The sequence below is a fragment of the Cynoglossus semilaevis genome, chromosome 12 (assembly GCF_000523025.1).
Source record: "Cynoglossus semilaevis isolate Cse_v1.0 chromosome 12, Cse_v1.0, whole genome shotgun sequence".
NCBI lineage: Eukaryota > Metazoa > Chordata > Actinopteri > Pleuronectiformes > Cynoglossidae > Cynoglossus > Cynoglossus semilaevis.
The window spans coordinates 3453512-3505779 of record NC_024318.1 but is presented as its reverse complement, the minus strand read 5'-3'; the positions used below and the strand labels follow the sequence as shown (position 1 = coordinate 3505779).

At 41.3% G+C, this 52268-nt stretch overlaps 3 protein-coding genes across 6 annotated transcripts in view; 1 reads left to right on the top strand and 2 right to left on the bottom strand.

The window, feature by feature from the left end:
* Positions 1–9605: 9605 nt before the first annotated feature.
* arfgef3 (ARFGEF family member 3) lies at positions 9606–33956 on the bottom strand. The gene is made up of 42 exons (XM_025061121.1): positions 33450–33956; positions 32804–32861; positions 26320–26781; positions 25218–25269; positions 24805–24886; positions 24470–24610; positions 24310–24378; positions 23522–23638; positions 23273–23318; positions 23036–23120; positions 22768–22872; positions 22524–22636; positions 22185–22432; positions 21981–22093; positions 21512–21644; positions 20883–21424; positions 20447–20799; positions 20010–20185; positions 19764–19923; positions 19238–19627; positions 18896–19006; positions 18683–18821; positions 18269–18580; positions 17824–17957; positions 17527–17672; positions 17204–17383; positions 16987–17128; positions 16331–16453; positions 16141–16244; positions 15855–15999; positions 15646–15774; positions 15301–15477; positions 14752–14866; positions 14340–14442; positions 13263–13394; positions 13023–13135; positions 12518–12736; positions 12260–12431; positions 12003–12104; positions 11410–11801; positions 10841–11336; positions 9606–10651 (listed from the first exon to the last, which is right to left on the bottom strand). The coding sequence occupies exons 3-42, from the start codon at positions 26402–26404 to the stop codon at positions 10460–10462; spliced, it is 6888 nt and encodes a 2295-aa protein (XP_024916889.1). The 5' UTR covers positions 26405–26781; positions 32804–32861; positions 33450–33956; the 3' UTR covers positions 9606–10459.
* LOC103387021 (5-hydroxytryptamine receptor 7) lies at positions 27995–30877 on the top strand. The gene is made up of 2 exons (XM_008321511.3): positions 27995–28798; positions 29041–30877. The coding sequence occupies exons 1-2, from the start codon at positions 28233–28235 to the stop codon at positions 29933–29935; spliced, it is 1461 nt and encodes a 486-aa protein (XP_008319733.1). The 5' UTR covers positions 27995–28232; the 3' UTR covers positions 29936–30877.
* A 7432-nt stretch (positions 33957–41388) lies between the features above and the next one.
* Positions 41389–52268, bottom strand: part of kif20ba (kinesin family member 20Ba) — a 21255-nt gene continuing 10375 nt past the window's right edge. For 2 of the 4 annotated variants that reach the window (XM_017037168.2, XM_017037167.2), the window contains exons 24-29: positions 52230–52268; positions 48448–48489; positions 44392–44466; positions 43358–43475; positions 42361–42512; positions 41389–42100 (exon numbers count right to left, since the gene is read on the bottom strand). In XM_017037168.2, coding sequence (XP_016892657.1) covers positions 42020–42100; positions 42361–42512; positions 43358–43475; positions 44392–44466; positions 48448–48489; positions 52230–52268 — 507 coding nt within the window. In that variant the 3' untranslated portion in view covers positions 41389–42019. The remainder of the gene's footprint in view (positions 42101–42360; positions 42513–43357; positions 43476–44391; positions 44467–48447; positions 48490–52229) is intronic. The other 2 variants (XM_025061094.1, XM_025061095.1) reach the window with 2 other exon arrangements.

The following is a 52268-nucleotide window of genomic DNA, read 5'->3' as shown; positions in this document are numbered from 1 at the left end:
ATTTTAAATGAATATTTCAAATGCATGCAAATGCAATTTAAACATGAGACGTGACAAGGATTTTTTTTTTAAATGTTGAAAAAATAATTTTCCAAAAATTTTTCAAAATGCTCTAATTTATTGAAAAACATGCAGAAAAATTCAAATTTTGATTTTTTTTTTTCAAAATATATAAACAAATATTTCACCTTTCAACCAAAATGATACCTGAAATTAGGATTTTTTTAAAGAAATGTCAAAATTTGTTTTTCTCCAAAAAAAATTTCAAAATGCTCTAATTTTATGAGATACATGCAGAAAAGTTAACATTTTGAGATTTATTATTCAAAAATTTTCATCCAAATTTTTCACTGTCAGACCAGCATGATTTGTGATATTAGGATTTTTTTTTAAATGTAAAAAAAAAAATTCCCAAAATCATTTTCAAAATGCTGTAATCTGATGAGGAACAAAAATTTAAGATTTTGAAATTTATTTTTTCAAAAAATTTAATAAAAGTTTTCATTTTCCGACCAACATGCTGCAACATTAGGATTTTTTTTTAAAAATGTCAAAAAAATGTTTTTCCCAAGAAATGTTCAAAGTGCTCTAATTTGATGAGAAACATGAACAAAAGATACATTTTTTTTAAAAACATTCTACTAAAATATTCATCAAATATTCAGCATCTGACCATATGATACAAAATAAGGATCTTTCTGAAAAATTCAACAATAACATTTTCTAAAAAATTTGTCAAAATGTTCTAATTTGATTGGAAACATGCATATAACACAATTGTGAAACTTTTTTTTCCAAAATATTTTAACAGAATTTTAATTGTCAATTAGTATTAGTGTAGTATGTTACTAATGAGCATTGGGTATAGTATAAAAAAACTTTTATGAATTTTAAGCATTAAAATGGACATGAAAAAGTTTTATTTCTGAAGAATGTTTGGGAGGACATTTTTAGTTTTCTATTTTATTCAATGGTTAGCATACCAAGAATTGTTTCTTTTTCTGAATTTTAACCATATAATTAGTTACAGCCAAATGAGTGCATCTTATTTTTGGGGAATAATTTTTAGACTGCATATTATAGTATGTTTTTGTTAAATTTAGGGCTGGAGTCAAGAAGCAATTAGGACCCAATTGTAGCACTCAAGAGACAGTGCTTAGTTGCAAGACGTTTATTCATATTTCCAGACATATAATTACCCACTTACTGGATACTAAGACCATGCAGGAATAATAATCGGGATTGCAGAAAAGCAAAAACATGAAGCATGAACAAGGCATCAAACAACATACATTAACTAAACATGTAATGAGAACTTTAAACATGAAGCAGGAACACTAAGCATGAGCAATAAACAATGAAGCGACAAGGACAGACTGAGGCAGAGAGGTAAATATACCCAGGGGACAAGTGGACACAATGGGACAAATCAACAAGAGTGCACAGGACACAGGCGAATGTGACGAAACTGATTAACACATTGAACCAGGAAAAAGAGAAAGGAGACTGACAGACATCACCATGTTAGTTTTGATCAATGGTTAATGAACCAAACATTTTTATCTGAATAAGCATGAAGAAAGACATAGCTACACAAATTAATGCATTTTTATTAATTTTTGGGGAACTTTTATTTTTGAAGACTTTCTTGGGAAATTATTAGTATCACTTTCGATCAATGGTTGACCAAAAATATATTGCATTTGCTTTTTTTGTGTAATTATTGGGAAATTTATGTTTCCATTTCTGTTGTCTTGTGTTTAAGTAGTTTACTTACTTGGATTTACTTGATTTTTCTTTTTTTTAAATTATTTATTTTATTCTCCTCACATTCTTTCTGTCTTTTTTGTTTACTACAGTACTACAGCTCAAAGCTCATAATTGAAATGAGTTGTTTTTTTGTTTTGTTTTTAACACCGCTGAGCTTAAAACTTTAAAGAAGTTAATGGTTTTAGTTCCTTACCAATGATGAAGGCAACCGCTGCTGCCAGCGGCATCACAGCCCAGACGAGACCCTGTTTGGGATCGTAGACTGTCTCTGCTGTTCCAATGATGAAGGTCCCGCCCACCCAGGTAGCTGAATGAATAAAAAACAGTTATGGTCATTTAGTCATTTGGTGTTTAGTTTGTATCAAAATATTAGTTGATTGTTTAGTTGACATTGATGTGGATATTGATATTGATATATATGTATGTATAACGATAAAGAAAGTTGATCAGTAATTTACTGAAGTGTAGTGATGGACAAATGCTGCCGAATCTTTGGAGCTTGTGTCACTCTTCTTGCAGTGAAGTGAATCGAAAAATACATATACGAGCTTCCCGAAATACGAGTAGCCTATTCCATGTTACAGTCTGCAACCACTGCAAGATTTTCTTCGTGATACGAGGAAATATCTAGTTGTGAGTGCTCAACGAGCACTGTATTACGGTGACGTGAGGTCAGGGAAGGCAGGGGTGTCAGTGCCTCCCCAGCCGTGAACCTCACCGCACGTCACTGCTGTTGTTATTATTGTTATTATTATTATCTATTAGCTATACGTGATAGGTCATAATTCAAGTTAGGCCTGTATTTATCGTATATTTATTTATTTACTTTCATTAGTAGATCTCTTTAGGACATATTTCTTTGCCCTCTTCTGAACTCATGCGGTGTCTATCACGGATGCCATTTAATTGGCTGAGACTGTGACACATGTCAAAGATCATGGCAATATGCATTTGCTGTACAACTGGACGTGACATGTGTGGAAAAAAATGTGCTCTTTTTATTCCTAGTACTAGTTCAAAGGGTGGAAAGTATGTAGTGATACCAGCTTTACATTATTGACTTAATTGCTGAACTGGAACTGAGTTGAACAGTCAAGAAGGGTAAGTACCCTGGGGGGAAGGAGTGCATGTTCAGACGGTTACAGACACAGTTTGTGGCTCCAGTCCAGAGAAACAGGTTCTACCAGAATCCACAGAAACATGAGAGACTGTAGAACTCTGTTGGCAACTGTGCTGCACATTAAATGCACAGGTTCTCTGACCAGTTTAAGTACGAGTATTATTATTTTATATATACGTTTATTCTCTTGGTTCCGCATCTGGAGCAGGTAATTATTTAAGTTTATATATACGTTTATTCTCTTGGTTCTGCATCTGGAGCAGGGAATTATTTAAGAAGCCAAAAAAAAAAAAAAAAAACAGTGAAAGTTCAGCTGGTACTTTGCTCTTAGTTAAGTTGGCCAAAATAAAGGTCTAAACAATACCTTAGAATTCTAAGGTATTGTTTAGACCTTTATTTTATTTTATTATGTTTTTTTTTATTTGTTTTTTTTAAAGGGCAAAACAGATTAATTAAAATAGCTGAAATATATAAGATTTATAGAAGAGCTCTACATTTCTACTTCCTGTCCTCCAGAGAAACTGGATGTGTTTCTTTTTTTTTTGCAGTTGTTTCTACAGCAACAGAAATCCTTTGTACTTTTAGTATCTTCTTTTTTTAACATTTATTTGAATTTTACTCTCTGACTGTTGACCTGCCTTTGGCAGTCTTTGACCAGGTCCACGTGTACACAGTACATTTGCTTTTTCACAATTCAACATCTTCCTCCCTGCCTCGGGCTCTTTTTGGACACTTTTCTATGCAGTCACGCAGCGTAAATGTTTTAGGGTAAAGAGAGTTTTACTTGTCACCTTTGTCCTGACTTTGTCCTGTTTTCCTTTGAACTAACTATTTAGCCACACTTCACTCTGTGCTGCATTCCCTTAAGCTATCCACTGACTACATCAGCTCTACCGTTCATTTATCCTTCTGTTTTGAATTAAACTGTGTAGCATCAGCGTCACAAACTTAGCTGTTGTGCTCTGAAACTAAAAACTGCCTGCCGGTGGGACGCCCCCTGCCTGGGAACATGTACTGTTGGGACTTGTTGGGTTCTGCCTGCAGCTTCTACAGGAGGAGGTCACAGACTCAGACTCACCTGTAGTGGTGAAGATGCCAACGACTAGGCTGACGTTCCTGTCTCCTAGCAGGGCCATGTCTGTGTGGGCCGCCTGGGTCCGGTCCCGCTCCCTCTTAGACTTCACCGAGGCCCAGAGTCCAATTCCCAGGACCATGATATAAAAAACAATGGTGGCCAGCAGTCCTGGGATGTTTAGTGTCATGTTGAAGAGACCAGTTTGTCTTGTCAGACTGAGACCTTAAACAGAAGAGTACACAGTACTACAGTACTGGGTGGTGCCTGTAGAGAATCTGAAGCCTGAAAAAAAACAAACAAAAAAAACCAGAATGTTATAATTAGAACCAGTTCTGTGTCATATAATAATTAATTGTTACTAATGACAATTTAGTCATTCAGAGCAGAGGAAAAACTTGAGCTGTATAAAATGAGACTGGGTGGAAAGAAAATAAAACAGCTAGAGTTGATGTGTTGGTCATCAAAGATTATTGAAGACTTCTAAGGCTAAAGCTAAACGAGCTAATTCTACATTTATGTTAAAATCATTGCAGTTCAACTTAAATAATTAAGTTTAAAATGATTGAATTCATCAGTCAGGACGACTAAAACTGTACACAGGGATATGCAGCAGGAAGAGTTCAGTCAAACTAACTGGCCTTCATGTTGGCAGCAGTTTACTGAGCATTTTTTAACATCTTTACTTTTCCTGAGCTGCAGTTTGGCTTTTATCTCACAATTAAGGTTTCTTTTGGATATTTCTATTTATTGCTGAAGGGTTCAGCTAAGCTAACAGCTGTGCTCAAATTCAACACCTTTGATAGACGAGGCTGGAAAAAGAGAAAAAGTTGACAGTGTCCTGCTGCTGCTGATATAGTTACTGTACTATCAATCCAGAGCTTCCCCCGGGGGATGTTGAGTAGACCTGCTGCTGTGGTGCATCCAACAGGATCATGACAAAGAAAAACAAAACTTAGATGTGTTCACAAACACACACACACACCACACACACTCTTACCTTTCGTCAGTCCTTTATTTATGTGCTCCTTCTCGTCGGTGGTTCCTCTGTGGTTCCCTGAATTCTTATTTCATTTCAGACTCTGCGGTTGTACGTCTATTGGCCACGCCCATTTGAGGACGCAGCGGAAAAAGGCCAGAAGGCTTTTACTACTATTATCAAAAAACATGGAAAAGAGGAGATGGGGTTTAAGTGGGGAGAAAGGAAAGAGAGTGAGAACGACGTAAATGGTAAATAATAAAAAAATATTTAAAAAAAAAAGAGTTGGAGACAAAGATGAAGAGAAGAAAAGAGGGTGAGAGAAAGAAGAGAGTTAGGATGAAAGGGAGGAAGAGAGAAACAGGAGAGAGAAAAGGAATATAAAAGTGGGGCAGAGAGATGGTGGACACTTCAGGCAACGCTGCTGTAAAACAAAAACGATTACAACCATATGGGGAATTTATAAGCTACAGCAAAAAATAGTTTTCCTTCAGCAACATATGTTTGCTGTTCAAGCTCCGCCCACAGGAACTGTGAGTTCACATACACAGGCTGAGACACACGGTGTTGTTTTGTTGTGTTTCTTTACTGGCCACACGGGGCAGCAGCTGACCCTAAGCTCCTGTGTTTATGCAAGATAAAATTAATGGACTTTGGTGAAGTGAGTAGACGATTTAGTCTTGGCTGAGGTCAATTCAAAGAGAAATTTATATTAAAAAAAAATGCTTTTCAACATAGATGAGCTAAAGAAATAGATTTTTAAATAAATCAGTTTGTTTTTGTGGCCCAATGTTTCCAGGATGTTGAAGTGAAAAAAAAACCCCAACCGATCACTTTTTTATTTTCAAATAAAATTAAAAACACAAAATAAAACATATTGTACATATGTAAAAAAAAAAAAGTGTTCTGCTTTCTCAGTGGGGTCGTGAACATCACAGATTCGCTGACTACCTCATTATCCACCACAGAACACCGGATGTTGCTTTTTTTCTCACACATCTGTAGTAGCAAAAGGACGGATGCTTAAAAATACCATTTGTATTTTTTTGCATCTGTAGGATAAAACCTGAGGAAGAGCTAAAGGTTGAAGGAGACAGAGCAGGAGCTAACAAAGGACAGGATTACAGGATAGAACTGAGACGAGAGTCGCCACAAGAAGGACAGGTTTTGAAGTGCACACACGTGGCCACCATGTGAAAATGTTCTGAAAAGCTGTTGATAGTCATGTGACTCCTGTTAACCATTCATAACCACCACTGTTCCAGATCTCACTTATCTTCACTTTTCTGTGTGGTTTGTTTTTCTTGTTCTTGTCACTTCGATTCTGGGTCACTCCTTGGTTTCCGCCTCGCTCCAGGTCACAGCCTCCACCGACCTCAGCTGGTCGCTGTCTTCCGTTTCTGGTCCTGAGCTCAGAGTCAGCGACTCGGCGTCCTTGGAGCTGCTGGTGCTGGCGGCTCTGGCGATCCTGGTGAGTGTCTGCTCATACGGGGAGGGCAGATAGACCATGAGGAAGACGCCGTCCCCAGCATCGTCTTCCTGCTCAGAGCTGCAGCTGGGGGCTCGGTGCTGTCTCCTGCTGCGACGTATCGAGGACAGCAGCTCGCTGTTTCTCTTGGGGTCCTTCAAGTCCTCCAGAGCTATCACCTCCGTCAGGCCCACTTTACCGTCCAGACTGAAACCCTGCTTACGACGCAGAAGCAGGAAGATGACAGCAGCGAGGAGGAGGAAGGAAACGGCTGCTACAACGATGTAGGTGATGGAGGACGTAGTGGCGAAGGCCCCACTTGAACTTTGACCCTGCAAGTCACACAGATCAGACATGAAACATGTCAATGTTGAAATGTCAACCAACACACATACTAATAGGTCTCTACTTTCAGATCATCATAAAGCTCCCCCTGCTGGATTAAAAGTAATATTTTTTTTACCCCTTTATCTTTCCAGGGTTGCAGATCGCAGCAGATGAGGGGGAACCCACCCACACAGAAAATGCCAACTTGACCCGGGGATCTTCATGGTGTAAGGTAAGAGCAGTATTGTAACTACTCTCCAAATGTCTGGCTCTACTATTGATTTATTAAACAACTAAAAATAAATAACAGTGATACCAGTGTGGACGACGTCGAACACAAACATCTGTTTGGCCTCGTTTCCCTGGGGACTTAATCCTACTCTACAGAAACAGCTGGAGGTCAGAGAGGAAGCTTCTGGATTTAAAAATAAACACTGGACATGTGATGCTTTGATGTGTGATCCCAGTTATACTGGGAAAGAGGCGCTACTTTAATTTAGAATAAATAATAATAATAAAAAAGGCTTTGATTCAACCCATCATTGAAAAATGTAACTGAAAATATTTTTAATATTAAAACATGCTAATGTCTTGTGAAATCAGTTCTAATAAAATTATTTTAAAAATAACTAAATTTATTTTATTAACAGATCAGTTCTAATAAAATTATTTTAAAAAATAAATTTATTTTATTAACATTTTTTAATATTTAAAGACTTTAAATTAATGAGGATATAAATATAAATATGTTTTACATAATAGAGTTTCAAATCTTTTGGAATTTAAATAATGATGTCGTTCCAACTCACCGGAGCCTGTCTGTCAGTGGAGGGCAGCACTGAGGAGCCTGGAGTCCAGTCCAGAGAGTCTCGACCCGCTGGTCCAAACTTGGTCCAGCTGCTCTCCAGCAAAAAACGCATGATGAGCTGACGGGATAGTGATGAAGAAGAGGGAGGAATTCAAACACAAAATAAAAATGATGAACAGGATAAAAATTAAAAAAGCATTTAAAAATAAACTAAACAAAAGTAAGGAGGAGGAAGGAGAGACTGAGAAAATATTAAAATGAAAAATAAAAAATAAAGAACAGAAAAGAACACAGATGGAAAAAATAACAAGAAAAAGAGAACAAAAATGGCATAAAAACTGAGTAAAAAATTATTGTAAAAAAAAGGGTGAGAGGAGGATGACGAAGAGCTCAGCAGAGTCACTCAGAGTGGAATGAGAAAGTGATGAAGAGAGAGGAGGACAGAGGATTTACACATCTGTGTGGATTTGCAGCAGAGCAGGACTGAGAAAGATCAGAGTCCAAATCCATACAGCACAGCTTTAAAGGGACAGTTCCAGATTCACCTCTGCTTTAGAACAGGCGTGGGCAAACTCTTGGACTCGCGGGCCACAATTGGTCCTAGAATTGAACGGGGGAGGGGGCGTCAGGAGCAGATTGATGGAGCATTCATGTGAACTAAGATAAATGACATGTAACAGTCATGCATAAAGGATACATTGCTTTTATCATTTTCTACACCATCTATTGGGGAAACATGGGTATTGCAGGGAAAAGTATTGTGATAATATAAATACATTATATAATTTGAAAAAGTTTGGTGGGCCTTAGTTTGCTGAGACTGCTTTCAAACAAAACCAACACAATCACACCTGCACAAAAAACACAAAACAAAAAAAAAATAAAAACCTCCAGGCAGTTTTCAGAAACAAGACAAAACAAAGGTATAGTTCATGTACACTGTGGTGTATTGAAAATGTAAATATGTATTATTCTTAGGTTACCATGAATATAATATAATATAATATATATGTCAGTGCTTCCTTTGTGTTGTGATTGGCTCTGATTCTACACCAGTCGACTGACTTTCAACATTACGTACAGTTACAAATATAAATAGCTTTGACAGACACTCAGTCAGTGTATGGTGTCAGGGGATTGGTGCGCTGACCGATGTTAAGCTACATTATGGAACTGAATCAGTAGATGGTGGTTTAATCCGACACACAGGAACTCAAAGCAGATGAAAGTGCAGCTGAAGGTTCAGACGACTCAAAAGCAGGAAAAAAAAGTCGCAGATTTGTTTAAAATCACTCGTCCATCATTGATTTAATCCTGAACAACATCTGTTCACAGGCTCAATCCAGCACGGCTGGAGACAAAGAAACGCACGGTGGAGCACAGTGGGAGGAGCCAAAGGCTTGAGCAGCAGGAGGAGGGAGTGCATGGGGGTTGTTGTAGTAAAACAAAGCAGGCGACCACACCCAATACCACAGGCAGGACTGAAGTGTTGTGAGGCGAGTGTCACCCGAGGGGCACACCTGACTGGGTGGGAGTCGGTCTGTGTTGTTTTATTGGGTGTGATCACTACAACGACTCACTTTCAGGTATTCAACCGTTCCGTCTTCCAGCAGTCGGTTGGACGAAGAGGCGAAACATCTTCAAGAAACTAAGACAGTCCAGTTGCCCTCTTTGTAACTACTTTGGCTATAATTCAAGCTAACATTTAGCCAAACCGTAATCCTTTGTAGTTACAGTATGTTATCAGCTCTGCCTAGACACACAGTCAAGTATAAGAGGTATAGCTAATTAGCATGTATCGTAGGCGAAAACCATTAAAAGCCCTTAATTATTCAAAGATTAAAAACTGCACAAGTTTAGGTCGCTTTAACTTTAGCTACCCGACCAATTAGTTTAAGCGGTCTATACTTACAAAAAAAAAAAAAAAAACGAGTTATGTACCGTCTTCTACCGCAGACCTGGCCTCCTCCTAATGAGCTGGTGCAGTTCCCACCATCAGCTGTAGACAGCAATCTTAACTGGACTCTCCAGGATTGATCTTAATAAAGAAACAACAAGAAAATCAGATGATAATTTAATAATTGATGTGACATAGTTGAAATAAAAACACATTTAAATGACATTGTTAACCACATCAAACAAAGAAACGGCAATAAATTAACAACAGACTGGACCAATGATTTTCATTTAAAGGTTCATTAGGCAATACTGCCGCAAAACAACGTTTTTGTGCGTTAGCACCGTAGCGATAGCAAGTCAAAGGAGAGTTTACAGAATGCTGGCTTTTTAACATTTCACAAACACAGCAGGCACAGCAGTGTTTTGCTAACACAGGTTAGCGTAATGTCACAACAGAATATTTATTGGAGATGACGACAAATGAAATGTCTGAAAACACGAGCTTGTCCAAGTAATGAGATGACCAATCTGAACCGTCTCTTTATTCCTGATTTTTCACTTTGGCTTTATCTTTGGTTTCCGGCTGATGATGTCCCAAATGATGCGACTGATAAACCCTCATTTGTTGAAAAAAAAAAAAAAAAATTCAAATTTTCTCTTGTATCTGTTACATGCTTGACATTTTGATTTGTGGATTTTCCTCTTTGTCCTGTTACCCATCATTCACTGCTCTACTCCATAATGCTCTCTAACAGATTGAATGATGAACACTGGTCAGGTGGCTGTGGATTATTTTAAATGATAAATAAAGGAATAAGTAAGTGTGATCAGGATCGCTGTCTCTGACATTCTCTACCGTCAGTCACCATCACATGACGGTGGTCCTCCACTCTTATTAGTGAGGTCACTGTCTGCCACCCCCAACCTCTTAACAGCAGGGGGCGTCAACGCATACGTCAACAAAACTGCCCTGTTGTGATTCATCATTTAAACATTCAGGTGTGTAACTTATGACGTCACAAAGTGATGTCGTAGAGCCGGCCAACGCGGCCCAGCCATTCGCGCAGAGCCTGGCGAACGCGGGCATCGGTCACGTGACAGGTCAGCTGACTGAGGCAAGGAAAGAGGACAGGTTGCAGACCCATGAAGGCGGAGTCTGAGAGTAGGAGGGTGTGGTTTAGAAAAGTCAGCATCATGTTAGTCCATGCCTGCAGATTCAAAACAGAGATGAACAGAGTTAACGCAGCTGATGACATCATGATCAATCAATATATATCTGACTGGACATTGATGACATGAGACGGGTGTTAATGATTCCTGACATTGACAGTCACTGACGGCTGTCCATGTAACAGCTAATTGTAAGTTAGTTCGTTAAAGTACAGACATGAACGTACCTGTATCTGAGCCTCGGCGTCCCTCAGGGAAACGTTGTGGGAACTGATGGTGGATCCCGACCGAGGTCTCTCCTGCCGCAAAACCTCTGGTCCTGCGCTGACAGAATGTCTCAGTGGAGGCCCCTGCTGGTCAATAAGCTGCTGTGGTCTCTGCAATGGTCGCTGTGGCTCAGTGGGGACCCTCCTCTCACCACTGACTACTCCCCCTGCTGGTGTGTTGGGGGCAGTGCGCCCCTGTTCCTTCATGAATATGTTGACCAGACTCTGCGGCGGGGGCTGTGACTGTTTCCTGCGTTTGTACTCCATCATCAGTTTACTGATGCTCCTGTCAGCCGCGATGGTGTAAAGTTTGTTACTGGCGTTTTCCCACCATTCTTTTTTTCTCCCCGTTCCGCTGACACCACCTAATGCTCCACCACCTCCAAGAGAGCTTGCTGTGATGCCGGGGTCCCGCTGCTCTCCTGCAGTGCGAAAGTGGTGAGGTAGACTTCCTGTGCTGTTGTGGAGACAGGAAATAGTCAGACTAAAAGAATCTGCAGTGAAGCAACAGCAGAGACAGACTCACAGACCTGAACCCTGGACTTGGTGTAGCCGCATCTCCAGGTGAGGCTGCGCTGACTTCCACCACCTGCGCCCTGTATCCACCTTCCTCAGAGGGTGTGTCCCAGGTTGAGAACCCGCCTATAGATGTTGGAGTGGAGGTCTCTGATTGGAAGAGAGGCAGGAAGAACACATGATCGCCTCCACCAACCGAAGCCCTGGCCCTCTGAGGGGCCGTCTCCTCCAGTGTGCTCTCCAGATCCCGATGCATCTGGATGTAGCTGTTGCACAAATCCATGCAAAGTTTGTACAGACGTTTGACAAGCCAAGCCCAGTCAGCTCCACCTAGGGGCGGCACACTGAGAGACGGGACAGGGACTCGCCACGGACGCCGTCGGTTCCGACCTCGAGGAGGACTGACCTGTAGAGAAGGAAAATGTAGATCACAATGGGACTGAAGTAAAAACACTGCTGTGTATATGTATATATATATGTATATTTATATGTATATATATATATATATATATATACATATAAATATACATATATATATATACATATATATATATATATATATATATGTATATATATATATGTATATATATATGTATATATATGTTACCTGTGCAGTCTCTTCAAAAATGTCTTCGTCCTCTGATGACGCAGATCCAGGGAGGGAGGAGTCAGAACTCCCCTCCTCTTCTTCGTGCAAAATCCTCTTAACCTGATGACAACAGCAAAACTTCGTTCAATGTCCTTGCAGTGACACTGAGGTGTATATTTGGAGTGGAAGCTGCTGCCACAGAACTAACTGTTCCGTGGGCGCCCTCTGCTGTATAACAAATGAAAGTCACGAAGCCGAATGTATGTCGGTTGTACCTGCTGCGGCGTCATGCCCTCAGCCTGACTAAGGGTGGCGCTCAGCAGAGCCTGGAAGTAAAGGTTGAAACTCATAGCAGACTGCCGGTAGAGGTTAGCCGCGCCACAAACCCCTGAGACCTTCATCAGCAGGTACTTCAAACCTGGCCGGGTGTCAAAGTCCCGTGCTGTCCTGTTGGGACAAAACAAAAACAGAACATTCTTGAAACAGACCAGACCATGGAAGTGATTATCCTCAGTGGAAGGCACTGGATGGACCTGTAGGAGTCCAGCAGTAGGTCCAGAATAATGGCCAGGTTGGTCATGGAGATATAGCGTAGGAAGCCTGCAGAGGGTCTGCCGGGGTCAGAGGTCACAGGTGTGACTCTGTCCTGACCTTCAGGCTGTTTGATGAACTCCTCCAGCAGGAGGTCATATAGGTTTTGCAGGAGGACCTGGTGTGACAGGAGGCTGACCACGATGGTCCTGAAGGGGATGCTAAAGAGACAAACGTTCAACAAAGATCTTTCATTAGTTTTAATCTCGCTTCAAAAACATTTCAGGAATAGTCTTTTTTCAAAAGAACTCACCCAATTTTCCTGAAATGCAGCAGAAAGAACAGAACAATAGAAAGTTCCTGAAATGCAGCAGAAAGAACAGAAGAATAGAAAGATAAACAAATTGTGTTTTTATCTAATGCCACAGCGGACACTGAAATGTTTGTGGAATGTTATTCACAATTCCTATTTTTTCCATTTTATCAGGAAAACATGAGCGGTGTCACCTTTTTTGCGGCTGACCGGGGAGTTCGATGATGAGGACGCAGGACTGGGCATGCTCAAAACCGTCCTTGTTGTTGGGCGTCTTTGGGGAGCACTGGGAATCCAACATGAACACCTGACACAGAGAAACAACACGTCAGTTAATGAAGACTCATCTGACTGAGACTCTGCCACATCAACAATCATGACTCAGCACCACTGCCGCCGCTGCTGCTGCTGCTGCTGCTGCTGCTGCTCCTCACCTGCTGAGCCATGGCTCTGATCCTCCAGTACTCGGCCTCGGCTGAAGGAGACGGAGAAGGTGCCGCAACCTTCACCTCACAGGCGTCACCTGAAAAACTGTCGGAGCCGCTATGGAAACAGGCCAGGAGGTTCTGTGGAAGGAGGAGGAGATTCATCTTTCTTTATAACAAACTGTTATAGAGCGACTGTGTAAGTCTATGGAGTCTGTGGACTACTCCATGTCTGTGTCGGACCGCCTTTCTTGACCACTAACTCTCCCACACCACAACCCAAAGAGAAATTGTGTGATTTAACATCACAGCTAAGTTTTTGACTGTTGCTGCCTCCGACTTCAGTATTTGACCTCCTTTGTGGCAGCAGAACACCAACAGCCCCTGTGTCTCTGTGAGATAAAATCCACCATTTTCTAAATGGACCTCATGGTGGAAATGTGAGGATTTAAAACAGAATTATTCCTGTCACAGGGATGGTGGCCTGACTTACTCAGTCAGAGAGGTCAGGTGTTAATATGTGTGAAAGCATAATCTACCGCGTTCCCTCCTCCATCGAGGTCCATAGAGACAATTGGTGATTTTAGCTCAGAGGAGCTGCTAAATATAAAACAAGGATTTAAAACAGCAAAATGACAATATAATAACATTTCAACTGACTGACGGAGTCTCTCAGTGAACAAATACAGTCGTCAACAAGCTCAGAAAATTTGTCAGTGGGGACAAAACATTATCATCTCTGACTCTGACATGCAGGAAAAAAACCTGCATTGAGCTCTAAAGCTGCTTAAACAGAAGTCAGTCATGCAACTGACACACACACACACACACACAGAGCTGAAGTGGAGCAACAGCAGCTCAGTGTGTTGGTCTGTGATCTACCACAGTGACACCATGTTCTCACAGCACATTCATCAAACAAACCTTATCAATAACCTGCACTGCAGATTGATGATTGTAAATATCTAAAAAAAAATAAAAATACAGGAAGGAAATAAATGTATTGGTAAAAACATGCTCAAACGTGCATTCTTAAATAAAGGTAAAAGGTCATAATTGTAATTGTATTATTGTTCATGAATTGACCTTGACTGGTTCTAACGTGGCAGTGAAAGCGTCCTGCAGGGCACAGCACGCCAAACGCCACATCTCCTCCGTAAAGACTGGACCAACTGTGACTAGCACATATCTGCAAAGAAGGAAGAGGAGGAGTCACAATCAAACATGGGGTCGACATGTCTCATGGACGATACATGTGTAATGAACATTTACATTTTTGGTGTGAAAACAAATAGTATAAAGGTTTACAGTAAATGTCTAACGGTGTTTAAGAAACACTTTTAAAACAGATCAATAATTTATAAAACACATTAAATTATCTGGTACCAACATGTTATGGATAATAAAACAGGTACACCAGGGTATTCCATTTTTGTACAGCATTAGTAATTTTGAAATATTCTGTTTAATAGGACTTGGTGAAGTTGGCTGTGGTTACCTGATGCAGGAACAGCCCACTCTTGAAATGACCTCAGCAGGTTCAGACACACAGGAAACCAGCAGCTTAAACAGGTCCTTCAACATCAGGTTTATCAGAGACTCGTAGCCCATGTCTGTGACACAGAATAACAATCCAGGTGTGAACAAAACAACAAATCAACAACTAAAGAACCAATGAAGTCAATTCCACCAATTCAGGGCCTTGAGTGTGTAGAAGTGTTCAAGCCAAAAAGTCATCAAACTGACTTTAATTGTTTTTAAAATACTTCTGATCTACAGTAATTACGATATCACCCAGCAGAGGGCTCTCTAACTCCTTTGGCTAACAATCAATCATTTATAATCAACAACTATCACCCAGCAGAGGGCTCTCTAACTCCTCATTTATAATCAACAACTGTGAAGTGAAATTTAAAAACTTATGATGATGTGGCACAAACAGACTTTATATAAGTGACTATCAGATACTTTGATGGATCATAAAACTTTACATGACATTAAAAAGATCACAGTACTACAGTGTAGTTGGTCAGTGTTTGTCCTAAACCTGAGTGGATGAAGGTGTTGATGTGCTCCACCACCAGCTCGCATGTCAGACCAATGGCGTGTTTGAAGTTCGATGCTGCCATGTCCCAGTATGAGTGGTCGCCATGGCTACGCTGCAGCCAGAGTGACATCACAGGAAGTAGAAGCTGGATGACAGCAAAAAGGGCGAAGCCTGGACCTGGATGAAAAAGTAGTCATCAGAGATGGTCAGCAAATATTCCACTTTTTCAGTGTCCATATTTTTTTTGTTATTATTTAGTCGTGTATTTGTTTGAGTGTATAATCCTATTAATTTCAATTAAATGAAAATCACATAATTATTCGCCCGTCAGCAACAAGGCTTTACCTGGAACAGAGGAGACCTCTCTCAGCAGTGCAAACAGCAGCTCTAGTGTTGGAGGCTGATGTGTTCGAGGACAGTTGGAAACTGCAGCTGTCAGCTGCTCCAGCAACAGAATCCAGACCTGGATCAGACCTGTCACAGACAGAGACATTAAGGTCAGGAAGCAGAGGCCAGGACACACACACACACACACACACACACCGTGTCTGTACCTGTATCGTCATCAAACTCCTGCAGGACACAGTCCATCCCATCCTCACTGCTGACTGAGCGTTCCTGTGATCTCATTGGCAAACTGGCAAGCCGCGCCCCCAGGAAGACCGGTTTGGATGACATCTTGTATATCTTTGCAAGCAGCTGTGATTAAATCAAACATCCCTCAGGTTATTGAAAATCCTCTTTTTCAAATTGCTCGCCTGATAAAAATTGAAATTGAAACTGAATTTTTAAAAAAAAAAAACAATACCACCACAATTATGAAGTGGAAAGACTTTATACCTGGGAACACCTGCGCAGATAATCTAAGGCTGGAAGACAGAGGTCAGTGGAACTGTGACCTGACGTCTGGATACAGTCTCCAATCTCCTTATAGTCGACTTCTCCTAAACACACAGCGCAAAAAAATCATGACACATTCATCACACCTGTGATGTCATCAGTGTTGAAACAGCGTGTCAAGGAGACAAACCTAAGCCCTTGACAAACTTCATCAGACACATGATGTAGTCAGTGGCAGCGTTGGCAAAAACCTGGATGTTGTCTGTGTTTATGAAAGCCTCGAAAACATCAAAGACCGGAGCCTGGGATTTACCTGCCCAATAGGAGACAAGAAAAGAAGACAGAGATGGTAACGGTAAAATACAATACAAGTCAAAAAGAAGAGAAGACTGGGACATGGGGTACAGTAAGTGGCAGAGATAAAGAGGCGAGGGTTTAAAAAAGGAAACAGAGAGATATAAGAAGAGTCGATGAGAGTAGGAAAAGTAAAAGGGAAGGAAAATAAGCACCGTATTTTTCGAACTATAAGTGGCTCCAGAGTTTAGGTCGCACCAGCCAAAAAAAACATATACAAGTCGCTCTGGAGTATAAGTCACAACAGTGCCCTCTAGCGGCCGTCCGTGCGAAAATAACGGACATGTGATATTATATTTTTTAAAATATAAGTTGCACCTAAGAATAATCCAGCCAAAGGATGAAAAAAAGGGTGACTTATTGTCAAAAAATACGGTAGTTAAAGAAAGAGGAAAGTAAATTTAAAAAAGGAGAGAATAAAGACCAGCAGGAACAGAAGAGAACTCAGTGTTCTCTCTGTGTCCATGTGGTGGTTTTGGATTTCCTTCCTACCCATGGCGTACTCTCCAAGCAGATACTCCTTGGTGTCAGTTTTCCCCCCGTGGACAGTTCTCAGAGCGCTGAAGAGCGGCCTCCATCCGGACAGGATCTGAGGAGAACACATCTCCACCAGCTCTCCAATGGACGTGACCACCTGCAGACAGGAATACACCATCAGTCATGTGACTCAAGCTCTAACATCACTGGTCTCTCAGTGAGAAGCCCTCACCTGGTCCTGAACGTCCTCGTCGCACAGTTCGAGCTGCATGATGTGCTCAAATGGCCTGAAGAGGGCCTCGTTGAAGTGGTAGTACGGAAGCTCCGCCCAGCTGGACAGCACCTCTGTCAACACGTCATGGATGAACGACACGGCCTTCTGGGACACGTGGCGTTCTTTATGACATGCCGCCTGCAGAGGTAGGAAGAGAAGAAGTTGAGGTTTCTGTTTGTGTGATATAGTTGATAGTCTGTAGGAGAAGGGAGCTGTTTAATGAAGACATGAAAGTAGAAACTAAAAGACGGCTGTCACTGAAGTTGCCGACAGTTCCAGACCTCCACTAGATGTGGCGCCACCACACTCCAGGCCCTCATCTTGTGCAGCAGGGGGCGGTTCCTGTTCCTCACAATCCGCAGCATAGCCTCACCCAGTCTGAAGAGATGGAGGGCGCTGCGGTGCTCCAGTGTGGACTTAGCTTCACCTATTGACCAGACCGCAAAAAACACAAGTCTGAGGTTCAATGTCACTGACATACATTCACCAACGAATGGTATTAGGTATTATTATCCCAGGTGTTTTTGTGCCGTGTGTTTGTGTAGTATATGTCTGGAGTATATTTCGTGTATATTTACCTGGCATGGCTAGTGAATAGTCTCCAGTCTCAGTGACCGAGTCAAAGAGCTGAGACTGAGATGCCTTCCTGAGCTGCTGCAGGAAAAAGACCAAACCGACCAGGTTCAGTTTGGAGGCTGCGTCTTCAAATAACCTGCGGTAAACACACACACACACACACACACACACAGACACACACACATAAACATGCAGTACTAAATACAAAACCTTTCATTTGTAACTTTGTTGTGCTTCCGCCACCTGCAGGTTGTGTTCAGACATCACCTCATTGCAGTTACATTCCAGCTCTGCATTAACATACCTATGGTGCAGTCACCACAGTACAGTGACCACACAGAGGTGCAGAAACACCACTGTTGTCTGGTGACATCACAGGAGTGGAGTGACATCACAGCAGTACAGAAACCAAACAGTGGGGGCAGTATCATCACTTCAGCTTCTCACCTGTCAGCCTGTGTGGACAGCGTACACACGGCCTTGGAGGCAGCACTTCCACTCATCAGACTGCCTGCTCTGAGGTCAAGGTGGCGCCCTGAGGTGGCGCTGTCCCTCAGCAGCTGGTGGACAGACACAGGCTGAAGGACAGGATGACTCAAGTTCAGGTCTAGAACCTCAGGGCTGGACTCATCCCCGGTGCTCAGGTCCAGAGCCACGTCCACGCTCTGCTGTGAGAAGGTGGTGAGTGACGACGGAGGCGGCAGAGAAGAGCCGTCGCTGAAGTGGGCGTGTTCTAACGAACTGATGTACTCGCTGACCCTGGGGGGGGGGGTGACGTCAGGTTAGCATCATTATAACATTTGACAGCTAGATGGAGCACCACATCATACACCAAGTGTGTGCGTGAGTGTGTTCATGTACCTGAACACATGAGTCCAGCAGTCCTGGTTGTGGCTGCCCATCTCCAGTCCTACATTTAGGATGGCGTCCATACACAGGACATGAGCTGTGTGAAGACGGACACCAGAAGGACGAGACATCTGCTCCAGACGCTGCTTCACTGGACAAAAAAAAACACATGTTTAAAGGCAGAGGAAGACATTTTTGAATGTGTGTGTGTGTGTGACCTCACACCTTGTGTGATGGCATCTCCACTCTCTGCTGTCTCTCTCTCCTCTTTCTCCTCCTGAACACAGGAAGCTGCAGCCATCTGTGCTAACGCTGAAGCACAGTTGGCTGCCACCCCTGAGAGACAAGGACAGACAAACCACAACATGTCACCTGCTGGATCAGCACTTTTCACAATTTCTTTACATAACAACCATGAGACACCAAAATGAACAATGTCATACAGCAAGAGGAGAAAAATGTATTATGTATTATTAAAAATGTAACAACAGAAGAAAAGCTATTCTACACAGTACTTTGAACTTGAAATGCAGTACCACTCTTAAACACTAGTGGCCTCTCAGTTACCGAGAGAGCAGCTGAGAGCGGCAGCCTTCCTGAGACCGTCCAGACTCAGACAGATGGCGTCCCTCTCCCTCTGACTCTGTTCTCTGCTGAAGCTCAGCGAGCGTGAGCTGCCCGCCATGCGACCCGTCAGGGGCGTGGACAGAACGTCCATCAAGTTCTTCCAGACGCCGGTGAGGACAAAACGGGAACTGGACGATCCTGAAAAAAACAAAAAAAACAAAAATACAGATGATATAAAAGAGTGGATGTGTTGATAATTATGTGTGACGAAGCTAAACTCACCTGCGGTGACTGCGTCACTGCTAACTACGTCACAGCCAAGGGGAGAGTGAGTGGACGAGCGATTGATCAGCTGACCACCAATCGCACTGCTGCCCAGACCGTCAATATCTGAGAAGAACAAGTGGTAAATTTTAATGAACAATTCACTGACCTAAAATGACACTGACATAATTTGGGTCTGTTATTTAGTAAAGTCTGCATTACATAAAAAACAGTGTGTGTTTGTGTGTGTATCACTGTGTACCTGTTAGCATTGTAATGAGTGGCAGTGTGTGTTCCTCTGCTGAGCTCCAGTGTCCAGCATCACCCAGCAGGTTGCGCTCTAACACCTGGTGATACAGCTCCTCAATCCAGGCCTGTGATAAAACCACAAGGATGCCGCTGCTCTGGATCACACGGGCAAAAAAACACTGTAATAACACACACACACACATACACACACACCTGTTAGTTACCAGTGACATCACAGCTGGCTTCTCTCTCTCTCTCGTTCTCTCACCAGTCCAAGCGTTGGCGGTAAAGTTCGCCGTCTGTAGAAGTCGCAGCAGCACAGCTTCAGGTTGAGCAGCAGAGCGTAATACGACACCAGGTAAAGTCCGTCTGCGTTCATCAGTGATTGGCAGCTCAGAGCATCGCTGGCCTCCAAACCAGGAGAGCGGATTCCCCCTGCAGGGAGGGAGAGAGGGGGGAGGAGAGGAGTGGGGGCAATAGAATGTTGATAAAAAGTGGGAGATGAACTAATGTGACCAAAACAATGTGTCAAAAACTTTCTTCATTTTCTAATTTATGGGATTTTTTAATGTATGTCTATGGGATCCAGAAATGAAACTTTTCCCAATTCTCTCAGGACATGTGTTTTTGAAATAGTTTATCACAATCATTTTTTTCTTTTAGAGCTGTAAAAAAAAAAAAAAGGAAAACACTCACCGGCCTGCAGTCCAGAACAGAAGTTGGATGAAAAGTTTTGAAGCGCCAGATCAACCTCCGCTGTCGTGGTGAGTCCCAGCAGCCGTGTAAGCAGTCCCATCAGTGATTGGACGAAGAGCCTTGCACTTTGCTGATCCGCCTCCTGGTGGCGGAGCAGTTTCAGTGACAATGCAGCCGTGCGGAGTGATCGCTGGGCCGTGCAGTCTCTTGGCGTTTGCTGCTCCTCGTCAGCCAGAGAGACATTGTCGGAGCCGATGTCGGAAACATCAGACCGACCGGAGTCTTTCTCTGCCGCCATAGAGTACTGATCGCAGGAATCGAACTCAGTGCGCGACAAATCCTGCTCCTCCATGCTGAAAATAACACCTGACAGGTTAACAGGTGGAACAAACAGACGTACACTCCTACTCCTACTTTCATCTGAACGCTCTTGTACCTGAAGTTACTCTCACTGTAGCGCGATGCTCCAGTGTGATGGTGCGTCCTCGCTCTGGATTCAACAGACAGGAAGTTGGTGATGTCAGGGTAAACATGGGCGTGGCTCCTCTGGACCACATCTGGAGGAACCACCACTCCTCCTCTCCCACTCCTCCCTCTACCATTCCTTGCTGCTGCTCCGTCTTTTGCCTGCCCTGCCCTGTGGCCAGGCTCCACATCCTCATCCTCCTCGTCACAACACAGCGAAGGCGACGGTAGGCGAACATCCTCCTCAGGCGTGGTGTGACCTGCTCCCATGGCACGTCCCACAACCTCCAGGCCCAGGGTCGTCTGTCCTGTCTCAGTGGTGATGCTTATGCTGATGTCAGGACTGGGCTCCGTGGCACCAGGGACGTTGCACAAGTTGGAGTCCCACGGCGGCTGCTCAGACGACAAGACTTGTCGTTGCCACCTGAAGTCAGCCTCATTGATCTCCATAGACTCCCGTGTGGACTCCGGCCCCTCTTTAAGGTCATCCAATCGTCTGATCAGAAGCCTTGTCTGACGACACAGAGATACAGCATTACCAACTGACCACAAAAACTCAAATATTAAATATTCATAAACATTGCTGATTTCCAGACAAACCTGCTCAGGCTGGAGGCCCCGCCCTTGCGATAACTCGTCCAGAGCACCAAGGAGGGCACAAGCGCAGGAGACTGAGGAGAAACACGCCTCGATACCACCTTTCATACATGCCTCCGACATCCCGTCCATCACTCTGCCACAACATGAAAAAATAAAAATGTAAACATTAGTCCTGAGCTCTGTGTCATCATGAGGCCTTTGTGTGAGCTTGGTTTTACAAAGTGGTTTAACACCCTATTTTTCTTATAATATAAATAAAGGCAAGATAAAACAGTGAATGTTTTTTAAAATTATAAACTAGTTTGGCAATGATTATTTTTCAGGGCCTTCAGTGCAGTCGCTGCTCACTGTTCATCAGTGATGTATATAAATACACTTCAAAAACTAATCTCAAATGCGCTTTGCACATGACATTATGGCTTTAAAACTATGCTTGGAGACTGAACCGGGAGAGAGAGGAGTCACTGACAGTTTCAGCAGGTCCAGGTGCGACTTCCTCTTTGTGAAAGAACGCTTCCTGGTTTCAGGTTCGGCCACACATGGACCAGCGAGGTCAAAGAGCCGCTGAGGACTGCCCAGGATCTGTCACACATTTATACAACGTCATCACAACCTTTACGTGTGACTAACAGTTGTCTGAGTGTGTGTCTGTTTTGATAACCTAACCACCAACCTCCTTCATGATGCGCACAGCCTCAGTGCGATGTTGAGGGGGCGGATACAGGAGGATACGGTGATACACCGACTGTAACACCGGCTTCATCGACTCCACGCAGTTCACCAAACGCACAAGCTCAGCCGCAATGTAACACACTGTACGCACCACCGGGGCAATCCTGGCTGGGGCGCTGGAGGAGCAGCCCGACCCCCGGCCCTGGTCAGACAGCCCGCTGACACCGGACTCAGTCTCCTGGTGAATTCCTAATTTTAAAATAAAAACAAAAAGAATTGAAAAGAATGATTTTTGACACATTTTTACAAAGTTAGTGTTGAAATAAGCGAAGCCATATACCTAGGCTAAGGCGCTCTCTCTCTGCTGCCCCCATGTGGCTGTGGTGGGAGGTGATGGTCTTATCATTAACGGGGTTTCCCATGAGAGCCACAAGGGAAGGACACAACTGCTTCCTGAGAGAAGAAGTAGAAATAGGACGAAAGGAGAAGGAGGAGGAGGAGGAGGAGGACATAACTGTGAAAACGTTTGGGAGAAACATCCCATTATGTGTGGAACAGAAACACTGCAGATGTGGGTGTCTCACCATACAAGGTCTGTGAAACCTCTGGACAGGTGCATTGTGGGAGGACAACTGCTGAGCATGGACAGGATGGACTCCAGATAAAGGAGCTGCAGCATCTGGTTTTCACTGAGGTCAGAGGAAAACATACTGTAAAAATTAATGGTAAATGACAGAATGATACATTTGTTTTTGCTTTATCTCCTAGATTAGACGTCAGGTTTGTTTATGCTACAACGTTTTCTTTCACGACTTAAAAACATAAAGTATTGAAATCCTAATTACGCCTGACCTGTCGACTGACTCCAGCTTCTCACAGAAGACAGTCAGAACTGTGACCACGTCCTCACACAGAGCCTGACTGGTGGGAGAAACGTCTGCGTGGACACACACAAAGGCACACAGTCATTTTGCTGCATTGCAGCTGCAGTTTAATGTGTGTATAAATAACCGACAATCATTTCTTTACACCGACCTCAGTAATGTAATATGCTCACATACGTGCACACAGACACTCGTGCACACTCACCTTTCCTCTGCAGCGGCAGTGACGTCATCTCATCTCCTTCTGCCCCCTGCAGACAAGCAGCAGGAGTGTCTTTGTCACGTCTGTTTACGTTTATAATTATATACATATATACACTGTATCTCAGTAACACAAAATGACCACACGAGGCAGCAGAGAAAAGTAAGTGGTTTATAAATTAGAGTTTAAATCTTTATGCATAACTTGCAGGTTTATCTTTGTGTGTGTGTGTGTGTGTGTTGACTGGATGACCTCTTGTCTGTGTCTCAGCTGCAGGGCCAGGTCTCCCAGGATTTGGCTCAGTGTAGCTCTGACTGCTGTGTTGATGCTGCGCTGGTGACAGCTGGACAGGTAGGTGTTAATACATACCTAAAAAGACACAAAGACACACACACACAAACACTTTTTTTTAACATCTGAGTCACACAAAGCCACATCATGACTCACATGAAACGGTGACCATAGAGATTTACAAGTGGTTTCCATGACATCACAGGTTTCCATGGAGACCACACTGAGATGAGGGTTATTGTCAGTAGGAAGTCAGGACTGTGTGTGAAATTGATGTTTAGTAAACCATGGTAAGAACCTGCATCACACTGATGGAAAGATGCACATGGAGAAAGGCTGTTCAGTATTAGTACTTGGTCTAAAACAAATTAGTACCAGAAATTTTAGGAAAACTCATTTTGGTTTTATTCTATAAAATTCTGCTAGACCTCTTGACTTGTGTGCATCAAATATTTATTATATTGAATTATTTTACAGTGTTTTTATTGTAACTGATGTAAAGACATTCAATAAATTCATCATCACATCATCTGCATTAGAATCCAGACTGTATGTTTATTAGACCGTGGCCCATTAACACATGATGTGGACCAGTTATTTATGAACTGCTAATGGACTTTAGTCGGTCAACCTGCTGCTGCTCTGAGGGGATAATGGAGTGTATCTGCACAGGCAGCCATGTTTTCACCTGTCAGTACATGTCAGTCGATGAACTACCGCTTTACCACATGAATCTAAATGCGTCATACCTCAGCGATCCTTAGGATGGCGTCACCGTTAATGTCAAAATTCGGTAAGTAAGTGATGCACAGCAGGACCTGCACATAGAAACAAATGTATGAACGGGGTCACATGACAGAGAATCATCCAATCGGCTTTGGCCAGAGTTTTTCTGGTGAGTTGTTCTACCTTCATGACCTCCACCTGCAGGTCTTCATGAAGAGATGGTGTCACTCTGAGAGCCTCCAACATCTGTGTGAGAAGCTGCTTCTCCACAGTCTCCACATCTATGCTGACTCCACCCACAAATCTGTCTTCACACAGCAGCTTCTGATTGGCCAAAGGAACAAAGAAGGGCAGGTCAATTTTCATCACATCACTGCTAACTGTCATTACTAAAGCCATATACAAGTGCAGTGTTAAGATTTTTTTTCAACTAAGTCGTTTGTTTTTTGTAAACCTTAACTTTTTTTTAAACTTGTCTGCTACTTTTACAGAAGGAAATGGCACAGATTACCACATACCTGCATCCCACACAGGGCTGTTTGTCCCAGTTTAGTGTTTTTGGACTCCAGCGCCATCTGCAGTGGTAGCAGACAACACTCTCTGGACACACATAAACACAAACACACTTCTCTGTTAATAACATTTAATACCATTATTAGTATTATTAGTAATGTAAAAAAAAATACAAATTTTAATAACAATATTACAATTTTTCTGACATTGTTTTAGTGTAAAATAAGTTTTTTTAAAAATCTTAATTCATCATCTCTCCTTACTGAAAACTAAGCTAAGCTAAATAAAACTTAAGTCTCGTAGCTGTGCCGTAACAGGTCTTAAGGCTCAGTAACTGTGTGTAGTCAGTTGTGTTGATGTTGGTGTCGTGTTGATGTTAGTGGTGTTGTTTATGTCACTGTATAATCTGCTGACTCACCTCATCTTAGATGCAGAAATGTCAGTCGATCTGCTGTATGACTCCAGCATCTCTGGTGTTTAACACACAAAAAAGAAAGAATATGAAAGACAGGTTAGGAATTATTTACAACATGAAGAGAAGGAGCTAGAGAGAGGGAGAGAGAGAGAGAGTAAGAGAAAGAGAGAGAGAGAGGCATAAAAAGGCACAAATATTTTGGATGCATTTTGAACCATGACTCAGCAGATTTTTTAATGTGAGTGTGGGCCTCGGGAGGCATCACAGCAATGCATTAGATAGTGAAATAAATGAAATATTTGTATAAAAATATTTTTAATGACTGATTTAAATATTCTGTGATTTAGCTTTGGCAGTTTTTAACTGAAATATTTCATTACATGTTCAGTCCAGCACATTTCTATCTCCTCTAAATAAATATTTTAAACTGCTCATCTCTCTCTCTCTCTCTCTCTCACCCCTCCTTCCTTGGTGCTTCAGCTGAGAGTAAACACCTTTAACTTTCTCTCTCGTTGTTTTCCACTTCTTTCATTCGTTTACACTGTGGACTAAGCAGGTGGAGACGCCTGTCTTTGTTTACACACGGTAACTACTGAAACCTCCTGAAGATCAGAAGGTAACTGGTCTCACAACATTTCCATCTAACAACTTAAGACTCCTGTGGATGTGCAGCTCATCTGGACCTGTTAAACTTCTGCAGCTGAAGCAGCTTTCAGGGTCACAGGGTGCAACCCTGGGAAATGTAAACACTATATGGTTGGGGTTTTTTTAGGTGAAATGTATAGTAAAATGAAAAGGTTTTGTTACAAAACCAAGAGAAACGGAATATAGCAATACACTTTGAAAGGAATAATAAAAAATCCAATAAAAATAATTGGTATTGTAATGGCCGGTTAACAATACTGTGACTTAAACGGACAACGTTAATATTTGCATTTATGGAAACAGTTAAAAACGATTTGAATAATGATAGAGATTATATCAAAAATGGTGTGTGTGCAGCAGGTGGATACAGCAGGGTGGAGGATGAGGATGAAGATGATGATGAAGAAGGTGGAGAATAACGTCGATGATGGAGGAGGAGAGGACTATCCCGGCCACTTACCCCGAGCAGAGACGCTCGCGTCGCGGATTGCTTTGTGCTTATGCCCGGAAGCGTCTTTGTGGAGTTTCTTAAGAATTTCCTCCATGTTTTTTTTTCTGTGTGAGGAATCCAAGTCCAGAGAACCGTTAATGAATCGGACACGGAACGTGTGTGTCCCGCTGGTGATGAGTCATTCCCAGGCAGCAGCCAATGATGATGTGCCTCAGCAGGTGGAGGAAAAACCGGATGTGCTGCACAGCTTGTAAACCGCAGAAACAGCTACGCAGCTCGGCCCCATCAGAGCTTTCGCTCAGCGCTCACTTCTTCTTCCTCAGCTCCTTCTTCTGTCTGGAAATCTGCTGCCACTGCTCCGAAATATCCAGATCCGGTTCCGCGGTTGGCCGCGGGCACTGCTCCTCCTACTCCTTTTCCCTCAAACCGGCAACCCGCTGTTCCAGGCTGGGAAATCCCGGAAGTGAGCGCCTTCACAATAAAAGCATTTAATGGCAAATGTTATTTAAAAAAACAAACAATTAATAATAATAATAAAAATCCCTGAAACCAGAGGAAAAATTAGAGTAATTTGTGTCTATATTCACACAAATGCCATGAAATAAAATTAACTTGAGTCAATTCGAACAGGAGGCCATTGATTTGTGGCAGTGACTTTAAAGTTGAAACACGACACTTACACTGTTTACCACAGAGAGCAAACAGTGTGTGTTGGATTTTTCGTCTTTCTCTCTCTCTCTCTCTCACAAACACACCCAAATGGACACATTTCACTTGTCAAACCAGTACTTTAAATGCCATGCAGTGGGGTTCTATCACCACGTGAGGTCGCTGTTGTCCCAAACATTAATACTGCCGCGCGCCTCTGTATTTTTCTACAAACAGAGAGACGATGGTAACGAAGTTACCCCAGACCAAAGGGATGGAGAGGATGAGGTGGTGTCTTTGGTACAGACGTACAGGAAACTGATTTTTTTTAATTATCTTCAACCTTATCCTAATTTAATCAGCAATTTGTGCGTGCACTGATTTTCGTCCTCATTTTACCCGTAAGCTTATTTTAATCTCCATTTTATCCCAACATCAATGTAATCCTCATTAATAGCTCAGCCACCGTTAAATCCTCGTTTTGATTTTACGTTCATCTTTACTGTCACCTTGACCGTCATCTTCACCTCGTCATCATAAACATCCTTAATTATATTTTTACACCTCAACATGACTTTCATTGGTGGTTTAATGTCCACCTTCACCTCTCACTTTAAACGCAGTCACCATTTTCAACTCCGTCTTAATGTACTTAAATATTTTTATCTTAATACTTTCTAATTCTTTTCTATTTATCCACGTTCTCAATTTGATCTTTTTTTCCATCTTGATTCACATTATCATCTTCTTCAATATTTACGTTATGTTGACACTCGAATGTGTCTCAAATTTCACCACTGGTGTAAAAGAGAGGAAGAGAGAGAGAGAGAAAGAGAGAGAGGAAGAGAGAGGGAGTCTCGCCGTGCGTAATTACGCGTAGCGTGAAGGAGTCCTTTATGGCTCAGGATGCTGTTGTTTGTGTGCGTGCTTGTTTGTGTGTGGACACGCATGTGGACCGTTCCTTACTGCAGCCTATAGGATGTCTATGAGACATTCTGACGTCACATGTCAAAGTTTTTGGGCACATGATTGCAGCTCCTTTCAGAGGTTTTGGTTCCACAGACTGGTCACTCCCACGTTTCAGAGTTCGTGTATATTAAGATTTTTGCCACGCCGTGGCTCGTGCGCAATGACTCGCGTGTGCGTAAATAGAAGCAGCGGAGAGTGGTTTGGAGTTTGTGAAAGGAGCACGTGAGGACAGCATCTGTGCGCGTCCATGTCAGCAGCGGGTCGGGCTCCACATGTACGAATGAGCCGGTCTCCGCGGTGGAAGCATGGTCGTGGTGGCACTGAGTAACGGAACCTTTGGAACCGATACCATGAATTCTGCGCGAACCGCTGGCGCGGATGCGGGCGTTCTGCTGTCAGAGGCTTTGGCACCGCGTCTGCGGAAGATCGCACAGAACGCCGCGGAGGCGGCAGCAGCTGCGGCAGCTGCAGCGGCGACAACGCATCCCTGCGCATCCTCCACTCAGACCTGGGTGATGGAGACGAACGGAACGCGTTGCGGGGAGCAGATCCTGAACTACGGACCTGCGGAGAAGGTTCTGATCGGCGGTGCGCTGACGCTGCTGACGCTCTCTACCATCTGCGGGAACCTGCTGGTGGTCATCTCGGTCTGCTTCGTCAAGAAGCTGCGCCAACCTTCCAACTACCTGATTGTATCACTGGCGATGGCTGACCTGTCCGTGGCGCTCGCCGTCATGCCCTTCGTCAGCATCACGGACCTCATCGGTGGTCAGTGGATCTTCGGTCAGTTTTTCTGTAACGTTTTCATCGCCATGGACGTGATGTGTTGTACCGCGTCCATCATGACGCTGTGTGTCATCAGCATCGACAGGTGAGACAAAGGGGGGACACGCGGACTGACCCAGATTAACTGATCAAATCTGTCTGTTCCAGTCTGTGAATGTTTGTCTGTTCTTCCACTTGACAAACTTTTTAAACATTAAATTATAATCTGAACATAAAAAAGTTCAATTTAACCTCATCTATACTGTAGTGATAATCACTGATTGTCTGCATGGACTGAATGATGAGGGAGACAACATCCTGAACTGGTTCCATCTGTTTTGGTCACAGGTATCTGGGCATCACCAAACCCCTGACGTATCCCGTGCGTCAGAATGGCTGCTGCATGGCAAAGATGATCGTGTCGGTGTGGCTGCTCGCCGCCTCCATCACGCTGCCCCCACTGTTCGGTTGGGCCCAGAACATCAACGACGGCAGCGTCTGCCTCATCAGTCAGGACCTGGGCTACACCGTCTACTCCACGGCCGTAGCCTTTTACATCCCCATGTCCGTCATGTTGTTCATGTACTACAGGATTTACCGCGCTGCAAAACTCAGCGCCGCCAAGCACACCATCACAGGGTTTCCTAGGGAGGGGGAGGTGGCAGGACCACGGGCAAAAGGACGGCTCGGGGTCCTGCAGTCGCCAGAGTCTGGAGAAACGGCCAGTGTGGAAGGGACGGAGGTGGTGGAGCCTGAGGAGGAGGAGGAGAGCCTGGACTGTGTAGCAGCAGCACTAAAGCTTCAGCGTGAGGTGGAAGAGGAATGCAGCTCCCGAGTTTCCCGCCTTCTGAAGACTGGTGACCACCACCACCACCAGCGACGCCAAAGGAAAAACCAGTCTATCTTCAAACGGGAGCAGAAGGCAGCAGCCACCCTTGGAATCGTGGTCGGCGCCTTCACCTTCTGCTGGCTGCCATTTTTTCTGGTGTCCACTGCTCGGCCTTTTGTCTGCGGCGTGGAGTGCAGCTGCGTGCCACTGTGGCTGGAGAGGACTCTGCTCTGGCTGGGCTATGCCAACTGTCTCATTAACCCCTTCATCTATGCTTTCTTTAACCGTGACCTGCGCACCACCTACAGCAACCTGCTGCGCTGCCGCTACAGGAACATCAACAGGAAGCTGTCAGCAGTGGGTATGCACGAGGCGCTGAAGCTGGTGGAAAGGCCCGACAGTGACGTGGCATAGCAGCGACAACATTTACACTCCCAAATGAGTACCACCATGAAAGGTCACGTGGCAGTGGTGCTGCCAGGATCCTGAATGTTCTGCAAAGAGTTGGAACCAAGAAGAACAGGAGCAGAACAGGAGCAGACAGGACGGTGTTCTTTAAAATGTGCCGAACCAAAGGCACGTGTCAGGACAGAGCCTCTGTGCACAGAGCAGCAATGGCAGCGAAGTTCAACGGTTGCTTTGCTTGTAGGACAAACCCACAGCTAGAGTACCGTGGTTCCAGATGTGTGAAAGTCACAAATTAAGTAACAAAAACAAAGTTGTCTGGTTCCGCACAGTGGTCAAGTCTGGAGATTAAATGATGTTTACTTTAAAAAAAAAAAAGTCCAGAGATTTTACTTGCGTACTTTCTCTTATTGGACGATCCTAGCTGTGGATCACACAGTCTCTCCTCCTATCTACACACACTATGTATATTGTTCACCGTGGTGATAATATGACACACTGTAGGATGTTGTTGTAACAGTATTTTCAAACGTGGTCTCTGAACAAACGGTAATTTTAAAGGTACTCCCAAACGGAGCAAAACTTGACGTTGCCAAGATAAAACTTTCGCACAAAAGGACTGACTGTCACTACAGTCATTCAACGGAGGTTACAGCACATGGAGAAGCACAGTGTAAATAAGGATTGGCTATAACATACACAGTCTATGATGTTGTCCTATTGGAGCAGATTGTCCTGAGAGTAACACACAAAGTCAATACGACAATATCAGACCACAGATACAACGGATTCTGACTCACAATCACTTCACCCAGTTTGCCCTGTTATTTAACCACCGTTACATAACTGTTTACTTAATTCTAAAACACAGGAAAAAAACTGTTTGTTTGTTTACATTGATGCTAATTAGCTCAGCAGTTAGCATCTGCTTATTTTAAATGGCATTGCTGTCCTCTGGAAAGAAGTGGTTTTCATGCTGCCATAACACAACTAAATACTTAAAAAAGAAGAAGATGCGCTCTGTTTAATATTAAGATTCTTTTCTGTGTTGCCAAGCTTTGACTAATTCAAAATGAATTAACCATAACTGTTAAAGTAGGCCACGCTTCCTGTCTTGTCCTGTGTTTATCATTTTAATCACTGAAACTTTTTCCAGAAGGACAAAGTTTTGCGCTGGGGGATTTAGAGACCCAAAATCTAATAATTTAATGTTTATTTTCCAATACAGAGATTTAAACTGTTATTTTCATATTGATATCATTTGGATATCACTGATTATCTATTATTGGTGTAACTGCTTAGTAGTCCTTGTTAACTTGAAATGGTATTTTGGTAAAACACAGAGTTCTTTGACGGTTGATTATGATAAAAGATAATGCTAAATGAATTGCATTCATAACATCAATTAGACATTTTTTTTAAATTATTAAACAGTTTTTAATTTTCTTCTGCAAATTAATTTAGTCTGTGACAGACACTGCAGTGGTGTCATTAACATTTAGGTCAGATTTAAATTTTTTGATTTTATTTTCTTTGTGTTAATAAAAAAAGTACTATTTATTAGTTTTCACAATTTTGTCATGACAAAATTCAAATGTAAAGTTTATTTGAAAGCAAATGCATAGTGTGATGACAATGTAATGACTTTGAGTGATTTGGAGAGTTTATTAAAGTCACCTGACGACCATCTTTTGTTGTGTGTGGATTTGTTTTTTATTTTATCTCTCTCCCCCTGTCTCTCAGTGTGACTGGGACATTTCCAACAGGAAACTGAAGTTTCTAAATGACTCTGAATGTCTCTCTCTCACTCTCGCTCTGCCTCTCTTTGAGTCCCAATAAATATTCATTACAGTCTGATGTCAGAGAAGAAAAAATGACTAGCTGCAGAGATGGAAATATTTATGGAGCAACACAAATGCCACGAAGAGAATCTAAGCACAACTTCATGACTTCACGCGTTCACACAGTGTTGGGCTCCTTCCTCTGACTCAAAAACTGCTACAAATCTTGTTCTCAGACACTTCACCTCTATGTGGGAAAAAATGACTGATTTTAGCTTACTGGAGAGACGAACCGTTCTGTTGCTGCTGGCCCTTGTGGTCGGAGGTTTATGGAAATGGAGGATTTCAAAGACTGGAGTGTTTGGAGGCAGCAGTGAATCAACACCTTCAAAGTGCTTTCCTGATGTAAAGTCTAATGTTTTGAACTTGTGTAGATTCTATCAGATGTTCATCTTTACCTGCTGTTTCTCCTACTAGCCACATTTTCAGTTTCAGGATAAATATTGTGTCTTTAATGTGGTAGATGGGTTATGGTACCTGCTGTTTCTCCTACTAGCCACATTTGTGTTATTAACTTAATTTAATTATAATTACAATTATAATAAATTTTTTGTGTGTTTATCATTTTCAGTTTCAGGATAAATATTATGTATTTAATGTGGTAGATGGGTTATGGTCACAAAGAATCAGTTATTCATCATAGTTATTGGTATCGTTATCACACAATAACATGGACTTTATGGGCAGTTTGGACATTGTCCAAATTGCATGTGGCCCAGCGTGAACGCAAATTGAGGACAGACTCGAAGTGGGAGTTGTAAATGTGTGAAGTGACAGATTAATTACTACGCTGAAACCAGTTTGTACAGTACGGAGAGGGGAATGTTTATCAGGAAGAAACATCTGCCTCTGAAATTGTGGCAAAAATTGATTTTTGTTACTGCCTGTTGTAATTCACTTCACTGCAGAGCTGAGCAGCAGACTGAAGGAAAAGTTCTCATCCATCTTTTTTCCCTCCTAATTTCCCTCACACGTTCACAGCACTGATCATCTTAAATCAACACACACATACCCACACACACACACACATGCTTACCTGCAGGGAGGCCAGCTGTCCTGCGTCCGTTGTCAGGTCATGTGACCAGCAGCGACTGCTGAGAGACATAAAACACAACATCATTCATAAATTAATGTAAGTTGAACAACATCATTCATAAATTAATGTAAGTAGAAAATAACAGGAGAGAGAGAGGGAGTGAGAGTGTGTGAGAGAGAGAGAGAGCAGAAGTAAAACAACCTGACAGCTGTACATTAACAAAGAATGAACCAGAGTCTCACTCGGACCAAGAGAGATTATATGAGCTTCTGTGATTTTGATTTTTTTTCAGTGACACACTCTGTAGACCAGCAGCTACAGTCCAACTGTCTCTGTGGGTCGTGGAGATTGACAGGTTTACAAACTTCAAACGAAGGATCATATTTTATTAAACGTACAGTATGTTAAAAACTGGTCTCAGCTCTGAGAACATGATTTATGATGGTGGTTTTCTCAGGGGCCAGCTTGTGCTGCCTCCACGCTGTCCGTGGTGCTGATTTTGTACTTTCCCGTGTCTCTCTGAAATGAACACTTTAGGAGGGGAATACATTTTCTTGTCATTTTATACATTTCATATTTGGGGGGGGCATTCCTCGAGTACAACTTCAGTTTAGAGGTTTGGCATGAATTCATTGGCATGAATTACCTTGAAGGCCTCTGCTGAACATCTCGTTCTGGCTGTTCCTTCCTGTGACAACACTGTCCCTGGTGCTGACTCTTTTCGACATTGCATCACCGCTGTCCATGGGACTGATTGCTTTCTTTCCCGTGTCAACGCTGTCCATGGTGCTGATTCTTCTCCTTCTCGTTCCACTGAGATAAGCCCTGTCCGTGGTGCTGATCTAATCTCCACTGTCTTCCTAAGATGAGCACTGTCCATGGCACTGAGACTGTAGCCTCTGTCTCTTTCTGGCATGGCCGCTGTCCATGGTGCTGATCGAATCAATTATCACTCTGTCTGTGAGCAGGCTGATGCCTCCTGTCTGTTTGTTATGTAAGTGACATTGACAATGTCTCTTTAAAAAAATACAGTCACAAAAGTAGCATTTTCTAATCCATCTTTTTCTTTTCTTCTCATTCTCTCTTTATTCCATTAGTGTTTCTGAGAACTGACGAAGGTTCATGACCGCTATCTCTCAAATTCTCTGTCACACACACACACACACACACACACACACACAGAAGCTGTGTATTAATGTGTTTTCCTCAGAGAGATCTGATGAGATCTCAATCCTCAGCAGCTTCGTCACAGTTGGGAAGGCTGTGAAAATAGGAGAAAGGAAATAATAGAGTACACAAGTTTAAAAACAACACTTTGATTACTTTAATTACAAATTAAAAAACCGTCAGCAAGTTTCAGCAACAGATTTGCCGTTGGGCAAAGGCTCACATTTATGTGATAGAGGAGACACAAAGTCAATGCTGTGCTGTCAACAAATGTTTTGTTTATAATTTCTCTGAGCAAACACTTAACCAACATACATTTGTACAGAGAGACTCACAAAACACAGTTGCTCCATCTGTGGTTTCCTTGAAAAGTCTCCTGGAGGCCTTTTTACATATTTGATTTTATTTCTGGACTAATAACAATAAAATGTAATGTCATCTTTTAAAAATCATCATAGAAAAAATAATTTTAAAATTATAAAAATAATAGAAGTATTTCTCTAAACTGTTAAAAAAATTGTTGACATGTTACTGCTTCAATTTATCAGATTTGTTTTTTTACCAAACACAATTATTTTTTAGCATCCAGTAGTGCAAATAATTAGGCCCTTAGCTAAAACGTCTTGTTGCTCACCAAACAGGAGCCCAATCACATTCACAATTGACTTCAGGTGTTTATTTATGTTTTTTCCTACAGTGAGACAAGCATGTGTTCAGTTGTATTTCTTCTTGCACCAATTGACTTCAGGTGTTTATTTATGTTATTTCCTACAGTGAGAATTTTCTTTTCTCCCCTTTGTCCTCAAGTTAATTTTAAAAAGAAAATTAACTCCATACTTACATAGAAGTTCTTCTATAAATATGACCCTGTAAATGAAAAATAAGAAAACAAGGTTATTAATTCAGAAATAATTACTTACGGTTAAAATTACTTCGAGTTCTTACCTTAAAATGGCGCCCCCTGCGTTCAGTGAGAAGCACAACACCAGTTGCCGGTAGCCCCGCCCTGAGGTTTCTGGTGGAACTACACAGAATGTCAGTAAAATGTTGAAACTGAACTGAGGTCAGATCTGAACAAATGACATGGAGACTAAGACAGGAAATAACAAGAGGAGACAAGAACGTTTGTCTTCATCTTTGTCCTCTTCTGCCTCCAAAATTAAATTAGCCGCTCTCCTCCTCATTAGCTCGTCTTATTTCCTCCTCTCATCCAATCACTGTCATTATCAGGCATACAACGCCTACTACTGGTCTGAGGGCTCTTTCTCATCGGTGAAGAGGGACAGAAGAGAAAACAGGTAAACAGAAGGAAGAGAAAAGAGGGAAAAGAGGAGGACAAAAGATTAAATGGGTTGAGGGGGTGAGAAAGGGGGAGAAAAAAAAAGTCTTATTAGTGTTATGTTCAAAACAAACAGGTATCATCCATCACAGGGTATTTGATGGAGGACAGGAAGAGTCAGGAGTGTGTGTGTGTTCGGATTCCCTCTCCTGTGGGTGAGGTACATCCTGGACAGTTGACCAGTTCATCACATACTGAAACTAACAAACAAACTTCAAACACTAACTCCTACAGCTGGTGAATTCACAGTGAACTCTAATCAGTGAATCCTATTTTTTTAAAGGGAAGACAGAGTATGAGGAAAAAAACACACATTTTCATGATGTACAGTATTACGGAGCAGAACAAATCAACAAAGACGTCGGCACAGTGGCAATAACTGTACGCTGTTATGTAAGAATATGAGCCAGTCTGAGGTGCGGTGATATTAACTAAAGTGAAGTAACAATCCTGCAGGTGATGAAAAGGATTTACCCAGTGTTTTTCTGTGATTAGATTTTGTTTCCACAGAGAATATCTTAATATAGTGAGTGGAGCAGCAGAACGTTTCTTCTCTCACAGAGTCACTTTCTGAAAATTTCATGATGGGCTCGCTGGCACACAAATCAAACATCTGCTTTGATTCATTTTCTTTTTCATCAAAAATCATCCTCATCTTCTGAAGCAGCTTCATGTAGTGACATGTCCATCTATAAATAATCATCGAATTTTAGGTCAGACAAGCGATTCAGTTTCTCAGCTTCAGCCATGGGATTTATTCTATACATTCCACTGAAACTGTTTCACGGCACTTTGTGCTGCCGATGGACTCGGAGCAGGATTCAGCCTCCAGGTGAGAAATCTGAATTTAAACCACAGACATCAAACGAGTTTCTGTCCGCAGTTAAAACCAGGATGTTCAGTGGAGCCTGCATCACGTGACCCACGCTGCTTCACTTCGGGGTTTAAAAAACATCTGTTGCACATATTTCATAAGACATATATAGATATTTTTATCACTGCAAATTCAGATGGAATACATCCTCCACCAAAGTCCATAGAGAAACTGAGTGATTTTGTACCATAGCGTGCAGTAGTTTTTGATCCACTGCTGCCCTAAATATATCCAGAACTATTTTGTGACCAAGGTGTTTAGAAATATTCCTTCTGTTTTAGCTCACAGTGACACAAACTGACCACATGAGGCAGCAGTTAACCAGCAGCCTCTCTGTCTTTGTGAGTCCTAAAATACCCTAGTTTCGCTTTGGACTTTGTTACATCATTGTGACGACTCTTTTCATTTGTGGTTTTTCCACTTAATTTTCTGTTTGAAAAACAAGCAACAATGTGCATTAGAGAACACAAAGACTCAGACTACAACGATTCCATGTCAGTGCTCTGGATAAATGAAAGGATGAATTCAGGTAACTGGAGCATCATTGAAAATAATGACTGTTCTTTTTCTGCTGGCTGTGCACGTCGGGATGCATGTGCTAGACTGGCATAAATCAGTGCATTAATGACCGACCTTTCACTTCTTACACAGAGTCGGAGTTAATGGGAATTTAAATGAAACACTTCAGCAGCTTTGACTAGGATTAAAACATTTTTAAATGGAAAATTGATTGTGTTTAAAAAAAATCCATTTGACAGAACACACACTGTCACACACAGTCACGCACACACAGCCTCACACAAAATACATTTTAATTAAAATTAAAATTTAATTAGATCACTTTTAACGTTTAATCCTCTTATCACTTTTGCAGCTTTTAACAACACAGTTATGACTTCAATAACATGAAGGAGCTTTTCTCGTCTTGACAAGAAAAATCCATCACCCTGAAGTTTGTCCTCTTTGTCCATGTCTCTGTACTAAACTGTAGCACCATATATAAATCCTATAGAAGTCTGCTGAATGTACTGTACTGTTTGCAGAAGTGACGTAGTTGTACTTACAGTGATGTAAATATAGGATTATTTGTCCTCCATTTATCATGTCCGTTAAAGTTCTCCCAAGATCCCCAGGTCAGTCAAGAGCCACGGTCTTCTCCTAAAATACAAAAAAAATAAAAAAGATTTGTCTTCTCTTTGAAGGACAAGCTGAAAAAAGTGAGCATCCTTGGGGACTGACAGAGTCTCATCATTTCCTGACAAATGTTTTTGAAAGACGACAATGTGTATATATTCTTATATATTATATTTTTAAAAAAAGATTCATTTTAATGTCACATTTTAAAAAGAATATTCTTGAAAATGATGGTAATGTTTATCGTCATCACAAATTTTGCAAATTTTGGTGAGGACCCAGAAACAAAGTTGTCAAAAGACACCTTGGTGAGGACTAAAAACGGACAAACAAAACACAAAGACTCTGTAAGGTGAAGTGGAGTTGAGTCATGGGCTAAACCTAATTTTTAACAGCAGCTGATGTGACCTTTGACACCCAAGCTCAGTGATATCATCCTTTGCTGTACATCCAATTAAACGTGTCTATTTTTCCTTGTTTTTTTACTCGTGCCCAAAAGTTAATGCCCGAGGCGAGGGCGTGTTCCTCCTCTGATCCTCAGGTTAGAGCTGGTCAGATGTTAACTAATGTCTGAGGAGAACTATACACTTCAAAATAAAGGTCTTGTTTCTGAGACCTTGAAAACCTGTAGGCATCAGTTTGTGACAAATTTAGCAGAAAACATATCAGTCAAATGCTCAAGACAAAAAAAAGAGATGTCCAAGTAAAGGACAAGTAGAGGAAATAAATGTCTCCAGGGACTGAAAGTCTTCTGGAGTCTCACTGACCTCAAGGGTTTTTTTTTCTCCTGACACTTCCTGCAGCTGAAAATAAATGACACATTACTGCTTGAAATTTGTCAAGGAAGTCAGAAATTGGGACAGGAGAACTGAAACAACGCCACCTACCCTTCAGAGACGTCCAACAACCTGAAATTCAACCTAGATTTAAACTTTGGCTAAAAGTGAATTAGTGTGAAATACTATTTTTTAACTTTTTAATTTAATGTCAGTCTTAAATGATGATGTGACACATTCACCAAAGTCCATTCATAAAACCGTAAATTCCATCCGCAGAGGAAACAGTAGGAGCTCAGTGTGAGCATGTGTAGATAAAAACAAACAAACGGAAAGATGATTCACTGGTTTCCACTGACACCATCCTTACTCCTCATCACTTCCTCTTCCACCCCTCCTACACTGTTCCTCATTTTGTTCCACTCTCATCTCCCGTATTCATGTCGTCATGTTCTCCACAGCTTTCTATCAATATTTGTTCCTTCTCATTTCTTTATCTTTCTACACCTTGTCCACTTTTGTCTTTCTTTCTCCTCCTCTCTTCTTTAAGTTCTTGGTCTGCCCTCCACTTCCACATACATCACCATTCTTTTTCCAGCTTGGCTTCTGTCCTCAGGTTTCCTCCTACTATTTTACTCCTTCTCTTGCTCCACCTTTCTTACTTTTTCCCTCCTTGGACACACAGTTTCAGGGTCAGAGAAAGGGTATGTTTGAGGGGTCATGGCACGATGTGCAGCCGTGTTCTGATTGGACGGACTGCGCCTGTGTTTCGATCTTTAATGTGACACTGAAACACAGATGCATGATGGGAAATGTCATATATTATTAAAGGGTCAGAGGCCATGCGATGTTGAAAAAACAGATTGTGTGAATGTGACCTGCTGTTAGAACCAGCCTTGGACTCAAAGGCTGGATCTCAGTGAACACATGACTGCCTGCAACAGAAAAATGATTGATTACAAAGAAAGAAGGAAAAAGGTCTTAAAAAGAATTCAAAGTAGCCAAAAGGGAAATAGAGGCAAAAAATGATAGCGCTCAATGCAATACACAAATAAGAAGCAAAGAAAACAGGGAATAAATGCAGCTAAAGAAACAAACATAAAGCACAAGCTTAAAATAAGTAAAAAATTTCAAAATCATAAAAGACATGAAGCAGAACAGAAAAACAAGCTATTATACTAACAGAGCTATAAGAAGCCAAAAGAGTGAAGAAAGGTTTGATGCAGCAGTCCTGAGAAGATTCACGTCAAACATGACAAAGAAAAAAGTCACAATGCTTCACTGTTGGGGGGCTGTTTAGGGGACGGCAACAATTTCAACACAGATTCCTGAAGCTGAAATGCCAATTAACTGTCAACTATCACATGAGCAGTGGAGAATGTGGAGCTCAGGTGCACCACCTGTCAGTGGGGATGATGTTTCTACAGATGTCTTTCTCTGCAGACGTGACCGTTGCATCACACCGTGCTGAAACTATTGCCCTTTCTGTCAAACCTCGAAAAGTCTGGATCAAACACAGAGAAGCAGCTGTGACCAACAGATGTGATTATTTTTCTCTGTCAGGACGTCGGCAAGGCTGACAGTCATGTGACCTTCACTCCTCAGGAGAGGTCTCCTCTTTAAACACGGCCAAGCTGCAGCGTAAGTACTGCTCACTTTCCAGTTCTGTGCAGTTTCTTCAAAAGACCTTCGCAATTTCATCTCCCGCTCAAACCAATTTCATAGAAAGAGCAGGTCACTGACTCTGGTGCCTATGTGAGTGTGAAGTGCTCTGACCTTTACACTAATGAATGTACTTGTCATGTTTCTGATGTAGAGTTGGATGGATTGAGAGGTCACATGACTGTCACCATGCCCATACACGTCCACTCACCCACCTCAGACCAGTACAGTTGTGATGTCATCAGCGGGGGTACTTCCTCTTACAGTCCGTGGCTATGAACTATAGATTCCTTCCACCTGAACATCACACCCTCACCGAGGTGTGAAGACTGACTCTGAGGTGGGAAAAGATTTTATTTATAACCATTTGGCCTTTTCAGGAGCAGGTTCAAGGTCAAAAGGACAAACGTGGACACAACATTGGAAAGTAAACAGAGGGAAATCAAGGTCAAAAGGACAAACGTGGACACAGAAAACAGAAACACGACAGGCTTGTTTTAAAAAAAAATGGAACAACGGAAAGTAAACAGAGGGAAACAGAAGGGAGAAGAAGGAAGTGAGAGTGGGAAAAGAAAACAAGGATGGAGGTAGAAAAAAACAGAAAATAGGGGACATTTTTAAAATAAAACATATAAAAAGAGGACTAGGGAAGAGAAGTTAAAAAGGAGACAGAAAAAGACCAGTGATTATCAAAGGAACAGAAATCACCAGCAAATGATGATGAGACTGAAAAGTAGGGGGAGAAGAAAAGGAATGTGAATGAAATGGGGTGATGAAAAATAGAGGAGAAGGATGACAAGAACCAGGGAAATATTTTAGAAGGTAGAAAGACAAAAACAAAATGTGTTGGAAAAGAAAGACAGGAGTAAGGAAAACATTGGCATTAGTTAAAAGATTAAAGAAAAAGGAAGAAGAGAGAGAGATTAGGGAGAGGGCGAGGAGGAGGGAAAAAAAACGGTATGATAGCGCAGCTTTATTGATGTCATCATTATCATCTACGTCTTCACAGCAGAGAAGGGTAAATGAGGACATGAATAAAGCCTGCACGGCCGTGCACGTCTCCTCTTTAAGAGCAACAGCCGTGTACGTTAGTTCTGAATGTGTTGCAGACAAAAACACTCTAAAGCAATTTTGGAAAATCACTTCCTTCACAGCTGTGTCTTTATTAACAGCTCTCTTTGTGCTGTCTACACGTGTGCATGTCTGTGTGTGCACGTGACGTGGACTCAAACTATGTTCCTAAAAAGGTCCTGCTTCAGAGGCAACTGATACTAATGTCTACACGGTACACACTAATCAGGTGTTATACCACTGCCGCCCCATCACCAAGGTCAAGGTTTACATCAATGACCCCATTTGACCACATGAGGCAGCAGTGCACTGAAGTGTCTCTCTAAGTCAGTGGATCCCAAACTTTTTCTACAGTGCCCCCTTTTGTAGGTAGGACTATTGTTAAATTTCCCCACATCAACGCATTAACAGCTACTGCTTTAAAACTCTGCGAGTGATTCCGCGACTTATACAGTTTGATTCCTGCAAAACTAATATTCTCAATAAACAGATTACAAACCAATGCAAGTTTAACCCCTCTTCAACAAAAAGTCTATAAAAGAAATGTAAAAAAAATGAGAAATTAATTTTCCTGTTTTTTTTTTAATAGTCAACTGTGACGCAACCTAAAAAAAAGAACAGTGAACAGGAAAATGCAGCCTTTCCCAACAAGCAGCTTCAAACACGGAGCTGCAGCAGCATCAGTTCCTGTTAACATTTATGAAGACTAATTAGATATAAAGTGCAATAAGAGTGTTGTGGGCGGAGCCGTTAACAAAAACCAAGGCCAACAGTCCAACGAAAACCACTTGGGAACAGTCACTCCAGCACATGGAAACAGGAAATAAATTGCACTTTCAAAACAAAAGTTAAGTGTTTTCATCTATAAAGTGAAGAGAAAAATAAATGTTCCAAATGTGTAGTGCATTAGTAACAGCTTTAACATTAACTAACAGTTTATTAGAGATGATTGGTGAATTTATGAGGTGATTACCTTCTGAATAAACTCAGATCAGTACTCTGACTGCAGCAGAGTGGTAGTGATTATAAAATGCTGTCATATCAATATGACAGTGTTGTTACTTGACTCTTAGCATACATACTGTATATGTGTGTGTATATATATATATATATATATATATATATATATATAAAATACAAAATTGTGTTTTAACTTTTTGAATAACGGAGTCATTAAGATGCAAAAAGGGAAATTATTTGACAATCCTGGAGCGAAGACGCCGTTTGATTATCTGATGGTCACTGTCTCGTTCCTCAGCCTCCATGTTGATGATCTAGAAAAGAAGAAAAAAAACAATACAGAAATAAGGGCTCTAAAAAGGAAGATGAACATAAGGTCTTTTGTTGTATCTTTGGAGCACAACATGCATGATGTAAGTTTTGAAATGTTTATTGGTGTATGTCCAAATAACAAGCAATAGGATACAGTCTAAAATCCAGGGGCTTTTATTTTGAAAACACTATCTGAGTGGGTTAGAAGAAAAAATGACTTGTGCCCTGACAAGGGTTAGAATGTGTATAAAACCAAACTCACATTATGTGATGGCAGGTCCATGGGTGAGGAGATCTCAGGTCTGAAGAGTTTGCGTTTGTTCTTCGTAGTTTTTAGACTCATAGACGATGACGATGAAGAAGACGCAGACGCTGTTTCGTTGCGACTGCTCACCAGACTCATCATCTTTTTAGCTGCACAAAAAAAACATTCAACGGGACATGAGAATGTTACTTTGTGTTACTAAGAAAAGAAAGTTCATAACTGAAATCTCACGAGTACCTGAATGTCAGTGATGGATCAACAACTCCTGGCTGTTTGGGGAAAATGTTTTTCTCTACTGTGTTTCTTATGGAAGAGTAAGTGGTTTTAAAATAGTATTTTGTATTGACTTTATTGTTACAAAAGTCAAATAAGCCATTTAATACAGGACTCAGAATGAAGGTGCATAGTAATTAGAAATGATGAAGAGAGAGCAAAAAAAAAGAGAAAAAAAGGAGGAGAGAGACACAGATGGGAAAGAAAGAGAAAGAGAGAGACAGAGACAGATGAGACAATCAAAGTCTGAGTAAATTAATGAGTGTGAAAGTTCACGTCTCTGAGGACGAAAAACACCTCGTACTCTCGTGTGTTTCCGACCCTAAATAATGACCCTCAATGTCACACTTCATCTTTCTGTATCAAAGATGTTCATCAGGCATTGGTTAGGTTCATGGGGGGGTGAGGCGTTCCAGGAGGAAGGTTGAATGAATCCTGGAAAAACTCCCGAGTGTGTATTTGGAGTTTGTAGTACTGAAGACTGTCAATTACAAACCCATGAAAAGAACTAATGATTTACTCAGACTGAAGATAGTTTGTTGACTCTCAGCAGAAACACAGGTCTGTGGTAAAACCACCATGAACACTTTCTACTGTTTGTGTCTGTAGATTTACTTGACTGCCATTTCTGTCTTGTTAAAGACCACAGTAATATTGTCATCATTAATCTCCTGCGGTTGGATGAATGATATGAAATCAGTTTTTTCACCAAGCGACTGACCTTTAGAACTGAAGAGCGTGGGTGAGCTCTGCAGGAATTCGCCGATCTTTAGCAGGGTTCCTTCCTTCCTGCTGCGAATGCTGCTGCTGGAGCCATGGAGACTCAAGGAGGACGAGACCTGGGACCAAAGACAAGAGTAAACACCTGCACGATCTGAACTACAAACATTCCGTGTATCGGTAACAGACAACAGTGATGTTGTTTATAACTGGACCATGTCAGTTGTCCTCAGTGGACAAATACAAAGCCCAAACAAACTAAGAAGCAAAGTTTGTTTAGGTTTTGGAGTTATACAGAATCAAGAAACTATTAAGTAAATATAGATTAAAAAGAAAGAAAGTTATGAATGAAGTTCACGAGTACTATGTGCCTTTTTAATTCAGGAAGAGCACCATAAATTAGGAATGGTTTCAGAATGAATGGTTTCCTATGAAAAACGATGAATTATTATCAAAAAAAAACCAAAAGAAAATACCAAGAACTATGTGCTTTTACTGCACGGGAACTAATACTAGAGACTGGTATCGCAATACGGGTAAAAGAACCAGAAGCTAGTTAACTATTTTGCATTCCCATCACCAGAACTAAATCACAGGAACTAGAAACATGTAATTAAATAAGATGAACTACGACGTGTGCTTGGAAGAATCCAGAAACTGGAGAACTACAGTACAACCAGGATCAATGAACCGAGGACTACAGCAGGTGCATTTCCACCTCAAAAACAAAAGACAGATCTATGGTATATTTAACCGTTTACAGCAAACACTCAAGACCTGATCAGCAAAACAGTATCTGCTCTGGAGTAAGGTCTTTCAGCTGGACCAGAGATGGAACTCGGTGGAAGAGTTCTTGGAACTTATATTGCTTGCAGCTATGAGGAGGAAGCACAGCTTTTATAAACTACAGTTTACTGATATGCACTTGTATGAATCAGCATTTGTGGTGGTCAGATGTTCACTCTGAATATTTTATAATAATTAATGCAAAGTAGGGATGTACGTGTGTGTGTGTGTTGGTTGCATGTTCATCACCTCCTCTTGATGTGGGGTCAGCTTTGGCGTCAAATTGGTCTTGGTGTTCCTCCTGTTCTGTGCCTCCACCTCCTCCTACACACGAGCACACACAAAATACAGTCACAAACACACACTGATAGAAAAACACAGCCTCTGTGTACAACCGTTCCATCACCGAGTGTTTGATAATGAGCGTTAACTGCGGCTGTTGCTCAAACGCTGTGAAGTGAAAAACACTCAGAACCTTTTCTGCTAATCGTTGTCACCAATTGGATTTTGACTTTGACCGTTTTACCAGCAGTGATGTCTTTCAGGCAGAAGAAGAAATCGCTCTATTTGGGACCTATTTTCCTGTCAGACTGAAGCCGACACTCTGAACTGCCCTGCAGTCAAAACGCACATTGCACAAACACATTATGTTGTTGGGTCTTCAGTGTTTCAGATGGAGGCTGACGTCAGTGTTAATGGCGGCATCGGAGTGGAGTGGGAAACTGTCCAGAGATGCAGTTAACCAGCAGAGGCCACAGTTTCTTCAGATTAATGATGAGAATCATTGTTAAAAAAAAGATGCTTTTAGTAGGAAAGAAAAAAGTGAAGCACCTCTGGTACTAGAAACTAGAAAGATTGGTTTGATGGAGATTCAGTTCAACATAAGTCTGCCACAGATTACAGTATTAACGGTCAGTGTTTCCTTTGGATTAAATGTGAGAAATGGCAAATAACTGGGGATGGGTATGAATCTGTGGGACTAATATATTGACAGTGAATGAGGTAAAAAAAAAAAAAAAAAAGACCAGGCCAGATTATAGAAGATGAGATAAATGGTGATGTGCAGTGTTTCTGTAAGGAAATGTGAATATTTCGTATTTTGTTATTTAAAATAAATTCAGTTCATGAAATACACAAGACCATTTCACTTGCTAATGATATTTTAAGAATAAAGGATGATTGCATTGGGTCATAATTGATTGGCGCTCTTTTTTTTTTTTCAAAATAATTGTGATAAAGCGGTGAACAAAAAAAACCCCATTTCTGTTAATCATTAAATCAAGCGGCTCTGAAGCATAAATGATGAATCTCTCTCTGTCGATGTGTCTCTAAAACTAAAGCAGATAGATTATGAAACCATTGGCCTCAGAGACATTATGTGCTTCAGTCTGACTAAAATCCCTTGACACTAGCTTTTGTTTGGTCATGTTAAGCGTGTGATTCAGTGGGGAGCCGTGGATAAAGATGAGCTCAGCCAGTGGATGCACTGCGCCTCGATAAGCAGAGGAGGAAAAGGTCAGAAACATGAAGAGTCATCAGTGACTAAATAAACTTTTTTTTTTTTAAAGGAAAAACTAGAGGAAGAACAAAAAAGCAGCTAGACAGAGAAAAGGATGGGGGCGGGGGGGTGGTGGAGCTGTTCGTGTTGTGTGTTCATGTGGGGAGTAACAACATGAGGTTACTTTATACAATGGAACTGGAAAATATACCAGACAAACACTGTGTGTGTGTCTGGGGGGGGGCAGCATCAGGCTGGCAAAGAATTGATTTAATGACAGCAGAGGACAAAGATGTCGTGACAATCCAGCTGTTTGTAAGAAAAAAAAAAACAAAAAAACTTAATCCTTGTCTTTTAAAGGAAATTACAGTTCTTCACACCATCGCCAAAAGAAAAGATGGTGTCAATGAATTTGATAAACTTTAATCAATGAATTGAAGAGCTGACCTTTACTAAATGTGACCCTGAACCTGTTTAGCTTTGGTCAACAGAACATTAAGTTTTCATTAAAAAAAAAAATCTAAATTTGACATTTACTTAACATTAGACCCCTCCTCTGAAAAAAAAGAGTAAATAAAACTTAACCAGTGAAAGCTTGAACAAACTAAACATCAGCATCATAAATATGACTTCAGTATTTGACCTCAACATCAACTGGAACTTATCCTGCACGCAACATGATTTAAACATGAAAGAATAAACTTGAATAAACCAGAATAAAAGTAACCAAATCTGAACTTGCCCTTGAATTACAGATACATTTCAAATAAATTGTACCAGTGAGAATCCAGTAAAATGTGGCTTTTACTCCAGACACTTCATTCCATCAACCACAATTGCCCCCTGGTGATTAATCAATAACCCCTATTTTTTTTTTCTGTTGACATTTTTCAAAACCAAAATAAAACTGGATCCATTTGAGAATGTGTTCGATCTCTGTGATCGACTTGAAACACAATCAACTTTGTGTTCTTCCTGCCTGGCTTTAGAGCAGGAGCACTGTTTTCTTGACAACGGACGATGCTGGGTTTTTCGTCACATGCTCTCAATCGTGACTCACTTGAGTGAGAGCACTCGAAGCAGAAAACGAATTTCAAAATGTAACAGCTAAGGACACAGAGATAGATTTTTCTCAAAAACAGCAGCAAAGACAGAAAAAGAGAAAAGCCACAGTGTCGGTCAATAAATCATCAGGGAAGTCAACAGTGGAATGGCAAAAGGAGGAAAACTGAACAAAAAATGGGTGAAGAGACTTGTGTGTGTGTGTGTCGGTGTGTGAATGAGAGAGTGAAATTAGACAGAATGGTAAAATGATGACATGTTGAGTCTGATGAGTGCCGCGTCGCTGCAGACTGATGTCAGAATCATCAGAGCAGATTTAACTCTCTAATGATGCTGCTGTCTGCTTCGCACCGATGTGGTAAAACAAAAGTAAAAAGAAAAAAAAAAATTGTTATTAACGATAACAATTACTTATGAAAACAAAAGAAAAGGGACTTCAGATTCTGGAAACATGATTGTTGATTCAAAAGACAAAGCATAAGTATAACAGTGATTGGTAATAGTGAAAAAAAAAACAGCCCATGTTTGTCATTGAAAGAATGACTGTCTAAACATTTGATCATGCTGTTAAGACAACCCTGGAAGGAAACATGTCTCTGCTTCCATCGCCGAGTTCCAAAGTGTTTCCTTCAATTGCAGTGACTAAAATCCTTTTTTCACATTTATCTCAGTGACAGATAAACTGATTGCATTGGGTAGCAGTAGACCACCAGCTCATTCCTCCTTGTGAGATAAAATCATTGACTTTCTCAGTGGAGTTTCCTGTGGCAGAATGAGCCTAAGGTTTATGATGTTTAGTTTCTTCGGGAGCCTGACTGCACTTCAGCTTGGATCATGTGATGGACACAAAGACCAAGGGAAATAGGTTTTAGAGCTCTCGTTCTGTCCCTGGGTTCTCCCTCTGGGGCAAAGAGGCTGGGGTTCAGCCCCAGGTCAGCTCTCACACAAATTGTTTGGATCTGACTCCTTGTTTGAGGGCACGTGAGCCAATAACTCAGGGTGAAGGCTTGACATGTCTGACCAAAGGCTCTGCAGCTCCCAGCTGAGTAAAAACTCATTGCTGGAAGAGTTGACCTGCTTAATGAAGTCTCTAAGTGTGTGAGAGTTTCACACACTTCAGCTCACTGTCACTGGTGCTGTGCTGTACACCCAACATTAGTCACTCAGTGGCATAGATTAAAACTGAAAATGTGTACAAATACTGGATGAATACTACATCTATCTGTTAGAAAAATACAATGATGTTAGAAAAAAGCATAAAGATTTTCGTCCATGGGAGATATGAAAGCTACAATGGGAAATGAGATGGCTGTGAAAATCTACCTTAAAGCACTTCAATATATAAAAATACAAGTGTACATTTTAAAAGTAGAGTTAGAAATCGCTTTTTTTTCCTGCAAGTACTTTGGATGTTTCGGACTGTAAATATTGGCAATTGGAATAGGTTGTTAAACCGGACTGTAAATATTGGCAATTGGAATAGATTGTTAAACCTCTATCTGTCCTACTGTCATTAACTGCTGGTTGAGATGCGCGTGTCTTATTATTCCAACAAATTGAGTTTGTTTACATGCACTCACAAAATCCCTGAATTCTCCTCCTCCTTTTGGTAAATCATAATGATATGTCATGGACAACAGCTACAACTAAGGCCACAAAGTTGGACAATGGACAATGACGGTGCTAAAAGTGATGGGAATTATTGAGATGATGATACGAAATGTTAAATTAAAAAATATATGTACCTCAGGCGTTGTTCGTCGTTTACTCCTCCTAAAAATGTGAGACTTAAAGAAAAGAAATAAAGCGTTAAAATAAACAAACTAAAACTAAACAGCCTTTACGCTATCTTGGCAACATCCTGGTGATATCTAAGAAAACCTACTTTTTTTTCTTATCTTTCAGCAATTTGTGTTGTACATAGTTACTTAAAATATTAGTTTTAAGTATATGTGGTTTACCTAAAGTTACATTTATTTATTTCATGCAAAACTTGTAATACTTGTAGTAGTAAATCACTAAAACACAAATATCAGGCCTTATGTGGATAAAGACAGATGTTGTGTGCAGTTGGGCTTTTTTTCAAATGCCAAAACCTCAAGTGGTCCGTCATTTAGTAAACACTTTAATTGCTACAAACCAATGCAATCACCAACCCCACAGTGGAACGTTGTTTTTTTAATATCCGAGGGAGGGGAAAATATTTTTAATTGTCCTTGCTTTGCCATGCAGCACACAGTTCCCCTAGAATTGCTCTCTGCTGCTGCACTCTTGCATTTCTTCAATGTTGTGGTAAACACAGTGTAGATTAAACAGCTGTGTTCGTCCTCCACTTCACCCACGTGTTAAGACACTAATGAGGCCGTTCCCCAGTTTCCTGTGGTTCTAACATTTACAGATGAAGAGCAGGCCGCTGGTCGTGCTTTAAGCACACACCGGACCCCTGCTGATCAGCATACATAGTGCTATCCATCATGTGTTGATCGCCAAATCAAGCAAAAGTCAACAACATTAATATTCAAGTGTTTACTTATGACTTCCCTGTAAGTCAGGAAAACACGGGTTTATTTTTCTTAGTGTGTTAGCATCTTTTCCCTTTGCTGTATTTCTCATGTTTACGTGTCACTTAATCTTCACTTTTCTGAGCGAAAGTAGGTCACAGCAATAACAACAACCAAAATAAAGACCATCAGTATATAGTCCATCCTTCACAGGACCTAGTCTGCTCCACACTGCTGCACTCCAAATATTATCTGATCAGGTGTGGAGATTTGTATAAAAAAAAATTACAAGAAACAACAACAGCCACAACAAAAACAAATATTAAAGACAACAGATATCCCTATCATTGTTAACTTATTTAATTTAGTCAACTACACTCTATTTATTTTAGTTGAGGTTGAGAAAATATCAAAATAATTTTTGTTTAATAAATTCAAATTATAAATAATCAACTAAAATGTATATTATTTATTTAACATATTATTATTATGCCTAACAATAAACCTTACGGTAGTACATCATTCATTAACATGCACACAGACATATACATATTAATACTGAAATGATGCCAAGAGGGTGCAACAAATTTTAGTTCATATACAGTAGCAGCAAGATTAGTTTGTGAATTTAGAGACAGGCGGAGTCTTTCATCACTGAGAGGAAAACTGGGTTCCTGCAGCAGCATCAAGGGAGCAACAAGAGAGAAAAGCACAAAACACCTCTATAAAGAAAACGTGTCCTAATGTCCCTTTTTCTCCACTTTAGAATCCATTGCACAAAAGAGCGCCCGTGTAACGTTCCGCCTTCCTCTGACTCAGAGGGAGAGAGAGAGAACCATTTTGTTTTTTTCTCTCCCTTTTCTTTCATCATTGATCGCTATGTTCGACCGTTACATGACGGTGGTTTTGAACTCATCATCTAAACCAATCCTCAACCTTTGAACATGTTTTAAGGCGAGTAAAAAGTGGAACCGAAGTGCAGTTAAAGAGGTTTCACCTTCATCTGAACCAGAGAAGAAACATCAACCAACATTTGTACTGAACTTTAGACCTGAAGGAGATTCATCTACATACGACTGCCAGGAGACACATTAACAGAATGAAACAGAGTTTTAAACTGTAGACAATACAAACTCATGAGGTTGTTGTCACTCAGAGATAAAGGGCAAACAGACCAATATCTTCAGGAGAGTTTTAGAAATTAATTTTTTTTAAAAGCAGGTTGTTTCATGTTGAAAATAACCATTACTTGCAGACTCATTTATTTGAGGACAGGTTGACTGGAGTGACCTAAATCTCTGACATCACATCAGACTGCTTTCCTATGATGCTGATTGTTTGTTGTTTTGTTTTTTTTATTGCTGGGGCTCTCTCCTATTTGATTCTATTCCAGTTGCCTGGTGGTAAGCTGAGCTCACTCAGCAGAACCACAGTCATTAGTTGAATTAGTTCTGGGGTTTGGTGCCCAGAACGGCACGGCTTTTCATTCCGAGTGTAAAATCTCACACTGTAGCAGAATCTGGGCCACACAAACAATCCAGGCCAGAACCCATTCAGTTAATGAGCTTTTGTCACCAACATGCTTTTGCACAAATCTCTCACTGTGCCGACAGAACATTTGTGTGCTAATGTGCTAACATCACTCTTAGTGAGAGCTGTAAGAATTAGCAAAGCCTTCAACACATTTTTGCCAGAAAACAATTACTTTTTTGTGTGTTCCTGTGAAAGTGCCTGATGTGTGTGTTTTTTTAACTACAGAAATTCTCAATATCAAAGAAATGAGAGCAAAATCAAATTTAAGAAACTATAAAAAATATGACAGTACTTCTTCATGAACCTCACTCTTAATTTATACTAATATTTTCTGCAAGGAGAGTTCTTTATATTTTAAAGACATTTTGCCCAAAGCTTCTGCTGAATTCTTACCGTGTTCTGTCTGGGACAGATAATTTAAAATACACTCCAAAAGCCACAGGAATTGGAATCTGATACTTGGTGTTTTTTTAAGTGTTTTAAGTCAACTTTCTTTCATTCAAATTTAATGCGTGTTCAGCAGCTCGTTCATCACGTCACCACTTGAAGGTTGCTATGCTAATCAACCTTCCCTGAAGTGTCCTTCAATTTGTTCTTTCTGGTATCATCCTCATTCCAGCATTATTCTGGTTCAACTCACAAGAACCATCTTCTGCATCAGTTAAGGAATTTAAACACTGAGCACGTGTAACATTAAATCCCTGACATCAGGTGTTTTTACGCCTCAGCGCTACCAACTAGCCCGCAGCCACGGGGGATTACACAGAAAAAAGAAATTACGTTAATAAAGTGTCAAACAAAATGCTGCTGCCACTGTGGTCCCACACAGCAGGGAGGCGGACAGGGACAGTTTAAGGGTTTTAAGTTTTGATGGGATACTGTCAAGGAGTCAGAGCTCACAGTACTGTTGCTGGAATCTGCCTGAGGCAGTTTTGAAACTGAAGCTGGCAGAGTCACAGAAAAACAGAATTTAGCTACTTCAGTCATGAGTTTAAATACAATCCACACTAAGCTCTCTATAATTAGTTTACTGCTGTGTATTAGTAGAAATACAAGCAGACGAGGCTTCTACGTTTGACAATTTGACCACTTAGAAATTAGTGCTTAAAAAAAAAGAAAAAGCAAGAAAGGAAGCGTTCACAGGCGTCATGGATGACTCTGCAGCTTTACCATACAGTATATATTCCTGACACTCCACTACACTTCTGTAGGTAACTGCACATACAGACATTATTGAATGTAATTGAGTTACCTCCAGGTCTGATTCATCTCATTAATGGCCCCTAAATAAATATCTGGTTGCTGATTGGTTTAATCAGCTTTTCCACCATGGTAACCTTGTACATTTGAAGAAACACACTATGACTTGCATGACTTGCACTGCTGCTTTAACAGTGGAAAGAACTAAACACATAATACTAAAATCTGTGATGACTCATTCTTTCCAGATTATGTGCCTTCTTAGTGATTTCTGTAGTCTGATTGGTCCTTACCTTTTCCATCTCGCCGCTCCTCCTCTTGCGTGCAGAGCG

What these genes read in the sequence shown, in the direction of transcription:
- arfgef3 (XM_025061121.1), bottom strand. Translation starts at nt 26,404, where the DNA reads ATGGAGGAAATTCTTAAGAAACTCCACAAAGACGCTTCCGGGCATAAG. An exon ending in CTGTTCTGGACTGCAGGCCG is followed by an intron (nt 20,186 to 20,446) that starts GTGAGTGTTTTC and finishes CCCTCCCTGCAG; the next exon opens with GGGGAATCCGCTCTCCTGGT. An exon ending in CAACACCTTCATCCACTCAG is followed by an intron (nt 14,867 to 15,300) that starts GTTTAGGACAAA and finishes TCTGTGTCACAG; the next exon opens with ACATGGGCTACGAGTCTCTG.
- LOC103387021 (XM_008321511.3), top strand. Translation starts at nt 28,233, where the DNA reads ATGGTCGTGGTGGCACTGAGTAACGGAACCTTTGGAACCGATACCATG. An exon ending in TGTGTCATCAGCATCGACAG is followed by an intron (nt 28,799 to 29,040) that starts GTGAGACAAAGG and finishes TTTTGGTCACAG; the next exon opens with GTATCTGGGCATCACCAAAC.